General features: G+C 38.6%; 1 protein-coding gene and 2 long non-coding RNA genes across 3 annotated transcripts; 2 read left to right on the forward strand and 1 right to left on the reverse strand.

Moving 5' to 3' along the window:
• Positions 1 to 4,624: 4,624 nt before the first annotated feature.
• LOC145820941 (uncharacterized) lies at positions 4,625 to 35,296 on the reverse strand. Its single transcript, XR_014362985.1, has 3 exons — positions 34,991 to 35,296; positions 32,261 to 32,354; positions 4,625 to 5,128 (listed from the first exon to the last, which is right to left on the reverse strand). It is a non-coding gene; the product is annotated as an uncharacterized LOC145820941 (long non-coding RNA).
• Positions 35,297 to 41,400: 6,104 nt separating this feature from the next.
• On the forward strand, positions 41,401 to 44,460 carry LOC114297063 (uncharacterized). The gene is made up of 6 exons (XR_014362986.1): positions 41,401 to 41,678; positions 41,986 to 42,060; positions 42,154 to 42,228; positions 42,331 to 42,411; positions 43,830 to 43,906; positions 44,028 to 44,460. It is a non-coding gene; the product is annotated as an uncharacterized LOC114297063 (long non-coding RNA).
• Positions 44,461 to 44,462: 2 nt separating this feature from the next.
• Positions 44,463 to 45,854, forward strand: LOC114315257 (F-box/LRR-repeat protein 15). Its single transcript, XM_082917608.1, has 6 exons — positions 44,463 to 44,631; positions 44,717 to 44,815; positions 44,911 to 44,999; positions 45,104 to 45,203; positions 45,310 to 45,480; positions 45,715 to 45,854. The coding sequence occupies exons 1-6, from the start codon at positions 44,524 to 44,526 to the stop codon at positions 45,721 to 45,723; spliced, it is 576 nt and encodes a 191-aa protein (XP_082773734.1). The 5' UTR covers positions 44,463 to 44,523; the 3' UTR covers positions 45,724 to 45,854.
• Positions 45,855 to 72,089: the final 26,235 nt, after the last annotated feature.

A 72,089-nucleotide genomic window follows, 5' to 3' on the forward strand; every position in this document is an offset into this window, starting at 1 on the left:
AGAGATAGGCGAGAGACACAGAGAGAATGAGAGAGAGAAACAGGCAGACATAGAAAGAAGAGTGATAAGTGAAAGAGATAAAGAGAAGAGAGAGAGAGATAGAGACAGAGAGACGGGAAGATGAAAAAATGAATGAAAAGAGAAATGGTATATCAAAAGAGTAAGACGACATTGTTTTTTTTTATTTTTTTTGTGACAGAAAAATACCGTTGAATTTATTCAAACCATTTTGTGACTGTATATATATGAAGCTATCTCAAAACCACAATCACTATGCTAGGTTAGAGTTTTTCAAAAACTCTTTTGAGAAAATTAAACTTTATTGTTTTCCGTGTTATATTGTTTTTACTGAATTTTTTAAATATTTTAAGTATTTTTTAAAATTTTTAGACACACCTAACATAAATACACTTAAAAATTAAAAAAATTGTAAAAAAAATCTTTTAAAAATTCACTAAATACCAAAAATACAATAATTCAATACATTTTTTTGTATTTATTAATTTTTAAAAATATTTTTTCATAATTTTTTTATTTTGTAGATACATCTAAGTAAGGTATATCTAAAAAAAATATTTAAAATTTTAAAAATATTCACTAAAAAAAAACACGAAAGTCACTTTTTGCGACGGCAGAAAATGCCGTCTCAAAAAAGTAGAGTATTTGTGACGGCACCATTTACCGTCTCAAAAAAGCAGAGCATTTGCGACGGCACTATTTGCCGTCTCAAAAAATGAGAGTATTTGCGACGGTATTTAGTGCCGTCGCAAATGCTCTGCTTTTTTGAGACGGCAAATTGTGCCGTCGCAAATACTCTGCTTTTTTGAGACGGCATTTTCTGCCGTCGCAAAAAGTGACTTTTTGAGACGGCAAGTGTGCCGTCGCAAAAAGTTCCGTCTCATATACCTAGTTTTCTTGTAGTGAGAGTTTGGGACATGTAGATAACTAAGGTGCTGTTTGAATTTAATAAAATTGAAACTTAAAAGTTAAGTATAAAAAGTAATGAATTTTTCAAGTTGAATAATTATTTGATAAAAATTAATGTGTTGAACTAGTAAAGAAGTTGATTGATGTAGAATTTTCTTCCAATTTTTATATTGCTAAATTAAAATAAATTGTTTGATATAATATAGTATCAAATTTAAAATTTATTATTTTTTAAATTTATCTTTTAATTTTTATATTATGATGGTGAAGTGGCAGAAGTGGTGGCAACGGCAATGGCAACTACGACAATAGTGGTTATGGTGCCAATAGTGATAATGGCGAAGGTGGAGAGATATTAATTGTTGTGATTGTGGAGGGGGAGGGGTGGTGGTTATGGTGGTTAGTGTGGTGGAGGTAGCAACATATAATGATGATGGTAGTGGAGATAGAGGGTTATCGTCGTAGAGGTAGTTGTGAAAAGAGGTAGTGATTGTAATAGTGATGACCTGTTGGAACAATTCGTCTTGAATTCTTTAGTTGGTGGTCTTTGGGTCTTCAAAACTTGGTAACGATCTTGTTTAACTAGAACATAAATATGGTGCTTCAAGTTGCGTTACTAGCCACTTTCCTAAAGACAATATTTGCACCCACCAAAAGGTGTACAGGGGGTTACAGCAAATTTATTTCCAGGATACAATGAAGCCTGATCTAAAGATCAAGTCTACCGGCATCTGTACTAACGATAATAGATCAGAATACTCTTGATATAATCAAGAAAACCAAGACATTGATAATCAAGTTTGCAGAATATGATTACTAGTAAGAAAAGCAGAAACTTGCTTAAGAAACTCTTGATTGAGAACTCTAAATCAAGAGAGAAAGAGAGAGAGAGAGAGAGAGAGAATTGCAGGAATACTTTCTGAATTTTTGGATGGATTGAAATGACTGATTTTGTAGCCTATTTATAAGCCTTGATGTATCTAATCGAATGGTCATGTCCCTTGATCGCATCCGATCAAATCTGACCGTTGGATCGACAATCTATGGTGCAGATCATTCTCACATCGAATAGATGCCTTGACTCATCATAGTTGATCACGATTGGGTGCCATCTTATTCGTACGATCGCGCACATTTCCAATCAATGGCTATGATCAAACCGCTCCAGATTGGACGCGCAATCGTTCGATAAGTTGGTTGACTCATCACCAACGGACGCCACAACACTGCCACGTGCGACTGATTGTATTCTACGTCACCCATGCCCCGTTGGATCCACGTCATCGCTCCAACCTGTTCGATGCAAAATAGATGCATTAATTAATCATACCTGATCACAAGTGGGTGACATCTCATTCATACGATCGCGCGTATTTCCGATCAACGGTTATGATCAAACCACTGCAAATCAGACACGCAACCGTTCGATCGATGGGTTGACTCATCACCAACGGATGCCACATCACTGCCACGTGGGGGTTAACTGCATTCCATGTCACCTATTAGATCCACGTCATCACTTGCCATCTCATTCGTACGATCGTGCGCATTTCCAATCAACTCCAGATCAGACATGCAATCGTTCGATCGATTGGTTAACTCATCACCAACGGATGCCACATCATTGTCACATGGAGGCTGACTGTATTCCACGTCACCCATGCCACTTAGATCTAAGTCATCGCTCCAACCTGTTTGATGCAAACAGGAAAGCGCCACACAGCCCACTACCTATGCACACGCGCGTGTGCGGATGATGCGAAGCACCATCCTTGCGGTGTGAGTGCATGTACACTAGCATCCATCCCACAATTCCATATTTAAAGGAATATTCCATGTAACACTTTATTAAGTGCTCTATGTTTTGCTCTCTTTCCAATATGGGACAAAGTCCCTAAGATTATTTCAAGCTTTTCAAAGAAAAATAAGGAAGGCTTTGAAAACACCCAAAAACTAAATTATAAATTTTGAAAACCCATTTTGAAAACTCCCCAACATGACCATCATGGTAGTGAGGTGGTAATAATAAAATAATCATATTACTTATGGTGACAATAGTAATGATGGTGGTGGTGGTGGCGGCGATACCAGTAGTGATAGTAGTGCTGGTGGTACCTGTGGGGGACATTGTGGTGATGAAGGCGGCAATGATGAGGTGATAATAGTGCACGTTAATATTTGTATATAAGTAATTATAATTTAACCAGCCTTAAGTAAGATTTTTGCTACTTATATTTAAGAATTAATTAAATTTTTAAGTGATACTAAATTATAGTTTTTAAATAAATTTAATTGATTTTTAATTAATATATTTAATTTTGAGTATTTAATTGGATTATCAAACACTACATGGTAGTGGGTTTCATTTTATTTTATTTCCTCTCTTTTTGTTTTAGGTCATTTCCGTGGTCGTTTAAATTTTTTATTTATTTTTATTTTTATTTTTATTTTTTTGTGGAGGAGGGCAATTTTGGGTCTGCAAATGCAGCTTAGGTGCATACATATTCTAAAAGAAAAATAATAGATAAGCTCATTCTTTAAACTCATTTTTTTTAATTAAATAATGTATAAGTGAAATGATTGGTTGATAATTAAAAAAATATTAAATATTCTAATAGATTGCCATATCATTAAATTTGAAAAATTAATATGACTTTCATTTCAAAATTAGAATTTATAATAATATGCAAAGTTGTCCCCTCTTTTTTATTTTTTTTTATTGGCACTAGGTAGGTAGAATGTTAGCATGTGACGCAATTAAGTCTTGCATATTTCTCCATAAACTAGAATTTTAGAACTCTTTCTAAAATCTTAGAGGTACAATTACAAAATATAAACAGTCTACTTTGGTTAGGTCAAGAAAAATTTAACACCGAATCAAGCTCTTCAATTTTCACTACAAGAATTTTTATTTTTAGCGATTAAATTTTTAGTCGCCAAAAGTCAATTTTTGGTCACCGAAGGACTTTAGCGACTAAATTTTTTGGTCGCAACATTAGTAGCCGAAGAGTAGTCGGGAAAGCTAATTGGCGACTAAAATAATTTTAGTCACCAAATGTATTCATTTGCCGACTAAATATTTAGTCACCAAAAGGTAGGACATTAAATTAAATTAGACCCTTTTTGGCGACCAAACTTTTAGTCCCCTAAAGTCCCACCTTTTTGGTTACTAAAATTTTAGTCGGTAAAGAGTTCTTTTTTAGCTACTAAAAATTTAGTCGCCGAAAGTCTCCATCTTTGGCTACTAAATGTTTAGTCGGCAAAGAGTTCCTCTTTTGACTACTAAATATTTGGTCGTCTAAAGTTCTACATTTGTGGCTACTAAAATTTTAGTCGGCAAAAGTGTGTTTATAATTTAGTTTTTTTGTTTTTAGCTACGAAATATTTTAGTCGCCAATTGTTTGATTTTCTTTTGGCTACTAAAGTTTTAGTCACCAAATGTCTTTTTTTTTTTTTTTGGCTACTAAACTTTTAGTCGCTAAATGTCTTCTTTTTTTTTTTGCTACAAAACTTTTAGTCGCCAAATGTCTTTTTTTTTTGCTACAAAATTTTTGGTTGCCAAATGTCTTTTCTCAATTTTTTTTTAGCTACTAATTGTTTAGTTGCCAAAAACATGATATTATGTTTTATCGCGAAATTATAATTTCTCAACAACCTGTCTATATACAATGCAACCTGTAATACGTATAAAAACAAAATGATACATACTATCAATCATTCCACAATCTGCATCCATATACCAAAAATAAATAACATTAAATATCAAAGTCCATACAAATCAACTATTGTCCAAACTAAAATAATAATTCCATGCAAAATATATCATACAAAAATCAAAGCCCTCCGTATACAAAAAAATACATTTACTACCAAGCGAAATTACCATTTGGCATGGTGCAAATTACCATCGTAATCTGTACCACAACAAAAGGTTATATATGTACCACGACAAAATTTTTATGGACCATGACAAAACGTCCTATATATACGCTGACAAGTGGTATATATGTACCACGAAAGAAGGTGATCTATGTACCACGACAGTCATTATCTATTGATTGCCGAAAGTTTTCTGTATCAGAAATAATGAACTACACAAAAGCTGAGGACGACAAAAGTATTATATTAGTTCTACACAAAAGTGAAAATTCTTCTCCATACACCAATATGGATTATCCACAAGTTCACGCAACAAAGCCATCTACAAAGAAAAACAAAAAACGAAACATTAGAATTGGTTACAAAATATCAATTCAGTCAGCCATATGGAACATGTTCTAACATGCATTTAAGGTAGAACAATCGAGAAATGTCTTCTTGGAAATAAAAGAAAGTATATATATATGTATCATGCAATATTTATTCCAACCAACTGCACAAACAATGTAATATGTAATTTCTTCGTCCTATAAATACATAAAGGTAATTACTAGAATATGCAAATGTTATTTTAATAAATTTGTTACTTTTTTAACTAAGTGTTGCAAGTTTTTTGACTAAGTATAAGGCGTATTCGGGGGGTGTTATGGATTTTTGCCCCCGGAAAACCCTTTTTCGAGTAAGTTTAGGGCAAATTCGGCTCTAACTCCCAACTTACGGGTCCAAATTATGTTCTGTCAGTTCTTACAAGTTCTATTTGTCATGGGGGAACTGTTCGTGTGAGCCACACTGTGGTTCGGGGGTTGTTATGAATTTTCGCCCCCAGAAAGTCCTTTTTCGACTAAGTTTAGGGCGTATTCGGCTCTAATTCCCAACCTACGGGTCCAGATTACGTTCCGTCAGTTGTCACAAGTCCTATTTGTCATGGGGGAACTATTCGTGTGAGCCACACGGTGGTTTGGGGGTTGTTTTGAATTTTCGCTCCTGAAACGCCATTTTTCGACTACGTTTAGGGCGTATTCGGCTCTAACTCCCAACCTACAGGTCCGAATTACGTTCCGTAAGTTCTCACAAGTCCTATTTGTCATGGCAAAGCTATCTGTGTGAGCCACACGGTCGTTCGGGGGCTGTTTTGAATTTTCGCCCCCAAAACGCCCTTTTTCGACTAAGTTTAGAGCGTATTCGGCTCTAACTCCCAACCTACGGGTCCGAATTACGTTCCATCAGTTCCCACAAGTCCTATTTGTCATGGGGGAACTGTCCGTGTGAGCCACACGGTCGTTCAAGGGCTGTTTTGAATTTTCGGCCCTGGAAAGTCCTTTTTCGACTAAGTTTAGGGCGTATTCGGCCCTAACTCCGAACCTACGGGTTTGAATTATGTTCCGTCAGTTCTCACAAGTCCTATTTGTCATGGTGAAGCTATCTGTGCAAGCCGCACGGTCGTTCGGGGGCTGTTTTGAATTTTCGCCCCTGAAACGCCCTTTTTCGACTAAGTTTAGGGCGTATTCGGCTCTAACTCCCAATCTACGGACCCGAATTACGTTCCTTCAGTTCTCACAAGTCCTATTTTTCATGGGGAACTGTCCGTGTGAGCCATACGGTGGTTCGGGGGCTGTTATTAATTTTCACCCCAAGAAAGTCCTTTTTCGACTAAGTTTAGGGCGTATTCGGCTCTAACTACCAACCTACGGGTTTGGATCATGTTCTGTCAATTGTCACAAGTCCTATTTGTCATGGCGAAGCTATCTGTGCGAGCCACACAGTTGTTTGGAGGCTGTTTTGAATTTTTGCCCCCTGAAACGCCCTTTTTCTACTAAGTTTAGGGCATATTCGTCTCTAACTCCCAACCTACGGGTCTGAATTACGTTCTGTCAGTTCTCATAAGTTCTATTTGTCATGGCGAAGTTATCCGTGTGAGCCACACGGTCGTTCGGGAGCGGTTTTGAATTTTTGCCCCTGAAACGCCCTTTTTCGACTAAGTTTAGGGCGTATTCGGCTCTAACTCCCAACCTACGGATCCGAACTATGCTCCGTCAGTTCTCACAAGTCCTATTTATCATGGGGAACTGTCCGTGTGAGCCACACGGTGGTTCAGGGCTTGTTATGAATTTTCGCCCTCGGAAAGTCCTTTTTCGACTAAGTTTAGGGCGTATTCGGCTCTAACTCCCAACTTACGGGTTTGGGTTACGTTTCATCCATTGTCACAAGTCTTATTTATCATGGGGGAACTGTCTGTGTGTGCCACACGATTGTTCGGGGGTTGTTTGAATTTTCACCCCCTGAAACGCCATTTTTCGACTAAGTTTAGGGCGTATTCTGCTCTAACTCCCAACCTACGGGTCCGAATTACGTTCTGTCAGTTCTCACAAGTCCTATTTGTCATGGCGAAGCTATCCGTATGAGCTACACGGTCATTCAAGGGTGTAGACGTCCCCGAACGCCCCAGGAGGGTGAGCTCCCGTTCTGTTCATTTGGGGTCACTACAGCTCAGGACTCTCAAATTGTCACGGTTCTTAATCTGAACCAAAGAGTCCAAATCCGGCAAATTGTTTTGAAAAAAAACATATTTTTGAAAGAAGTGCCAAACATGGACTGCTTTGCCAGATACAGAGTCGCCACCTAAATATTTTATTTTGGGAAATTTAGGAAACCCTGACTCGTTGCCTAAGGCCACGTGTCTGTCATCACCAAAGTTGCCTCGGCTCGGGAACTTGGATACGATTGCGGAAGGTCACTTCGTGAGCACCCCCGCTCGCCCGATCAAAGATCGGCCTCTACTAACCATGATATCTATTTTTGAAAACTTTGTGTGTCCTTATTCCGGTTATTAGCCTAGGTTACTATGTGATGCACACAGCATATAAGTATAGACGGGGTCGCCCGAATTGGAACAAAACATTTCATGTTCGTTTGTTTTGAGAATGGTTTGCTACCCGCAGGTAGGCTTAAAATGCAGATTTTGCCACCTGCAGGTGGGCTTAGAAAAAGATGGTTTTGCTACTATCTAGTGGGCTAAAAACTCACAGTCAATGATTTGTTCCAATTTAAACAACCCAACCTTCACCCACAGGCATTCAGGCAGTTATATCACATAAGCATATAGCCTCATGGTAAGCATGCTATTCATGGCAGTCACTCACACGCATGCAAGGATGCTAAAGTATAAAACTCACCGGGTACTCCAAGCCAAAACAGAAACTCATTAGAAGTCATGCATGAATCCTAAGTATACAGAAATGCCTAATGCAACACATGCAAAAATGCAACTATAGCAGGCTCGGCTATTCTAAACATGGCATATGGAATGCAACAGCTAACACGTATTCAACTTTGAAATTGAAATACAATGCAGTTAGTATGATGCGCCGAGCCCGGTGCATGCAAAACAGATGAATGATGCAAACATGCTGTCATACTGTATGCTAATTGAAATATGCCCTAATCTAACCATCATAAGCAGGTAAATAAAAAGGAAGAAAGACGTGGGGTTGGAAGACATACATCACACTCACGCACACGCATACTTATTACAATTATGCCCTCGCACAGAGGGTCTGAATAAATAATACAGTCCCGAATAAAAGAATATTACAGTCCAAATAATGTAGTCCAAATAATATGCAAATTCCTAATTAATCAATAAATTAACTAAGAAAATAAATAAACTGGCATGCAAGCCAGGGACTGCCTTGACTCCGCTCCGGATGATGAATGATGCGTGCCCGGGTTGCCTTTGTGCGGAAATCCATGACGATGCCCCAATTAGCCTCTGTTTGCACCTATTCTTGAAATGCGCACCAAGCCTCGGAAGACCGTTGATTCTTGATTTGCTGCAACAGAGAGCAGGAAAGGGGCATAACAATGATTTTCACAGATATATGCATGCCTCGATCCTCATGCCACCAATCACGCATATCGATGCATGATGGCCGAGGGGTCGAATTGTGCAATTCAATATAGAATGAATGCGCATATAAACACAACAAGAACCTAACTCCATCATGGATAGTCCGGAGTGTCGGTGACTGGGAATTGAGACACGTTCCGTCACTCGGAGTACGAAACGCACCGCGTTTTCCGTGCCCGGGCTAACTCCTATCCCGGACACGATGCAATATGCATGACATGCATGAAATGCAACTAAGATACAATCCTGACATACACAATGTTATGGAATGGCATACACAATGCAATAAGGTAATACACAACCGAGCACACACAATGCTATGGATGAAATGGCATATGCAATGCAATAAGGTAATACACAACCCAGCATACACAATGCTATGGATGAAATGGCATACGCAATGCAATAATGGGCTTACACCAACATGAGAGAGCCTCAGCCACACTCACATAGGAGGCCATCAGATGAAAATGAGACAACTCGAAGTGCGTGCACGTGTGCACGCAAACCGAGGACCGACCCCTCAGGCACCGAAATGCCACTCTTATGAGACATGGCAAAGACATGGAAAATGATATGCAAACATGCAATTTTCAGTAGCAAAATGAGGGGCAAAACAACCCCGAAACGAGGCGAAATGACACCCGATGCATGGAATTTCTCCCGAAATGCAAAACTAGGTACATGAAATAGCTTACAGCTATACAAAGCATGCATAATTGGTATATGGAATGAAAATACAGAAGCAAGGCAGCCCAAAAATAAGCATTTTTACAGTTTAAAGCATGGCCAAACAGTAAGCACAAGTGGGACTAAATTAGCATACAAAAGTGGCTCCGCAAGGGAGGCAATGAAGCAAGTGGTAGATGCAAAGCCAAAACGGTAAAAGACCCTTCTATAACGCTGAAGAGAGACCAAAAACATGACTACTTACAGTTTATGGCATCCCCATAAACAATATACAAGTAGGGCCTAAAAGAGGTCAAAACACAAAGTATACAAAACATTCATCAAACAGCCGAAGACCCTTAATGAAACATGACAAGGGGGTCTAAATAAGACTGTTTTCAATTCTGTAAAATGACCAAAAATAGAAGCACAATGGGCTAATAAATCATGCAAAAATGGGGACCAAAGAGGGATATAATGACAAGTGTCACATGGAGGTCCCAAACAGTGATGAGCCCTTCTTCAAATGTTGAAGAAGGGCTCAAAATAAGCTTATCTACAGTTTACATCATGCTCCAAAACAGATCACACATAGGCTAAAAATACTATGCAAGATAGCGGTATATAAGGAGGATAATGAAGCAAGTGTAAGATAGGGACCTCAAATGCCAAAATTCCCTTAATGAAACATGAAATAGAGCTCAAATAAAGGGTACTTTCAGTTAGGGCCGGAGCTCAAAACAGCAATCATGCAAGGCTTATGTATTGAACAAAATATGAACCAAAAAGAGGGAAATGGGGCTTACCCTTGAAGACTTGACTTTGGTTGCTTCTTGGCTTGAGAAGTGGTGCCTCTTAGCTGCTGGAAAGCTCCCCAAGCTGTTGGAAATGGAAGTGGTGGAGTGGTGCTATGGTTTGATGAAGAAATGAGGTAGGGTTTTAGGATTTTTGAGCTTGGAGATGGAGATGGAGATGGAGAGGGATGTGCATGCAAGAGCTTAAGGGAAATTTTTTCCAACCCTTCTCTCAATGCTGGAGGACAGTAATATGGACCAAAGAGAGGGAGGGCATGGAGGGAAAGAGTGGGGGAAAAAAGGACCAACCTTCCCCCACAAGCTGTCCCTTGGATACAGATATTTTTGGGGGAAAACAGCTATACAGCTGTAAAGTACTCACCCTAAGGATTATGGCTGGCCAGTTTTTGAAGCTGCAGGTGGCCGGCCGACCAAGGTGAATTAGTGGCCGACCACCACAAATTGCTGTCCTCTCAGGTTCCCTCATCACAACCCTGTGGTTCAAAATTGCAAAATGTAAAACAGGAGAGAGAATAGGCCATTTTTAGGAGGGGTTCAAAAGGGTCAGGTGGAATTACTGGCCGGCCACCAACTTTTAGGGTCCTCCCATGTGTGTACATCACAAATATGTAGTTAAAAGTTCAAGAAAATGGCCTAAGAGTGTTCAACATTGGCTCGGAAGTGAGAAAAACGGGCGTCGGAGGGCGCCGGAGGATATATAACTGGTTTCTGAAATAATTGCTGGCCTTCCACCCTTCTACGGCCTTCCTGGGGATGAAACAGAGGTACCTTCCAAAAATGAACGGAAACCGATGCAAAACGAATGTTCGGGGGCCAGAACACGCAGTTCGGGGCCCCGAAAACTGCCCGTTAAACACCGAAAGTGGTATTCGATCACGAAGTGGGTCTCTCAGACCTCAGTGTCCCTCAAAAGGGAGAAAATAAGATGTATGCCAAAAATCAGAGCAAATGGAGATGGTTAAGCGGTCCCGAACCGAGGCATACGGCCTGACGGCTCCGAAAAACCGGAAATCAGACTCCAAACGGGCAAAATGGCCTACGACCACAAAACGTAGCCCACGGCCACTGAGAGATGGTCTACGGGACCTCTCCCTCCCCTCAGGAAAAGAAACAGAGAAAATCGAGTCTGGTTCGCAAACCGAGGCAAGGCACAGAAGAGGGTTCGGAAATCCGGAGGCAGGGCTCACGGTCGCGACTCTGCAACTTCTGGACGAGCACGATATGCAACATCAACGAGCGCTCAATCTGTGATGTCTGAGTCTTAAGGTCGGTCAAAAATGGGGTGTCTACAGTTGCCCCTCTTTGACAGAACTCGGAAGTCACAAGTGACGGAAGTGAATGTCAAAGCCCAGAGACGACCCATTTTTGACAAGGCCGAAGACTTAGACAAACATACAAAATAGCGAAGAAATGTGCCCGCAGGCAGGGGCAAAATGTAACTGACAATGCAAGAAGCCGAAGGTATCTCATGACCAGGCAAATGCAGCAAGCTGTAATGAAGTAAGTATTTGCAAATAGATGCAACAGTTTTAAGCGGGAAGGCAAATCAAACTACATTTCATGCAGTTATGGTGCAATCTTAGCGAGCATGTGTGATAGATACACAAAAGTGAAGAGAGTATGCTGGATACACTATGTGAATAAAGTGTGATTGATATACTAAGTGAAGCAAAGTACGATGGATATACAAAAAGTGAACGCAAAGTGTGATGGATGCACTAAGTGAACAGAGTGTGATTGATACACTAAATGAAGCAAAGTATGATGGATACAAAAAGTGAACGCAAAGTGTGATGGATGCACTAAGTGAACAGAGTGTGATTGATACACTGAAGGTGAACACAAAGTGTGATAGATGCACTATGTGAACAGAGTGTGATTGATACACTAAAAGCGAACACAAAGTGTGATAGATGCACTTAGTGAATAGAGTATGATAGATATACTGAAAATGAACACAAAGTGTGATAGATGCACAATGTGAGCAGAGTATGATTGATACACTAAATGAAGCAAAGTATGATGGATACAAAAAGTGAACGCAAAGTGTGATGGATGCACTAAGTGAACAGAGTGTGATTGATACACTGAAGGTGAACACAAAGTGTGATAGATGCACTATGTGAACAGAGTGTGATTGATACACTAAAAGCGAACACAAAGTGTGATAGATGCACTATGTGAACAGAGTGTGATTGATACACTGAAGGTGAACACAAAGTGTGATAGATGCACTTAGTGAATAGAGTATGATAGATATACTGAAAATGAACACAAAGTGTGATAGATGCACAATGTGAGCAGAGTATGATTGATACACTGAAGGTGAACACAAAGTGTGATAGATGCACTATGTGAACAGAGTATGATTGATATACTAAATGAATGAAGTGTGATTGATACACTAAATGAGAATGTATGTGATAGATACACAAAAGTGAATGAAGAAAGTGTGATAGATACACAAAACGAGAATGTATGTGATAGATACACAAAATGAAAAAAGTGTGATTGATACACAAAACGAGAATGTATGTGATAGATACACAAAAGTGAATGAAGAAAGTGTGATAGATACACTAAAGAAATGATCTTAAACCGAACTTCTTTGAATGAACCGTACATACAATATCGTGCGTGAATGAGAAAGAAACTTGATAGGTACAATGCAATACAATGCATGATGTTTAATGAACGCAATAAACAAGCGTAGCGGCGCTTTAGAAAGCACCTCATGAGGTGAGTGGCGGTGAACCGCTCTTCTCCGATAGGGATCTCCCCTTGTGCTGTTCAAACACTTACCTTCAACTCACAGTACAAAGGCTCTGAAATACTGACAAGAATTCTTCATGTAGAACACTTTGGACGCTGCCTTTCTTCCTGATCATATTCACAACTTTCCCTATTCTCCAACGGGGTGACAGACTAGGTTGGTTCGGTATCCGGAATTGAGGTGCATACACGCTATCTCAACCTATGGGGCTTCCATACATATTTCAAGCCGAGGACACGCCTCTGGGTATTTAAACCAGACTTTAGTCCTGGAAATCCCGAACCTTTACGTTCTAGGCATCAGCCATTCGAACTCTAGTTTCCACCGTCGCAGTTGGTCTCCTAGGAACTCATTGCAAACACGGCCAAGATGTCCCTGGCATGAAACGGTCCTCAAGGAGAGCACTTCTGATTGCCATCTTGGCTTGAAGCAGACTTGATCTTGAGCTTGAGGTAGAGGCACACTCATACTTCGGAGCATTGGCAAGACTTGAAGGGGTACACATGGAATGTAGTCTTGGAACTTACTGAAGTTGAAACAAGCTCAGATACCCGACATTTTCCTCTTTTGCTTTTGCTTTGCAGTCCGGAACCATATATAGCTTCAGATAGGTCCTAGTTCTACTATTCTCACATGACCTGGGTTGAATCCTGCGATTTTATGAAAGAACAAATTCTATTTTGTACAAATGTGGAGAACGGAACGGCACTCGGAGCACAAAACGATTTTATTTTTGAAATTGAGAGATAAGTTTTTAACCAAGTATTGAGCCTACGACTGAACACAGCAAAATGACTCAACAAGGAAATAAAAGGCACACAACCTAGACACATCGAGTAACACTCGAAACGACTCAAAACAAGAATTGAGATAAAATAAAAAGACACGACACTCAGACGTGCACAGGAAGCCTGTTTCACCGGGTAGTGTTTCCCACCCTTTCTCATTTGTGATTCTCACATCACTCGGTCTTCAAGCTCGGTTTTTCTCACAAAACCCTTTTCTCACTTTTCTCTCATCGTACATCTCTCTATTCTTTATTCTCTCATTTTTATCCCTCCCCAGGGTGGTTGATGGATAAACAAAAAGTTATGGGCTCTTGCCCCTAGCACTCAGCTAGATTCTCTTTCTTCTGCTCACAACAGTGAGTTTCTCCCGCAGAGGGGTTGTGCCACAACTGGGTGTGTAGCAAATCTGCAGCTAACATCTGTCGATGGTGCTCTGCTGGCGAGTTTGGACGTGATCAGATGTGTCCAGACAAGAGAGTGGAATATCTTGATGCATTCCGGTTTGTGCTTCGCACTTGGCTTGATACCTTGTTGCTTGGAGGGTAAGAGAGTTTTCAGCCATTTTGCTGTTAACTTCGGTTGTGCCCTATTCTGGCAAGTAGAGTGCCCTTCTTGGCAAGTAAGTTGACAATGGGAAAGAATGGAAGCCTGACTCAACTGTGCTCCCTAGTTCATCATTTTGACCATTTTTGTTTTAGTTTTCTCCTAAAAAAATTTGACCAAAATGAGAGTTAGATTAACATGCTTGTTCAATTTTCTGATTTAAAATCATGCAAGTCAGGCCATGAGCACTAAAAATTTTCCTTTTTTGGGTCCAAAGAAATGGTCCAGTTTTTGGAAAAGATGGAACAATTTTCCAGAAAATTAGTCAACCTCAGTAAAAATTCTCAAAAACTATTTTTGCAAACGGCCGATGTTCAACAAGGGCGGAACTTACTCTTGAGACGTATAACCTCGGATCTGGATGAAAATTTCCCCCTTGCTCGAAGAGAGCTGCATGGCAACGGAAAGTTGCCCCTTGTCTGAAGGACACTGCATGGCAATGGAAAGTTGTCCCTTTGTTTGAAATGACACTGCGGCGTTTTGAATGGCAACGGAAAGTTGCCCCTTGTTTGGATAGCACCGTAGCGCATTGAATGGCAACGGAAAGTTACCCCTTGTTTGAATGACACCGCGGTGCATTGAATGGCAACGGAAAGCTGCCCCTTGTCTGAATGGCACCGTAGTGTATTGTAGTCAGTCCTCAGAGTGATGATTGCAACCGAACTCTCGAATATAGAGAAGGCAAAGATTATCAGAACCATTACATGGACATGATTGAGTTTGAAGTGTTTTACGGCTGGACTTCAGAATGAAGTTGCCTACGTATCCCAAAGATGGGAATCAAGCCTCAAGTAGTTCGGGGTTAAGGTACACTCGGGTATTAACCTCTCCTTTTTAGGCTCTAACTTTTGCCAAGGCGCCCGTTGCAGGTTTTCGACCTTGCGAGCTTTGTTTTTCTTTTCTTTTTCATTTCTTTTCTTCTCTTTTTTTTTGCTTCTTTTTTTTGCTTTTTGTATATAACTTTTCTTGTTCTAACTTTTGCCTGGGTTGCCCTTTCCGGGTTTTCGGCCCAGCGAGCCTCTCAAAGGGTAAAAGTGTAACGAGTCCATGCCAAATGGTTTTGAGATCCTGAAATTATCTGAATCCAGGAGAATGGCTGTTGTTCTAGCTTCGCAAGCTTCTTTTGATGACATCTGATCTCCTTGATCTGACTTTCTTGCCTCTTGTTCGAGGGCTGCTTTGAATCTGGCCACGCAGGCCTCACATCGTAGTTGATCGTTGAACCTTCTGAATTCAAGTTCAAGGTTTGGAAGCGAAGGGGTTGAGTCTCGAGGCTGAGAGCGATCCTAGGCTGCACAATCTCAGGAGTGATTCCACACAGGTCTTCGCAAGGCCGCGCAAAACATTTTGTTTTTTTGAAAATTTTTTAAGAAAACGACAAATCGCTCGCGCTGAAGGTAGTGTGAAACCAGTCTGGATCAAGCCAGGGTCCTTCTCAGTACTCACGCTAACAAGCATGATTTCATTCATTAAGGGCTTAGCACGCCTCTCTTTCTCTCAATTTGATCAAAGTTTTGCAAATCCCGAGGAATTCATCCCTCTTTGTTTTCACCGCAGTGCTCAAAAAGTTTTGAAAAACTTAGGTCGATACAATAATTTCAAGGCACAGAAAAGACAGAGTTCTTTAGTCAAATACTACCGTCTCATTCAGAACTTCCGGCATAACTGGCACAAGGCAGAAGCAAATGCGAGAGCATGAAGATCACTGCTGTTTTATTCAAATATGTTGGCAAAACGAAAAGACAAACACAAAACAAAATGGTGACGCCCGAGGTAACACCCCCCGGAATCACCCGATTCCTATACAACAGGACTGACTCGATACAACAAGACAAACCCAAAACAAAAAGAGACTGACTCAAAATAAAAGACAGACTCAAAACAAAACAACAAGATTGACCCAATGCCCAAGTCAGAAAATACAAATACTATCATTCACAAATGCTCGAAATAGCGCGTGCCATACGCCATATCAGGAGTAAACTGAGCGCCGTCCGCAGGTGGTTCACCCCTTGATCACATCACATTATCCCCACAAGTTCATTGATCAAGCGCCGATGGACTTTGCAAGACCCGGTGCGACAATGACCCCGTTGTCAAACAGATCTTGTACATCATGGCGCAGACGAAAGCAACTGTCGGTGTCATGACCGGTTTGTTGATGGTAGGTGCAGTATTTAGTCTGATCATGCTTTGCAGGGATAGGATCGGGTAGGGGCCGTTGTTCCAATGGTTTCAGATGTCTTTTCCGGATTAAGACCTCTAGGGCCTTTGACAAAGGCATATGAAGTGGGGTGAAAACCCTCTTGACTCGAGGTGGGTACTTGGTTCCTTGTGGGCTACTTCCGGATGCACCGGTGAATGGGGTAGCTGTTTTTGATACGGTGGTAGTAACCATGCCCACATCAGAAGATCTTGCAGCTGCATCACCACTAGTGGTCACATTCGAACTGCGGGAAAACGCCCTCCTGGGCTGCTCCTTCTCCTGGTCAAAAAGGCCCTGCTTCATAGCGTCCTCGATCTGTACTCCCATCTCATGCAAATCTGAAAAGGTAGGGAAGGGGAGCACGATCATTTTCTGCATTAGCTTGGGCTGGAGATTGCGCACAATCATCCGAATTTGATCTTTGTCAGTGGGCCTAAGGGTCATCATTGAAGCCTTGGCCCTCCAGCGGGCTACGAATTCTGAGAAGCTCTCCTTCGGCTCCTGCTTCATCGTCTCAAGATCACTGGTCGTAATCTCGATTTGGGTATTGTATGAATATTGTGCGACGAAGGCCTCGGCCATCTCCTCCCAGCTTTGTTTCACTGAATCCTCCAATTTGGCATACCAGGTGACCGCAATACCCGACAGGGTCCGGCCAAAAAGGGAGAGCTTCTGTAATCTTGTCAAGCCCATCGGGCGCAAAACATCTGAAAACAAGCTCAGGTGGACCATGGGATCTCCTGACCCATCAAAACGGTCGATGTGAGGCATTTTGAACCTATCCGACAGAGTTACAGCTGCGTCGGTGTACCTGTCCTCAATGCCCGGGATGGACTTTACCCCCTGGGATTTCTTGGACAGCTTTTCAAGCTTGCTCAACTTCAACGCTGTGGGGTAGACCTCGAACTCGAAGGGAGAGTTCGGTAGATTGGTAGGTGTTTTGGATAGTTGAGGTAAAATTGGGGGCGGAGCCGGCCCGCCTGGAATGTTCGTATCATCCTGGACGTTTGGCGTCTCCCCAGGTGTTGGAGCTCCTGCTGGGGAAGGAACTTGTTGTGAAGCGGACGCGCCGCTTTGCTGTTGCAGCTTGATGATGAGCTCGGCCTGCTGAGCCATGATCGCAGCCTGCTGTTTGGCAAATTCCTCCTGACGGGCAGCATCCTGCTGCATGAGTTTCATACTTTCTTGCATTTGGCGCATCATTGCCTCCATCCCTGACGTGTTCTGCTGATCCATCTGACTAATTGGTATCTATCCTTGCAGTAGAAACTGAGACCTCAGCCTGACTGTTCACTGGTGGGGTAGATAAGGGCCACTGACCTGGTAACTGCTGAACCGGTGATTTGTGCCCAACTAGCCCTTTTTACCCTGCCTCTAGCAAAGGAACACTGATTGCCCTTGAACTGAATCTCTGACCTGACAAAGTCTATCAGCACAAGTTCGATGAACCTCAGGGGATATCGGAGCCTTCTGAAGCTATGGTTCCCAGGCTATCCCTAGCAAAAGAGAAAACAGACAGTATCTCAGCCTGATTCGATCTGAACAGATACGAGCATAGTTGAATGAGTGCGCCCTCTACTGAATTCTGCCCCAAAATTTAGCCTCAGAATCTGAGTCTGATACCCACAGGTAACTGATTCTCAAATACTGACCGATGCCCGCAGGCCTGATACCCATAATACTGAACTAACGCCCGCAGGTCTGATGCCCAAACCCTGTAAACTGATACGTGCATTCGTATGGAGACGCACCCCAAAAAGCACATAACAAGTAAGTGAGAGCCAAAACACCCCTATGTTGGGGTAGGGTTTCCCTATACTATTTTGTCAGGAGCTAGGGTTTCACTACGCGCGCAGTGGTTTTCAAACAACCTATAAACGGGTAAGCAACTGTAGACGTCCCCGAACGCCCCGGGAGGAACGAGCTCCCGTTCTGTTCGATATTGGGGTCACTACAGCTCAGGACTCTCAAATTTGTCACGGTTCTAAGTCTGAACCAAAGAGTCCAAATCCGGCAAATCGTTTTGAGAAAAACAGATTTTTGAAAGAAGTGCCAAACATGGACTGCTTTGCCAGATACAGAGTCGCCACCTAAATATTTTTTAATGGGAAATTTAGGAAACCCTGACTCGGTGCCAAAGGCCACGTGTCCGTCATCACCAAAGTTGCCTCGGCTCGGGAACTTGGGTACGATTGGGGAAGGTCACTTCGTGAGCACCCCCGCTCGCCCGATCAAAGATCGGCCTCTACTAACCGTGATATCTATTTTTGAAAACTTTGTGTGTTCTTATTCCGGTTATTAGCCTAGGTTACTATGTGATGCACACAGCATATAAGTATAGACTGGGTCGCCCGAATTGGAACAAAACATTTCATGCTTGTTTATTTGAAAGATGGTTTGCTACTCGCAAGTAGGCTTAAAATGCAGATTTTGCCACCCTCGGGTGGGCTTAGAAAATATGATTTTGCCACTATCTAGTGGGCTTAAAACAAACATTTGATGAATTATTCCAATTCAAATAACCCAACCTTCACCCACAGGCATTCAGACAGTTATATCACATAAGCATATTGCCTCATAGTAAGCATGCTATCATGGCATTCACTCACACGCATGCAAGGATGCTAAAGCATAAAACTTACCAGGTACTCGAAGCCGAAATAGAAACTACATTAGAAATCATGCATGAATCCTAAGTATACAGAGATGCCTAATGCAACACATGCAAGAATGCAAACTATAGCAGGCTCGGCTATTCTAAACATGGCATATGGAATGCTGCAGCTAACATGTATTCAATTTGGAATTGAAAATACAATGCAGTTAGTATGGTGCGCCGAGCCCGGTGCATGCAAAACAGATGAATGAATGCAAACATGCTATCATACTGTATGCTAATTGAAATATGCCCTAATCTAAACACCATAAGCGGATAAATAAAAGGGAGAAAGACGTGGGGTTGGAAGACATACAATACACACACGCACACTTATTACAGTTGTGCCCTCGCGTAGAGGGTCCGAATAAATATACAGTCCCGAATAAAAGAATAGTACAATCCAAATATTACAGTCCGAATAATATACAAATTCCTAATTAATTAACAAATTAACTAAGAAAACTGTAAAAATGGCGTGCAAGCCAGGGACTGCCTTGCTTCTGATGAATGATGCATGTCTGGGCTGCCTTGCGCAGAAATCCACCGGGATGCCCCAATTAGCCTCTGTTTTGTGATTTTTCTTGGGAAGCGTGCCAAACTCCGAAAAGTTACTGATTCTTCATTTTGCTGCAACAGAGAGCAGGAAAGGGGCATAGCAATGTATTTTCACAAATATATGCATGCCTTGATCCTCGTGCCACCAATCACGCATATCGAGGTATGATGGCCGAGGAGTCGAATTGCACAATTTAATATGGGATGAATGCACATGAAAACACAACAAGACCTAACCCCATCATGAATGATCCGGAGTGTCGGTGACTGGGGAATTGAGACACATTCCGTCACTCGGAGTACGAAATGCACCTCGTTTCCCGTGCCCGGGCTAACTCCTATCCCGAACGCGATGCAATATGCATGACATACATGAATGCAACTAAGATACAGCCTAGTATGCACAATGCTATGAAAATGAGATGTCTCGAAATGCGTGCACACGGGCACGCAAACCGAGAAAATGCATAAATGCGATCTAAGATACAACCTAGTATGTACTATGTTGTAAAAATGAGATACCTCAAAATGCGTGCACACGGGCACGCAAACCGAGAAAATGACATACACAATGCAAATGACTAAAATGGCATATAGAATGCAACATGGACTTATACTAACATGAGAGAGCCTCAGCCACACTCACATAAGAGGCTGATGGATGAAAATGAAGCGCCTCGAAATGCGTGCACACGGGCACGCAAACCGAGGCAATGGCATACGCAATGCAATATGGCTAAAATGACATATAGAATGCCACATGGACTTACACTAACATGAGAGAGCCTCAGCCACACTCACATAAGAGGCCGATGGATGAAAATGAAGTGCCTCGAAATGCGTGCACACGGGTACGCAAATCGAGGCAATGGCATACGCAATGCAATATGGCTAAAATGACATATAGAATGCCACATGGACTTACACTAACATGAGAGAGCCTCAGCCACACTCACATAAGAGGCCGATGGATGAAAATGAAGTGCCTCGAAATGCGTGCACACGGGCACGCAAATCGAGACAATGGCATACGCAATGCAATATGGCTAAAATGACATATAGAATGCCACATGGACTTACACTAACATGAGAGAGCCTCAGCCACACTCACATAAGAGGCCGATGGATGAAAATAAAGTGCCTCGAAATGCGTGCACACGGGCACGCAAACCGAGGCAATGACATACGCAATGCAATATGGCTAAAATGACATATAGAATGCCACATGGACTTACACTAACACGAGAGAGCCTCAGCCACACTCGCATAAGAGGCTGATGGATGAAAATGAAGTGCCTCGAAATGCGTGCACACGGGCACGCAAACCGAGACAATGGCATATGCAATGCAATAGCATGGAAATAATATGAAAACATGCTAATGGATTTTCAGCAATGAAATGTGGGGGAAAACAGCCCCGAAATGAGGTGAAAACACACCCGATGCATGGAATCTCTCCCGAAATGCAAATTAGGCGCATAGAATGAACTACAGCTATACAAAGCATGCATAATTGGTACACGAGATGAAAATACAGAAGCAAGGCAGCCTCAAAATAAGCATTTTTACAGTACAAATCATAGTCAAACAGCAAGCAAAGATAGGGCAACAATGGCATGCAAAAATGGCCCTAAACATGAGATTATGAAGCAACTCACAGCTGCTAACTCCAAATAGGTTAGAGCCCTTCAACAACATTGAAGAGGGGCCAAAAATAAGCCACTTTACAGAACTGTAAAAACCCTAAAAATAAACATAGATATGGCTAAGCTCTTATGCAAGAAAAAGGGCCAAAAGGTGGCCAAAGAGGCAAGTGATATATGCAAAGCCCAAACTGAAAAATTCCCTTCTACAACATTGAAGAGGGACCAAAAATATGCATATTTACAGAACTGTAAAAACCCCAAAACAGTATACAAACATGCTAGAAATGCAATGCAAAATGAGGCTCAAAAGTGGCTATAACACAAAGTATACAAAATATTCATCAAAAAGCCAAAGACCCTTAATGAAACATGAATAATGGGCCAAAATAAGACTATTTTTAGTACTATAAAAAGGCCAAAAACCGAAGCATAATAGGCTGCCAAAGCATGCAAGAAAATAGCATTCAAGGAAGATATTGAAGCAAGTGCAAGATGGGGGCTTCAAACAGGGTTGAGCCCTTAAGAAAAAGTGAAAAAGAGCTCAAAAGAAGGCCACTTTCAGTTAGGGCCGGAGCTCAAAGAAAAAATCATGTATGGCTAAGAAGTGTTGCACAATTAAGCTCAAAAGAGGGGAAGTATGACTTACCTTTGAAGACAAGTCTTGGATGCTTCTTGGCTTGAGTTTGCAGCACCCTTAGGCCTTGGAGAACACCTTCAAACTTCTGGAATGGAGGATGGAAGGGTGGGGATTGGTGGTGTAGAAGAAATGGTGGTGTTGGACTTGGAGGTTTTCAAGGAAATGAGAGAGATGGAGGAGGATTTTTGCATGCAAGCTTGAAGATGATTTTTTCTAACCCCCAATACCAATGCTTGCAGCTGGTTATAAGGACCAAAAGGAGGGGGAGCATGGAAGGAAAGGGTGGGGGAAAAAGGACCAAGGCTTTCCCCCACAAAATATCCCCCGGATTGAGATATTTTCTGGGGGAAACAGCTATACAGCTGTAAAGTGCCACTCGCAAGGAACATGGCCGGCCACCTTTTGGACTTGCAGGTGGCCGGCCGGCCGGCCACCTACCCTACCCGGCCGGCTAGGGGTCAAAAAGGTCAACTTGCTTTAGTGGCCGGCCACCACAAAAAGGTGGCCTCCCAGGTCTCCTCTTCACAACCCTGTGGTTCGAATTTGGAAACTCTAAAACAGGAGAGAGAACAAGCCACTTTTAGGAGGGGTTCAAAAGGTTCAATTGGAGTTTCTGGCCGGCCACCAACTTTTAGGGTCCTCCCATGTGTGTACAACACAAATATGTAGTTTGGGGTTGAAGAAAGTGGCCCCAAGGTGTTCAACATTGGCTCGGAAGTGAGAAAACGGGTGTCAGAGGGCGAAAATGGAATATAACTGGTTGCCAAGATAATTGCTGGCCTCCCACCCTCCAGTGACCTTCCTGGTGATGAAACAGAGGCACCTGCCAAAAATGAACGAAAACCAATGCAAAACGAATGCTCGGGGGCCAAAACACGCAGTTCGGGGTCCCGAAAAAGGGCTGCCAAGCACCGAAAGTGGCGTTCGGCCACGAAGTGGGTTTCTCAGACCCCAGTGTCCCTTGAAAGGGAGAAAATAAGATGTATGCCAAAAATCAGAACAAACGGAGATGGTTAGGCGGTCCCGAACCGAGGCACACGACCAACGGTCCCGAAAAACCGGAAACCGGGCTCCGAAATGGGCAAAATGGCCTACGACCACCAAATGTAGCCCACGGCCACTGAGAGACGATCTACAGGACCTCTCCCTCCCCTCAGGAAAAGAAACAGAGAAAACCGAGCCTGGTTCGCAAACCGAGGCAAGGCACAGAAGAGGGTTCGGAAGTCCGGAGGCAGGGCTCACGGCCGCGACTCTGAAACTTCTGAACGAGCACATTATGCAACATCACCAAGCGCTCAATCGGTGACGTCTGAGTCTTAAGGTTGGTCAAAAATGGGGTGTCTACAGTTGCCCCTCTTTGACAAACTCGGAAGTCACAAGTGACGGGAGTGAATGTCAAAGCCCAGAGACGACCCATTTTTGACAAGGCCGAAGACTTAGACAAAGCAGACAAGATAGACAAAGATGTGCCCGCAGGCATGCCCGCAGGCAGGGGCAAAATGCAAATGATATGCAAGAAGATTTTGAAGATTGGACTTATACGCTACGCGAGGCCGGTTTTGAAAGTTGGACTTATACGCTACGCGAAGCCGGTTATCACTCATGATCATGCAAAGAGAGTTGTAATGAAGCAATTATGCGAAATAAATGCAACATTTTAAGCGAATGCTAGGCAAGCAAGTAAACTCGAGCCAAACTACACCTCGTGCAGAAAGGATGTAAGAAAATTATGGAATTCTCACTGCAAATACAGTGTGCATGTGTGATAGATACACAGAGCGAACATGTGATTGATACACAAAAAGGTGAGCACAAAGTGTGATAAATGAACTAAGTGAGCAAAACGAGTGTGTGATAGATACACTATTTGAGCAAAGTGTAATTGATATACAAAGGGTGAAGCGAGCAAGGTGTGATGGATACACTAAAGGTGAACACAAAGTGTGACAGATGCACTTAGTGAACAAAGTATGATTGATATACTAAATGTGAACACGAAGTGTGATAGATGCACTTAGTGAACAAAGTATGATTGATATACTAAAAGGGAACACAAAGTGTGATAGATGCACAATGTGAGCAAAGTATGATTGATATACTAAATGTGAACACGAAGTGTGATAGATGCACTTAGTGAACAGAGTATGATTGATATACTAAATGTGAACACAAACTGTGATAGATGCACTTAGTGAACAGAGTATGATTGATATACTAAATGTGAACACAAAGTGTGATAGATGCACAATGTGAGCAAAGTATGATTGATATACTGAATGTGAACATGAAGTGTGATAGATGCACTTAGTGAACAGAGTATGATTGATATACTAAATGTGAACACAAAGTGTGATAGATGCACAATGTGAGCAAAGTATGATTGATATACTAAATGTGAACACAAAGTGCGATAGATGCACAATGTGAGCAAAGTATGATTGATATACTGAAAGTGAACACAAAGTGTGATAGATGCACAATGTGAGCAAAGTATGATTGATATACTAAAAGGGAACACAAAGTGTGATAGATGCACAATGTGAGCAAAGTATGATTGATATACTAAATGTGAACACAAAGTGTGATAGATGCACAATGTGAGCAAAGTATGATTGATATACTAAATGTGAACACGAAGTGTGATAGATGCACTTAGTGAACAGAGTATGATTGATATACTAAATGTGAACACAAAGTGTGATAGATTCACAATGTGAGCAAAGTATGATTGATATACTAAAAGGGAACACGAAGTGTGATAGATGCACTTAGTGAACATAGTATGATTGATACACTAAATGTGAACACAAAGTGTGATAGATGCACTTAGTGAACAGAGTATGATTGATATACTAAATGTGAACACGAAGTGTGATAGATGCACTTAGTGAACAAAGTATGATTGATATACTAAATATGAACACGAAGTGTGATAGATGCACTTAGTGAACAAAGTATGATTGATATACTAAATGTGAACACGAAGTGTGATAGATGCACTTAGTGAACAGAGTATGATTGATATACTGAAAATTAACACAAAGTGTGATAGATGCACTTGGTGAACAGAGTATGATTGATATACTAAACGAATGAAGTGTGATTGATACACTAAGGGTGAATAAGGTGTGATTGATACACTAAAGAAATGAAGTGAAGTGTGAAGTGTGATTAATACACTAAATGAATGATCTTAAACAGAACTTCTTTGAACGAACCATACATACAATATCATGTATGAATGAGAAAGAAACTTGATAGGTACAATGCAATACAATACATGATGCTTAAGAAAAGCAATAAATAGACAAAACAGCGTTTTAGAAAGCACCTCATGAGGTGAGTGGCGGTGAACCGCTCTGCTCCGATAGGGATCTTCCCCTGTGCTCTTCGAACACTTACCTCAACTTACAGTACAAAGGCTCTGAAATACTGACAAGGGTTCTTCATGTAGAACACTTTGGACGTTGCCTTTCTTTCTGATCATGTTCATAACTTTCCCTATTCTCCAACGGGGTGACAGACTAGGTTGGTTCAGTATCCAGAATTGAGGTGCATACACGCTATCTCAACCTATGGGGCTTCCATACAGATTTCAAGCCGAGGACACGCCTCTGGGTATTTAAACCAGACTTTAGTCCCGGAAATCCCGAACCTTTACGTTCTAGGCATCAGCCATTCGAACTCTAGTTTCCACCGTCGCAGTTGGTCTCCTAGGAACTCATTGCGAACACAGCCAAGATGCCTCTAGCAGGGAATGGTACTCTGGGAAAGCACTTTTGATCGCCATTTTGGCTTGAAGCAGACTTGATCATGAGCTTGAGGTAGAGGCACACTCATACTTCGGAGCTTTGGCAAGACTTGAAGGGGTACACACGGAATGTAGTCTTGGAACTTACTGAAGTTGAAACAAACTCAGATGCTCGACATTTCCTCTTTTGCTTTTGCTTTGTAGTCTGGAACCCATATAGCTTCAAATAGGTCCTAGTTCTACTGTTCTCGCATGACCTGGGTTGAACCCTGCGGTTTTATGAAAGAACGAATCTTGTTTTGCACAGATGTGGAGAACGGCACGGCACTCGGAGCGCAAAACGATTTTATTTTTGAATTGATAAATGAGCTTTTGACCGGGTATCGAGCCTAAATGATTTTATTTAGGAAACCCTGACTCGTTGCCTAAGGCCACGTGTCCGTCATCACCAAAGTTGCCTCGGCTCGGGAACTTGGGTACGATTGGGGAAGGTCACTTCGTGAGCACCCCCGCTCGCCTGATCAAAGATCGGCCTCTACTAACCATGATATCTATTTTTGAAAACTTTGTGTGTCCTTATTCCGGTTATTAGCCTAGGTTACTATGTGATGCACACAGCATATAAGTATAGACTGGGTCGCCCGAATTGGAACAAAACATTTCATGTTCATTTGTTTTGAGAATGGTTTGCTACCCGCAGGTAGGCTTAAAATGCAGATTTTGCCACCTGCAGGTGGGCTTAGAAAAAGATGGTTTTGCCACTATCTAGTGGGCTAAAAACTCACAGTCAATGATTTGTTCCAATTAAACAACCCAACATTCACCCACAGGCATTCAGGCAGTTATATCACATAAGCATATAGCCTCATGGTAAGCATGCTATTCATAGCAGTCACTCACACGCATGCAAGGATGCTAAAACATAAAACTCACCGGGTACTCCAAGCCAAAACAGAAACTCATTAGAAGTCATGCATGAATCCTAAGTATACAGAAATGCCTAATGCAACACATGCAAAAATGCATCTATAGCAGGCTCGGCTATTCTAAACATGGCATATGGAATGCTACAGCTAACACGTATTCAACTTTGAAATTGAAATACAATGCAGTTAGTATGATGCGCCGAGCCCGGTGCATGCAAAACAGATGAATGATGCAAACATGCTGCCATACTGTATGCTAATTGAAATATGCCCTAATCTAACCATCATAAGCAGGTAAATAAAAGGGAAGAAAGACGTGGGGTTGGAAGACATGCATCACACTCACGCACACTTATTACAATTATGCCCTCGCACAGAGGGTCTGAATAAATAATACAGTCCCGAATAAAAGAATATTACAGTCCAAATAATGTAGTCCAAATAATATACAAATTCCGAATTAATTAATAAATTAACTAAGAAAATAAATAAACTGGCATGCAAGCCAGGGACTGCCTTGACTCTGCTCCGGATGATGAATGATGCGTGCCCGGGTTGCCTTTGTGCGGAAATCCATGACGATGCCCCAATTAGCCTCTGTTTGCACCTATTCTTGAAATGCGCACCAAGCCTCAGAAGACCGTTGATTCTTGATTTGCTGCAACAGAGAGCAGGAAAGGGGCATAACAATGTATTTTCACAGATATATGCATGCCTCGATCCTCGTGCCACCAATCACGCGTATCGATGCATGATGGCCGAGGGGTCGAATTGTGCAATTCAATATAGAATGAATGCGCATATAAACACAACAAGAACCTAACTCCATCATGGATAGTCCGGAGTGTCGGTGACTGGGAATTGAGACACGTTCCGTCACTCGGAGTACGAAACGCACCTCGTTTCCCGTGCCCGGGCTAACTCCTATCCCGGACACGATGCAATATGCATGACATGCATGAAATGCAACTAAGATACAATCCTAACATACACAATGTTATGGAATGGCATACACAATGCAATAAGGTAATACACAACCGAGCACACACAATGCTATGGATGAAATGGCATACGCAATGCAATAAGGTAATACACAATCGAGCATACACAATGCTATGGATGAAATGGCATACGCAATGCAATAATGGGCTTACACCAACATGAGAGAGCCTCAGCCACACTCACATAGGAGGCCATCAGATGAAAATGAGACAACTCGAAGTGCGTACACGCGTGCACGCAAACCGAGGACCGACCCTCAGGCACCGAAATGCCACTCTAATGAGACATGGCAAAGACATGGAAAATGATATGCAAACATGCAATTTTTAGTAGCAAAATGAGGGGAAAAATAGCCTCGAAACGAGGCGCAATGACACCCGATGCATGGAATTTCTCCCGAAATGCAAAACTAGGTACATGAAATGGCTTACAGCTATACAAAGCATACATAATTGGTACATGGAATGAAAATACAGAAGCAAGGAAGCCCCAAAATAAGCATTTTTACAGTTTAAAGCATGGCCAAACAGTAAGCACAAGTGGGACTAAATTAGCATACAAAAGTGGCTCCGCAAGGGAGGCAATGAAGCAAGTGGTAGATACAAAGCCCAAACGGAAAAAGAACCTTCTATAAAGCTGAATAGAGACCAAAAATATGACTACTTACAGTTTATGGAAACCCCCAAAACAATATAAAAGTATTCTCAAAATGCTATGCAAGGTAGGGCCCAAAAGAGGTCAAAACACAAAGTATACAAAAAATTCATCAAACAGCCGAAGACCCTTAATGAAACATGACAAGGGGGTCAAAATAAGACTGTTTTCAGTTCTGTAAAATGACCAAAAACAGAAGCACAATGGGCTAATAAATCATGCAAAAATGGGGACCAAAGAGGGATATAATGACAAGTGTCACATGGAGGTCCCAAACATTAATGAGCCCTTCTTCAATGTTGAATAAGGGCTCAAAATAAGCCTATCTACAGTTTACATCATGCTCCAAAACAGATCACACATATGCTAAAAATACTATGCAAGATAACGGTATATAAGGAGGATAATGAAGCAAGTGTAAGATAGGGACCTCAAATGCCAAAATTCCCTTAATGAAACATGAAATAGAGCTCAAATAAATGGTACTTTTAGTTAGGGCCGGAGCTCAAAACAGCAAGCATGCAAGGCTTATGTATTGAACAAAATATGAACCAAAAAGAGGGAAATAGGGCTTACCCTTGAAGACTTGACTTTGGTTGCTTCTTGGCTTGAGAAGTGGTGCCTCTTAGCTGCTGGAAAGCTCCCCAAGCTGTTGGAAATGGAAGTGGTGGAGTGGTGCTATGGTTTGATGAAGAAATGAGGTAGGGTTTTAGAATTTTTGAGCTTGGAGATAGAGATGGAGAGGGATGTGCATGCAAGAGCTTAAGGGAAATTTTTTCCAACCCTTCTCTCAATGCTGGAGGACAGTAATATGGACCAAAGAGAGGGAGGGCATGGAGGGAAAGAGTGGGGGAAAAAAGGACCAACCTTCCCCCACAAGCTGTCCCCCGGATACAGATATTTTTGGAGGAAAACAGCTATACAGCTGTAAAGTACTCACCCTAAGGATTATGGCCGGCCAGTTTTTGAAGCTGCAGGTGGCCGGCCGGCCGGCCAAGGGTCAAAAGGGTCAAGGTGAATTAGTGGCCGGCCACCACAAATTGCTGTCCTCTCAGGTTCCCTCATCACAACCCTGTGGTTCAAAATTACAAAATGTAAAACATGAGAGAGAATAGGCCATTTTTAGGAGGGGTTCAAAAGGGTCAGGTGGAATTACTGGCCGGCCACCAACTTTTAGGGTCCTCCCATGTGTGTACATCACAAATATGTGGTTAAAAGTTCAAGAAAATGGCCCAAGGGTGTTCAACATTGGCTCGGAAGTGAGAAAAACGGGCGTCGAAGGGCGCCGGAGGATATATAACTGGTTGCTGAAATAATTGCTGGCCTCCCACCCTTCTACGGCCTTCCTGGGGATGAAACAGAGGTACCTGCCAAAAATGAACGGAAACCGATGCAAAACGAATGTTCGGGGGCCAGAACACGCAGTTCGGGGCCCCAAAAACTGCCCGTTAAACACCGAAAGTGGTATTCGACCACGAAGTGGGTCTCTCAGACCTCAGTGTCCCTCAAAAGGGAGAAAATAAGATGTATGCCAAAAATCAGAGCAAATGGAGATGGTTAAGCGGTCTCGAACCGAGGCACACGGCCTGACGGCTCCGAAAAATCGAAAACCGGACTCCAAACGGGCAAAATGGCCTACGACCACAAAATGTAGCCCACAGCCACTGAGAGATGGTCTACGGGACCTCTCCCTCCCCTCAGGAAAAGAAACAGAGAAAATCGAGTCTGGTTCGCAAACCGAGGCAAGGCACAGAAGAGGGTTCGAAAATCCGGAGGCAGGGCTCACGGCCGCGACTCTGCAACTTCTGAACGAGCACGATATGCAACGTCACCGAGTGCTCAATCGGTGATGTCTGAGTCTTAAGGTCGGTCAAAAATGGGGTGTTTACAAGGGGCTGTTTTGAATTTTTGCCACCGAAATGCCCTTTTTTGACTAAGTTTAGAGCGTATTCGGCTTTAACTCCCAACCTACGGGTCCAAATTACGTTCTGTCAGTTCTCACAAGTCCTATTTGTCATAAGGGAACTGTCCGTGTGAGCCACATAGTGGTTCGGGGGCTGTTATGAATTTTTGCCCCCGAAAAGTCCTTTTTCGACTAAGTTTAGGGCGTATTAAGCTCTAACTTCCAACCTATGGGTCCGGATTACGTTCCGTCAGTTGTCACAAGTTCTATTTGTCATGGGGGGCACTATTTGTGTAAGCCACACGGTCGTTCGGGGGCTGTTTTGAATTTTCGCCACCCGAAACACCCTTTTTCGACGAAGTTTAGGGCGTATTTAGCTCTAACTCCCAACCTACGGGTCCGATTTACGTTCCGTCAATTCTCACAAGTCCTATTTGTCATGGCGAACCTATCCATGTAAGCCACACGGTCGTTCAGGGACTGTTTTGAATTTTCGCCGCCAAAACGCCCTTTTTCGACTAAGTTTAGGGCGTATTTGTCTTTAACTCCCAACCTACGGATCCGAATTACGTTCCGTTAGTTCTCACAAGTCCTATTTGTCATGGTGAAGCTATCCGTGTGAGCCGCACAGTCGTTCGAGGGCTGTTTTGAATTTTCGCCTATGAAACGCCCTTTTTTGACGAAGTTTAGAGCGTATTCGGCTCTAACTCCCAACCTACGGGTCTGAATTACGTTCCGTCAATTCTCACAAGTCCTATTTGTCATTGGGGAACTGTCCATGTGAGCCACACGGTCGTTCGGCTGTTTTGAATTTTCGCCTCCGAAACGCCATTTTTCAACTAAGTTTAGGGCGTTTTTGGCTCTAACTCCTAACCTACGGTTCTGAATTACGTTCCGTCAGTTCTCACAAGTCCTATTTGTCATGGTGAAGCTATCCATATGAGCCACATGATTGTTCAGGGGCTGTTTTGAATTTTCGTCCCCGAAATGCCCTTTTTCGACTAAGTTTAAAGCGTATTCAACTCTAACTCCCAACCTACGGGTCCAAATTACGTTCCGTCAGTTCTCACAAGTCCTATTTGTGTTGGGGGAACTGTCCGTGTGAGCCACGTGGTCATTCGGGGGCTGTTTTGAATTTTTGCTCTCGAAACACCCTTTTCCGACTTAGTTTAGGGTATTTTCGGCTATAACTCCCAACCTACGGGTCCGAATTATGTTCTGCCAGTTCTCACAAGTCCTATTTGTCATGGCGAAGCTATCCGTGTGAGCCACACGGTAGTTCAGGGGCTGTTTTGAATTTTGGCCCCCGAAAATCCCTTTTTCGACTAAGTTTAGGGCTTATTTGACTCTAACTCCCAACCTACAGGTCCGAATTACATTTCGTCAGTTGTCACAAGTCCTATTTGTCATGGGGAAGCTGTCCATGAGAGCCACACGGTGGATAAGTGATTTTAGTTCAAATAAGAATCTTAAAGGAATTATAAAAATAACCAAAACTGACCCAAAATCGCTAAAGAAAGTTGTCAAAGTAAATAGATAAGTTTGAGTAAAAATTAACACATGCATGAGCGCACAGATTAACTACATGGACCAAATACGTGACAAAGTACATAAACTATCTTAAAAGGCGTCAAAATTGCATATAGTTTATGAAAGATTAATCACAAGAACCAAACATGTGACGAAGTATCACATAAACTAACTAGCCAATAACAACTATCTTCATTTTCATTTCTCTTTCAGAATGTTTAAGATAATGCAGTTGAAACTTACATTAAGTGACCAAAGTATAAGGTTCTTTCTATGCCAGTAATGTTGATTTCCAGTTCCACAACAAAAACTCATCTCTAAACCATAAGGTTGCTCGACCTCCTAATACTTACATTGCTATGATTAATAACAAAAATGATCAAAAAGATGTATAATTATCTGCACAAAAATAAGGAAAAGATTTTCCCACCTTTATATTTGAACAAGGCAACTTTACGACAATTGTTTCCTTTTATCCTTTCCATATATACGCTGAAGTTCACGAGTAGCAGCTAGGAACGATTCTGAAGCAAAGAAAAAAGAATGCATGTGAGCAGGAAGGCATTGTATCAAAACATATTGAACTGTCACTCACTAGTAACTAAACCAAATAACTTGAATTACCTTTCCAAAGACGGAAAGATTTGTGTATGTTGTTTAACAGTGGGCACATTTTCCTCATATCCACTTTGGACTAAAGCTGGATGGCAACCAGTAAGCAAAGTTGGAGCATTCAAATGCAATAGAGGGGACTCAAAAACCTAGTGGGTTCTATTAAAAAAACAATGGTATGTTGCGAATAAAATCAGATTTCTCTATGTATAACACGCATAAATCTTAGATTAATTAAGTCTCCTAATCAACCTTATGTATTCCTCTACTTCACTTGTATTCTGTGAAATGACAAAATGATTGGATCATTTCTTACCAGAGGACTTGTGTATGTTGCTCATTAATTTAGGGCCACATACATTATATATTAAACATTTTCATACACACACACATCATTATATATACACATGGCATTATTATATATATCCACACAACATTATATATACACACACACATTCACCTACATATATTACACATCATGTTTGAAATTTATCATAAATCCTTGAGCTCTTCAACTTTGGGGATTCAGTCAAACCATCCTTAAGTAAAAAAATAAAATCCAAAATGAAACTATAGAAAGTTATAAACAATTAAAATTAGAGAAAAAAAAGACAAGATAATCACCGGAAATTCCACATCATGAATTTATGATGAAATCAAGTTTGAGTTTCTCACTCAAATCACCATCTCTAATACATATAAATATATACCAACCTCAAGAGTTGGCAAAAGGATCATTTCCAATTAGTTAGTTACATGAATTATGTAGAAGATTGTTTTTATCACTACAAAAAAAATCACTTTTGGCGACTAAATTTTTATGAACTTTCTTAATTATCATGGCGAAGCAGTCTGTGAGAGCCACATGGTGGTTCGGGGGCTGTTATGAATTTTCGCCTCCGAAACGCCCTTTTTCAACTAAGTTTAGGTCGTATTCAGCTCTAACTCCCTACCTACCTGTTCGAATTACATTCCCTCAGTTCTCACAAGTCCTATTTGTCATGGAAAAACTGTCTGTGTGACTCACACGGTGGAGAGGGCATTTATGAATTTTTGCCCCCGAAACGCTCTTTTTCGACTAAGTTTAGGGCGTTTTCAGCTCAAACTCCAAGCCTACGGGTCCTAATTACATACCGTCAATTGTTATAGGTCATAATTGTCATGGGGAAGCAGTCTATGAGAGCCAAAAGGTGGTTTGGGGGATGTTATGAATTTTCACCCCCGAAAAGCCCTTTTTCGACTGAGTTTAGGACGTTTTCGGCTCTAACTCCCTACTTATGGATCCAAATTACATTCCGCCAGTTCTCACAAGTCCTATTTGTCATGCGAAAATTGTTTGTGTGACTCAGACAATGGTTCGGGGGCTATTTTGAATTTTCGCCCCCGAAACGCTCTTTTTCGACTAAGTTTAGGGTGTTTTCGGCTCTAACTCCCTACTTACAGGTCTGAATTACATTCCATCAATTCTCACAAGTCCTATTTGTCATGGGAAAACTGTCCGTGTGATTCACATGGTGGTTCGGGATTTTTATGAATTTTTGCCCCCGAAACACTATTTTCTCGACTAAGTTTAGGGCATTTTCGGCTCTAACTCCCTACTTACAGGTCCGAATTACATTCCGTCAGTTCTCACAAGTCCTATTTGTCATGGGGAACCTGTCCATGTGAGTCACACGGTGGCCTGGGACTGTTATAAATTTTCACCCCCGAAACACTCTTTTTCGACTAAGTTTAGGGCGTTTTCGGCTCTAACTCCCTACTTACGGGTCCGAATTACATTTCGTCAGTTTTCACAAGTTCTATTTGTCATGGGGAAATTTTTCGTGTGACTCAAACAGTGGTTCGGGGGATTTTATGAATTTTTGCCCCCGAAACGCTCTTTTTCGACTAAGTTTAGGGCGTTTTCGGCTCTAACTCCCTACTTACGAGTCCGAATTACATTCCGTTAGTTGTCACAAGTCCTATTTGTCATGGGGAAACTGTTTGTGAGAGCCACATGATGGTTCAGGGGCTTTTTTGAATTTTCGCCCCCGAAACGCCTTTTGTCGACTAACTTTAGGGCGTTTGAAATAGGTTTCTCAAATTAAAAGCACGCTTCTACTCCTTGAAGATACTGAGTGCACATATTTTAATTTTTCAATTGTATGATCTTAGCTTGTCCTCATGCTTAACAATAATGAGATAGTATTGTTTAGTGAATATGTAAATCTTGGAAGCATCGCTGCCGCCCTCCTCAAATGTCTCTCTGTTCTTGCTCTTGGTTGGGTTGGGCTTCTCAATTGAGAGAGAAAAGAAACGGGAGGAAAGCAAAAAAAAAAAAGAAAAAAAACCATCGTCGTTTTGGCACCTCATAGGAAGCCCCGACAGAGGATCCAGACTCTTGGAAGTTGTCCAACCAAGCACAATGAACAACTACAGATAAAAGTTACCAAATGAAATTAGTATCCAACTACAAATTAAACAAGTTAAAGCTTGCTCAGAAAATTTATCATGTAGAAATAAAGCAGGAGCAACAGGATGTAGTGTACTATAGAGAGAGAGAGAGAACCTGGGTTATGTTGGGAAGATCAAAGAATTTCTTGTCCTTGTGCAATGCTTGGATCAATTCTTCTCTTTCTTCAAGGTATTTTGTACACATCACTTGCCACTGCCCAGCGCAGCGCAGCCAAATTCACAAAACCAACTTCAGTTAGAACAATATAGGATATTCATTGCTTCCACAAATCCGTTAACTAGTGAAAGTTAGATATCAAGCACAGATATCAAAATATCTAATAAAACTCACTTTGAGATGGACTCCATCTGGAGCTTTATAACACAAACACAAACAAGAATTACACAAACAAAAGGTAAATCTTATAATAGAGTGAGTTAATGAGAAGCAAATAGATAAAAATTGGATAGATACTAATACAGGGGATTCAAATATTATGCAACCATATCTGATTAGACAGAGCACAAAGACCATAAATACACATAGAGACTAGACTAGTACTACCTCAAAAAGCATAAAATTTGGGAAGAAAACAAACAAGCATCATTATGGATAAAGAAGCATCACTCTGATATTATGACCAATATGGATTGTCGGTTCATCTTCATCATCACATATGAAGTCATCATCCATACCAACCTTAGGTTGTACACAGACCATTTGCCAGTGACCATTTGCCAGTGACAATGGTAGTGGTTGAGGTGGTGGTGGTGGTGGTGGTAGTGATAGGATGGCTTTAATTCTATGTGCGTATATAATTGGGTTAGTGCGCAGGTTGGGTTTAACTTTAAATAAATGGGTTGGGATATGACAATTTTTGTAAAATCAGCACACGAACACAACATATGGGGGAAAAAAGTATATTTTTTGTATACTAGTCACAAAATATGCAGGGTCCTAGGAATGCTATGATTGCAACCAAGGCAGACATGTATCTATCATTGTATACATCATCATTAATTAATACAACATGAACAAACATAACAAAACATGAAATTTAGGTCCCAAATAAATGACACGGATTCCTTCTGTTCCAAAACAAAGAAGCACAAACATTGGCACAGGACACAAACACAACTGGGATATGGGGGAAAAAATAAATTTCATAAATTATTAATTATTATAGATATAACTATAATGTTTATTCATTTTCTTATTAAATTCTAAATGCCATTTCAAATTCAAGCATTTATTAATTTTCTCCTTTGTCATGCTCCTTATATGATATAGGAAAATTTTATTTTGTTCAATAAATACTTGATTATAAAATTTATATATAAATAGTACATCAAATGCAAGCATCAAATCTTTTCTAGATGAAAGGACAAAAAACAAAATTGTTGGGATGCCAATCTATTTATTCAAGTCAATGGCGGTGTAATTCTGTTATTACAGCTTATGATAATAATAACTTAACCAAGAAAAAGAGTGTAGAAAGGCCTATCCACTTTTCATTTATTCCTTCACAAAAACTGAAAACACCTCTCTAAAAGGACACTCTTGACTCACAGTCAGTCACTCTCTCTCCCTCTCCACAACTACCGTATTTGCTCTAGGTTCATGCTTGGTCTACCTCTCAACAGATGCATAAGGGAAATTTTTTGTCTTATTCTATTTTGCAGCATCATAGATTTTTGTCTCATTGTGTTCGTGCTTCATATTTCCATATTACCAATCAGTGGATTCTAGCATGAGGTATTAACATTTCTAAATTTGACAGCATTCTTTCTCTTCCTATAATAGACATATCTAAATAAAAATGGCCTAGCCAAAACAAGAAGAGATGAGATCCATATCCTTCACCTTTCTTGTCGAAGTTTTTCTGATGCTGGATCTAGTGGCACTTCCGTTGCTACTTCAACAGTTTTTCCTTTCTTTTCACTAGTTTTTGCACTTGTCTTCTTGACGACCTTTTCTGCAGGAGGTTGAGGTAAAGGTACAGGCGCAGGTGCTTGATCATATCCCATGAAAAATAAGAAATGATGCACCAACAGGAACAAAACAAAACACTGCTCATGTGCACATGAAGCATGCTTCTCAGTTTATATAAACAAGAATATAAAAGTGACTGTGCAACAACGTATAATATTCTTGACCACAATTTGGTCGACGACGACAAATACGCCTAATAAATCATGTTCTCATGCCGCTCAAAGTCTATAATGTAGACAACCTTTTGAGGCATACTTTAGGATCATTCAATGGTGGCAAGAAATTGAATGAAATTCGTTATCAATCACTTGATTGGAGGGCTAAAATCTAGGACATCTTGATATTCACCATTTTGTCGAGTGGAAAAATAAAATAAAATGGTTCATGTAAAGAAAAAGCCTGCTGAATTTTGAGGCATCCACAAGTTTGTTAATCATAAAATCCGTAGAGAAGCTTATAGGGAAAAACATTTAAATAACACGACCACACACACACACACACAGAAAGAGAATGATTAACAGTGAGCATACCAGTAAAGGATAGCAGGAGCAAGCAACAAAATCAATCAGAAAAATGTAAACTAGCTCTCTCAGGTTCTTATCGAATGAACTCCTCAAGTTCTCCACAAACTCTGTTCAAAATCAGGTTCAGCACACTCCACAGTTACACTCTAGTTTTGCTCTTGTCTTTTCTTTTTTCTTTCACAACAAATAGCATAAGCAAGTTTTGAAAGCATATTCCAAATAATGCAATGTAGACAGAACATTATATATAATCAGTTTGGTTGCTGAGAAAATTGAGCAAAAGAAAGGACAAATTCTTCATAATCATTTTGTCTCGCTGGTTCTAGAAAATATAAGGATAAAAAAAAAATTCACCTATATCTGTAGGAAACTACTAGAAAGTAGTATGTAATGTTGGATTTGTTTAGTGTTTTTCTATTTTTTCCCTCAGTTTTCTTGGTAGCCAAAGGAATCTAAAACGAAATTCACCCATATTTGTAGGAAGCAACTAGATAATCGGCATGTAATGTTGGATTTTTAGTTTCTTTCCATATTTTCACTTAATTTTCTTGGTAAATTATAGCCCCAAACACTAAATTTTATCATAAATTACACATCATGTTTGAAATTTATCATAAATGACAGCCCCAAACACTTCATTTTGAATAAACCCTAAAGTAACAATGTGAGAATAGGGAGAAACAGAGCAAGGGTAATAGAGAGAGAGAGAGAGAGAGAGAGAGAGAGAGAGAGAGACGCCTACAATATGTGTACAAATCATTATACACACACACACATATATATTAAACATCATCTTTCAAATTTTTAATAAATTAAAGGCACATACATTCAAATTTGAATAAACCCTAAACCAACAATGTCAGAAGAGGGGGAAGCAGAATACAGAAGAGAGAGAGAGAGAGAGAGAGAGAGAGAGAGAGAGAGAGAGAGAGAGAGACTGTGTGAGAGAGCTCAAGTGACAGAGGGAGAGACGCACGGACAGACCGTAAGCAAGAACGAGAGCGAGAGTGCGAGACACACAGAGAGAGAGAGAGAGAGAGAGAGAGAGAGAGAGAGAGAAAGAGGTACCTGCGATGTGTGGCTATGACGGTGGTGAGTTGTGACGGTGGTGATTTGTGCAGGGGGCGGTGGCCGTCGTAATGTCAACCGTACGGTGGGCTATGATGAGGGGGATGGTTTTTGCGAGGTTTGGTGAAGGACGGTGTGTTACAAAGTGTGATGTTGTATAACAGAGAGATGAGTGCACACGGAAGGGTTGAAAATTGAACATTTAGCGACTAATTTCCATATTAGTCGACAAAGGAATAGATCTGCTGGCTAAATTTTTTTGTAGCCAAAAGATTACAAAACAGTGACGAAAATATTAGTCGCCAAAAGTACTATTTGGCGACTAACTTTAATTTTAGTTGGGAAAAACCAATATTGCAGATTAATTTATTTTTTGGGGCCTAAAATTTGGACTAACAGCGACCAATCAAATTTTTAGTCGCTGAAAGTGAAATTTTTACCAACTAAATTTAAATTTAGTCACCAATAAGTAATATTTACTGACTAAAATATTTTAGTAGCGATATCTTGAACCAACGCCGACAAATTTAAATTTTAGTCGTCAAAAAGTGTACTTTCAGCAACTAAAATTTGTTTAGTCGCCAAAGGTGCGATTTCTTGTAGTGTTTGTTAGTTGAGGAATTGAAATCAAGTACATATTACGGTTTTGGTTTTATCGAATTTTTCTATTTAAAGTAAACGATAGATTTATGGAAGATTTTTAAAATGTTATAAAATCTTTAGAATTTGACGTGAATAAATGAAAAAAGATTAATGAGAATGCTTAAATATCTCTCCTGTTAATTTTTATTTTAGAATAAATTATATTGATATTTTTTGAAATTTGAAGAATGGAACATAGTAGAATGAGGAGAATGGGACTCAAAACGTATTGTATTGAGAAAAAAATTATAAAATAAATGAATTTTTTTTTGTGAAGTGATTGGTTAAAAAAAAAATACTCGAGAAATACTTGGAGAATCTTGTAAGAATTTATACCTTGGTGATCTAAATATAACATGAAGAGTGCCTTTGGTTAAAAGTGGGTTTTGGGTGAAAGGAAGAAAATTAAAAAATAGCATTTATATTAAGAGCCTTAAAAATGGGAACCATGTTGCCCAAAACTTTAAGCTCATAATCCATTGTTTCTCATTGAATATCCTTTGGTGTTATTTCCAACAACAACTCCGATTGGTAGCTCAAAATATCATAGGGTCGAATGGCTCGAAATCTCAAAACGACGTCGTTTTAGGCTTTTTTTTGTATTCTCTTACCGGTAAGAGAATATTTTCGACCCATTCGACCCTTCACTTTCGAGCTACCAGTCATTTTCCTTCCAACAATAGTTAGGCTTGGTTTGACATCTTAAAAAAAATTTTAAAAATTAAAAAATTATTAAAAAAATTAAAAATTTATCACTATTCTCAAATTAAAAATATAAAAAAATTAATTTATATAATATTTTAATACAAATCAACCAATTAACGTGATTGGTACTGAATTGATGGAAGTGTACTTATTGGTCTCTCAAAGGAACAAAAAAGATAATTAGGACATGTGTGTTGGATGTTAGGTGTTTTTCTTTCTTTTTTTTAATAGGCGTATTTGATATTATTTATAAATTAACTTTTTATGATTATAACATTTTAGATTATTAACATAAAAAACTTAAAATAAGTTATAAATTTGTTTGGTGCTGTTCTTAATAATTTGTAAAAAAAAATTGAACATATTTATGCCTCGGTTTGGCATGCAATATTTTTAGCCTAAAAGTCAAAAAATTATTAAAAAAATTAAAAAGCCTATACCCTATACAAAAAAGTTAAAGATTTCATTTTTTTCTCTATTTTTTATACATTTTTTCATAAAAAATCAAAAAGTCATTCCAAACATATTAATTTTTTTATCTTATATTTTAGTCAAAAAATAAAAAAATTACTAAAATAATATATTTCCAAACGAAGCCTTTTTATTTTTATTTTTATTTTGTGCAAATAACCAAAATACTCTCAAAAGTTATTATTACAAACAAACACTACTAGAAAACTGACCTTTTGCTACTATATAATTTGCGACCATCTGATTAGCCGTCGCAAATAATCAATTTACCCCTTTATTTTCTTCTATTTATTTTCCCCTTTTCTTTATACTTGCCCTAGCCCCTCCACAGACACCGATTGTTCTCTTTCTCTCGCTCTCTCTCTCTCTATCGGTCTCACAGTAATACGACTGGTATGAATCTCTCTCTCTCTCTCCCTCTCTGTCTCCCCCTCAATCTCGCTTTCTCTCTTTCTCTCAATCTCGTGCTCTCTCTCCTTTGATCTTCTCAAATTAGCACCTCTACTACACATGTATATGTACCTCTATATATTATGTATGTGTTGTGAATATCAATGTTTGAAATTGAATTTATTCTGTTGAGGTCCGAGCAAGAATCGAAGTAGACGTCCTCAACTTCCTCAAGATCTTGAACTCTTCGACTCCGACAATCTCATATTTCTTTGGTTTGCAATTTTGCTTCAAATCTCTACTCTCGAAATGTGTATATATATATATATATATATATATATATATATGTGCGTGTGTGTTTTTGTGTTAAGCATTGAGTCACTGTTGATTTTAATTTGACAAATTTGGGGATTTTTGAGTGTGTTATAGATCAATAGAAGATGGAATAATAGCTGAGGGTTTGTTGACTGATGTTTCGTGGATTTTTCTTTCTCACTCGTTTTGCACGAGGTCTTTGATGAGAGTTAACTAACACTGCTGAATCTTTCATTAGAGGTAATAATAGGATCATCATCATCTCTTTCTCATTTGCCTTCTTAATCAATCTCTTGAAAAGTACACATTGCCTCAGCATATGTATCCTTCAATTTAGGCTATTAGGTTTTTGGCCATTCCATTGATGTCTCTTTTTTTTACATCTCCCTGCTTAGTTGTTTCAATGTGAAATTTGCATGGTTTGTCTGTTGGTTGTTTACTTCTTTGGATTTCTGGAGTTAAATAAGAATGTACCTTGACTTTGCAGATACGATAAGAAAAAAATGAGTACATTGGACGTAGCTAGAGCAGAGCTTGGCCTTGCGGTTCTGTATTTGAACAAAGCCGAAGCCAGGGACAAGATATGCAGGGCAATACAATATGGTTCAAAATACTTGAGTAACCGGGAGCCTGGCACAGCCCAAAATGTTGACAAATCAACTAGCTTGGCACGGAAAGTGTTCCGTCTTTTCAAGGTCAGGCTTAATTTCATCTTTTGGTAATAAAATTGTCTTTTTCACTCATCTTCTCTGGTCTCGTAGTTAAGTACCTTTAAATTGTGGAGAATTTTTTTTTCTATATTTATTCTTGCTTAATGTCCATTTATTTGGTGTATAATGGTAACTGTTTTGTTATTCATGCTGTGAAATGACAGCTGACCTCAAAAGGTTAGATGAAGAATTTTCTGGGAAAATCAGTAGGGAAAAAAATAATTCTGATTTGAATTCATATCTGTATGGCACTTTTATTCTTGGGCTTATCTTAGGTTTGTTATTTATGCAGTTTGTCAATGATCTGCACGCGCTCATTAGTCCAACTTCTCCTGTAGCACCCCTTCCCCTTGTTTTGCTGGGAAAGGTACAAAATGGTTTGCTGACTGAATGTTTTTCTAATTAATTTACACATGATTTACTCTTTTGTCATTTTCTTACCACTTTGCTTTTTTCTCAGTCCAAAAATGCACTGTTGTCTACTTTCTTGTTTCTGGATCAAATTGTCTAGCTCAGTAGGACAGGCATTTATAAGGTATGGAATGAACTTTCTCCTTATACAGTCTCATTTTCTTCACTGATTTCAAAGAGGAATACTCACAAGATGGAGCTTGGGTACTTTGTTGATTATATTTAGAACAAAGAACGTGCAGAGCTAATTGGCAGGATCTCTCTTTACTGTTGGATGGGTTCCTCAATCTGCACTACCTTGGTTGAGGTTTGCCACTTTCTTGTCAGTGTATTTTGACTAATCTATTTTCACTTTTCCTGTCCTGGAAGTATTGCTGGCTTTGAGTAAAAGCATCTTGTTTTGGGAGATCTCATAATTGATCAGATGCAAATTAATTATAATTTGGTACACTTTTTTACTATTTTTTGCCCTCTTTAGCTTGGCATTATTTGTGGTCAAGTTATATAGGAGGCCTACTGCATCAATGAGATTAGTCTGAGATTTCAGATCCATCATCTATATTTAATCATGAGATTAAATATAGTCGAAGATGTTTTATTAGATCTATATTTAATCATTTCTAATTTTCCTAATGTAGTCGAAGATGTTTTATTATATCAAATATGTTGGGCTCAGTAATGAAACGCCATATGGTGTCATGAAGTTTCTTCACACTGCCAAATGTGGGCCTAGTTTTCCCTAAGATAGTATCTTTACAGGTATTATATGGTCAATTCTAGGTCAGAAATTAGCAACCCATCATTGTTGTGTGTGTGCATGTGCTATCTGCAAATTCAATGTTTCTAGTTGATTTCTATGCTCATACATTGTGAGCAACTTGACTTCACCAGTGATTTTCATCATCTCAAACTTATATTAGTTTTGTGTGTGAAGCATAGCTGGCTTACAGTTTGCTGCAAACCCCAAATTTGATGAGTTAGGGATGCTTGAGTTTATGTTTTATGCCTTTTCTGGACGAGCATTAGTTTATATGTTTTGTATTCAACATACTGTATATCTTTCTATAACCTGCTTATGGCCAAGCCCTTTATATAGAACATGGATAACAAAGTTGGGACGGGTCATGAAATTATAGTGCAACATTTTCATGAAATTAATACATGTGTTTCATTTTATTTTTATAATTTTGTTAGGTCTTTATCTGGATTTGTTTCCCATGCAGTATGCAACATGTGCTGCAAAGCAAACCCAAACTGTTGGCAGTCATCTTTTTTTTTTTTTTGAGCAGCAAAGAAAATCTTTATTGATGACGAAATCTTTTTTTTTTCAAAAATCTTTTTTGTTGCATTTTTTTATCAGGTATATGTTTTTTTTGTTGCATTTTTTTATCTCACCTATATAAATCATTTTAGCTTTGGAACATATTAGAGGCCAGAAAACTTATAATTCATTCATCAATATATCCTTGAGGGCAAAGAGTCATGCTGGAATGTACTTTTTTATTAGATGTAATGTAAGGCATGCTTGCAATATGATAAATTGTAATTGAAATTTTGATTGTTCATAATTACCTATACTTATATTAAAGGGCTTGAGTTGAGTGTTCTGGTGTTCCTTCTAAATGAAGAAAAAAAAAATTAAAATTGTCCCTTTTTATTGTTAGTGTTTTTCCGGATTTATTATTCGACAGCCATGGTTAAGTCAGTTTGAGTTTTCACTTGTAGGAGAAGCACACTCAATGAAAGTAGAGAAGATTTTGTGCAAGGATAAATCAGAGTACCAAGAAATCCTGGTTTTTGAGGTTCAGCATTTTCATCTCCTAGTAGTAGATTGTCTTTGTAGTGATGACTTGCTTTCTGTTTTTCTGCCATTTATTGTCTTATTTATGAATTTCCTGCTGATACTGGTTCTTTTATTTGCAGTCCTCAACATATGGGAAAGTTCTTGTGCTTGATGTCATTGTTCAGTTGACTGAGAAAGATGAATGTGTCTATCAGGAGATGATAACTTATCTTCCCCTTTGTTCAATTCAATCCCCCAAAAACCAAAACTGTCATTTTCATAAATCATGGGCTCCATAGTTCATGATGAGTTTACTGTTTCTATTTTTATTCAAATTTAATTTCAAATGACATATAGCTATACTTAGATTATTGAAATTATAATGCAATTAAGTGTGAGGAACCTTTTGAATCCATAGCAGCTTCTTTTTTTCTTTTCTTTTCTTTTATTCTAGTTGAACTTTAATAGGCATATGTACTTAGAGATACATTTGAAGTTAAATGTCCAACTACACATGATTGTTATGGTGAAAAAAATATACTCTCTTTGATTATCAATCTACCAAGAGGTTTGAAGTTTTCAGATGCTGCAATTGGTTCAGCAGCAACATCATGCCCACTTTTAGAGTCTTTGGATATGTCAAATTGTTCATGTGTGAGTGATGAAACGCTACGTGAAATAGCCCTTACTTGTGGTAATCTCCATGTTCTTAATGCGTCATACTGCCCAAACATCTCTCTTGAGGTCAGTGATCTTACTTTTGACTATTCCTGTGCTGGTTATGTTTGGATATGCCTTAAGTTGACACGATTTGTTGCTTTTGTTGAAGTCTGTGAGACTACCAATGTTGACAGTTCTCAAGCTTCACAGCTGTGAGGGCATAACTTCAGCTTCAATGGCGGCAATATCTCATAGTTACATGTTGGAGGTTTGAAGCCTCTTAATTGTCTCATAAGTTAGCATTGCCCAGGCGTTATTCAATGTGTGAATAGTAAATGAAATCAAAATTTTGTTGCGATGTAGGTCTTGGAGCTTGACAATTGCAGCTTATTGGCAGCAGTGTCGTTGGATCTTCCACGCCTGCAGAATATAAGACTCGTCCATTGTCGCAAGTATATTTTGCTGCTCTAACCTCATATTGTGGCAGGGGAACTGTTGAGTTAAATTTTTGGTACACTGTTGTGGACAGTAACTCATGTTATTATAATGCCTGCAGGTTTGTTGATTTAAATTTACGAAGTATCATGCTGTCATCTATTGCAGTGTCAAATTGCCCTTCTCTCTTGCGAATTAACATCACATCAAATTCACTACAAGTATGTCTTTCATTAAATTGTTTATTATTTTCTTTTTCTCCATATTGTCCTTTGTTTTCAGAGAGGTATGAATCCTGAAGGTATGGTTGGTTTTATGTTTATGCAGAAATTAGTGCTGCAAAAGCAAGAAAGCTTGACAACTTTGGGATTTCAATGCCAATGTTTGCAAGAAGTGGACCTTGCAGATTGTGAATCTCTAACAAATTCTATCTGTGAAGTTTTCAGTGATGGTGGTGGATGCCCTATGCTAAAATCATTAGTTCTTGATAACTGCAAGGTGTGTGTGAACATAGTTCTTTGCATTTTGCTGTTTCTGTAGTTTAGTTGAAGTCACTTGTGCTTTGCATGTTCAATTGAGGACGTAGCTTTATATGATTTGTTGGGTTTTCATATCTTGCTGTGACTGTTTTCTTTCCTTTCATTCTCGTCTTAAGTTTTCATTTCTAATTTATGAAATGTAATTGTTTTTGTTTCTTAATGGAACTTTTTTTTTTGGTAAACAATTAAGCAGCCACTTTGAGGAAATTTTGTTGGAGTTAACGTCTTATGACATGTGTCACATATTCATTTTTTCTGTTTCCAAGAACAGTGAACATTGTGCAAAAAGGTTGTGGATGTAGATGTACTATGTAAGCATATCTGCAAAAAATATTATGTTGCTCTTTTTTTTTTTTTTTTTTGAAGACTTGAATTTTTTAGTACAGTGTATTTAAGGATGGTTAATGGATATTATAAATTTAGTTAATTTGTTAATTTTGTTATTTTCATTTCCAAAAAATTGTTTGGTGGTTGTAATTGATTTTTTTGTTGTAGCAAATCCATATATGATTTTTTTTTAATAAATAATTATTTGCGACAGTGAAACTATGGTCGCTAAAAGTGCTTTTAATTTTTTAAATTTTTTTGTGACGGCAAAATGGCTGTCGCAAAAAGTAGTTTGGGCAGTCGCAAATTATTTGCGACCGTTGTTTTGCCGTCGCAAAAAGTATTTGCCACCCCCACATTTGCGTCCCTCATGTGCGGTCGCATAGACCGTCGCAAAAAGTCTTTTGCGACTGTATTTTTATTATTTGCGACGACATGTGACAGTCGCAAAAAGTGTTTTTTTTAGTAGTGAAAATGGGGCTCTTTGTCCATATGTATTAAAGAGTTTTAAATTTGTAACTTAAAAAAAATCTCATTTTTTTTTAGTTAAATAAATTATAATTCAAAATTGCAAACAAACACCATCAAGTCAACTTTTTAAAGGAAATAAATATATTATTTATAAGTAATACAAAACAGGATCAATGCAAACCATGCAAACTTCATTCGAAACCTACAAAGGCTTGGTTTGGAAAGTGGATTGGCTTTTTGACTTTTTGGTTTTTTGATTTTTTTAACTATTTTAGCCTGGGTTAAAAAGCTTAGTTTGAGATGGACTTTTTGGTTTTTTGACTTTTTTTGTGAGAGAAGAATGTAATGATTATGGATTGGATGTGATATTTTATTTTTTGTGGCTAAAATAACATATTTTATCTTTTGTGACTAAAATAACCAAAAAAACCCCAACCCAACTTGCCAAACAGAGAAAAAGAATTTAAAGTCTACAAATACCTCATATAGAGCACTAAATTTTGAGCAAGTCGAGCAATTTTCATCTGCCTCCGTGAAATTGGAGACACAAATTGAAACAATTGATTTTTACTATTTTAATTGAAATTTTCAATTTTTAATTTTTATCTACACGAAGTTATCTATAGCAAAAAAAAATTATCAGCATAAAATAGATTTTATGGATGAAAATCAAAGTACAAATAAAAATACTATAATAAATAATAATTAAAAAAAGCAAGTGCACAAAATATTATGGCAAAGCTAATCAATTTCAACTAAGTTAGGACTGACAAGTAAACAAAATCTGTTGGAAAATGACTTTTGTATAACCTTATTTTTTGCTAACTTTGAGCATTAATTAAGGTGGGACTCAAAAGTTATTTTTAACGTTTCTAATTGGGTTCATGTTTAATACCGCGTAGTGAATAAATTCGCGTATTTGGTTGCTCAAAACAATTTCCGGATGAATGAGAATTCAATGCGCATTTTCGGATACATGGAACTAGTTTCTTGGTTGGTTTCCTATACATTTGTAAAATGTGCTAGTCCCACATTGGAAGGCTTGAGGTTTTGAATGGGTTTATATACCTTAGCTTGAAATATTTAGGAAGGGCCCCAAAGGGTACCCAAGTTTGTGAAAGGGTGAGGTTATGGTTGAAGTGGGCCAGACCCATTAGACCCAAAATTAAAACCACGCGTGCGCCGACGCCGTCCGGCCGGGCGCGGGTGTGAGGTTGGGCTTAATTTTGGTTTCAAAATTCAAAATAAATTAGTTCAGAATTTTTTCTTCACCCAAACAGGTTCAGAAGGTCCACACCCGAACAGATCTGTTCTTGGTCTGAACAAATTTTTCTATTTGGTACCTACTCAGAAATGCCTCTTAGTTTCCCATAAATCTATTTGGTACCTACTCAGAAATGCCTCTTAGTTTCCCATAAATAGCCTGCTTTCCAGCAAATCTGATCATTGAATTTTTGGAGAGCTTTTCTTGTTCCTTCTTTCTCGTTTCATCCTCCAATCTCTACATCTGTTTTGCATTTTATTTTAGGAAGAAAAAGAGAGAGTAACAATAGAGTTTTGGTTCGTTAGACTTAAATTTGTAATGCCGCAAATTTAAGTGTTAGTCGTTGCATTCTGGGAAGTAGATGTCGGTAAAACTCGAAGCACTACAACGAAGGCTAAATTTACTTTAAGGAGATTATGTCCAACACAAATCTCAACATTATTTTTTATAAGCTTTTAATTCGGAAAATAATTTTGTTAGTATCACACTGAAATGTTGGTGAATGCCGACACACAAAATATATATATATATATATATATATATATGAGTTAGTGAAATATAATATATATATATATATATATGTGTATAAGTTAGTGAAATATATTTTTCACAATTTTTCTCGTGACATTGATGGGCCTGCTCTATCTCATTATCTATAAAAGAGCATCTCCAATGAGCACCCAATAGGTCTATTAGCGTACTAATAGGCCCAATAGCAAACCAACAATTTTATTTTTGCTCTAATGCGCTTAGCTGTAGCTAGTTACGTGCATTATTAGTTAAGTTTTTATTAAAAAAGTCACGTCCTAATTGTTTGTTGGAGAGCAAAATCAGAGGAGAGAGAGAGAGACAGAGGTGATGGCTGGGCGCTAGGCGCTAGGCCCTAGGTCCCCGTACGGGCCTATCTTTTTTTTAAACATTTTAAAGGAGAAATTATTATTCATATTAATTTGTTTTTCAAAGTTATTACACATTAGTGAAAAAAAATTATGTTATTAATTATTAAACATAATGTCCTGGGCATATAGCTTATTATCATAATCAATGTTTTGAAAATCAAATTAGTGAACGAATCGAAAAAGAGAGCGCGTGGATGGGTTACCGGTTCGACCGTCAGGTCAAACCAGTCAAACCGTGATATCATAATTAATATTATATAATTATAAATTATAAAAATATATATATATATATACTCAAATAAAAATAAAAATTGTTACATAGTATTTATTAATAATATTTAATAAAGTCATAATTGATAAGAAAAAGTCACCGTTTTAAAGAAATTAAATTTTTTTAACATTCTCTCTAAACAAATTGATTGAATACTAGATTTAATTTTGGAGAAAAATAAAATTTTTAACTCCCTCCAATTAATATGATTTAAATAATTTGATTGAATCACACATAGAATTTTGTAGGTTCTCTTTGAAAAATCTTTTCCAATAAATACCAATAGATTTTCATAATCTCTCCAAGTTTCCAATGAGACGACTCCTCATGATAAAGAGACTCTAGAAGTAAGAGTTTTTAATTAAAATTTTGAAATATATATAAGAAAGAAGAAAAGAAAAGAAAAAAAAAAGAAAAGAAGAAAAATAAAAATAAAAATAAAAATAAAAGATATTTTCCAATTGTCGGGTCGTTCCAAAACCGGTACCGAGTCACCGATTTTCCTGGTTGAATCGTCAGTTCTTCCGGTTTTGACATTTTATTAAATACTTTATTGGAACTTCCACTTTAATATTTACCATAATTAAACATTTTATTGGAACTTCTACTAATGTTCATTCTCGTATCCATGATCAACTTAGTAATTAACTTGGTCTACATTAAGTGATTTTCGATGGTATAAAGATGTTTTTACTTCTAGAGTCATGCTTCGAGATGATTGTACTAAATCATTTTAGAAAGAAAAATTCATTAATGGTTTACCTAACCTTTTTACCCATAAAATTAAAAATGTTCTTAGTCAACCTACGGCTATCATCGAATATGATAATTTAACCCATGGTGATATAATTAGTACTATTCAAAAAGAATGATTAAAAATATGTATCGATTTAAAACTTAGTCAAAAAGCTGTACGCGATAAACATAAAGTTAAATATGAATTAGGAAACTTCTATGAACAATACAGATTACCTCCTATTGTACCGTCGCGACAAAAACATAATAAAAATAAACCTTCACGCAAATCACATACTAACTATCAAAAGGAATATTCACCTTATAAGTCACCTGATAAGTATTATTGTTACGACCCAAACCTGCCCCTATGGGTTTAGTACCGTAACTAGCCAGTAATCCGTAATTACCGAAGGCCTACTTAACAGTAAAAACAGTAATACAAAGTACAGGGGCTAGCGGAAGCCAAAACAGTAAATGAAAGATGTCCAATGAGCTGTGACAGTCTGTATGCAAAAAGACTTTTCACACATATTCACATTCAGGAACAAAACAGTATATACATACATATACAATCATTCGGGTTAGGGACCAAATCCCTACCATAACAGTACAATACAAGTCTATATAGTCTATACAATACGGAGGCATAAAGGGGGGATCTAAAACTCCTCGAAGCAGCCTTGGCTTGGACACACATGGAACCTCGCAGTGAGGCACGTTGGTTGGCTTGAGAAAAATGGAGTTTAATCCAACGGTCCTAGCTCTGGTCCGGTGCCTGGACACCTACATATATATATAAACAGTAAGCTAAAGCCCAATGAATAACATATGCGTAAAGAGGTTAAGAATGAATGTTCTTTCAATATTGAAAACAGTCATTTATTAGTATATTAGTCATTCAGTTTGTGGCTCATATTTCATGCCATAACAGTCATTCAGAAACTATAATAGTCATATGTGGTACATCCAATAGCAAAACAGTACAGTAGGTCTTAACAGACCGAACAGTCAGTTGATGGCCATCATATCAGTAAACAGTAGTGGTTCCAAACATGGGAACCGACAGAGATCTCTGTGACAGTAACAGTACAGTACAGTAATAGTAAATTGCTATGGATGCCACGAATACAGTTCGCAAATAGGACAAGCATTTATTCAGTAAGAAATATCATTTCAGAAACTAGTACAGTTGATCATTCAGAAAGTATTTATGATTGAATATATCTTTACAACATTGTTACTCATAGAGCATTGGGCTATAAGCAGCTAGAGCGTCCTTGGATGCCAACCCTACACAGTTATAGAACGAACACACACTAAGCTACACAGTTGGGAAATAATAACTTAATCCTTAATTTGTCTCGGTGTGGTTCTACATCAATATCCTCATTAAGATGCCTTAAACTAGGCCTAGGAGTGCCTAGGATGGAATGAGGATGCGAAGATGCACTTTAAAACACTTTCAGAATTTTCAGAAAATAGAAGTCTCGCTCGAGCGTGGGTTTCTCCGCTCGAGTGGATATGCAGACAACAGAGCCCCGCTCGAGCGTGACTTACTCCGCTCGAGCGGACTGCAAAAGTACTAGATGGGTGAAATTCACGCTCGATGGGCGCTCGACCTCCGCTCGAGCGTGAGACACAAGTCCTCGCCCGAGCGTGCATTCCCCCGTTCGAGCGGACTGTAAACACATGCAAAGTACTGGATACACGCATTTCCTGCTCGAGCATCACTTTCCCCGCTTGAGTGGACTGCATGAACTCAGTGTACACTCGAGCGTGGAGTTCCCCGCTCAAGCGTGAGTCTAAAATTTGGAATTTCCTGATTTGAATCTCAAGCTCAAAACTCAACTTTAAAGCATCAAATTCGATCCTTTTGGGCTAATTTTTTGGAAAACACTTGTAAACTCATAATATGACATGTTTCAAAGATCAATTTGAGAAATCAAAACCTAAAGGTAGTTCAATTAAACACAATTTCAAAGAAGTTTTCATGCACATGAAGAACATATGACATGCATGAATTCTAGTGAATCCTAATGCCTCAAAACATTATCCAAAGCAAGATTAAACTCAAAACCATGATGAACTCATGGACTAGAACAAGAATGTAAACTTGCATGCAAGATTTCATGAAAATCAACTTCAAAATGCAAGAATATGTACATGCATGAGCTTAGATGAACTTAAAGCTTCAAACACAAGATCAAATGAGCCAATCCTTCCAAAAACATGGTGAATTCATGGATTATAACAATAATATGGACATGCATGCAATAATTTCCATGAAAACAACTCTAAACTTCAAGATATGCACATGCATGCATGATTCATGCTTCAACTCAACAATTTAAGCCATAACTTGGCTCTAAACTCCAACAATCCTCTAAACCATGCAAGAAGTAACTCAAAATATGAACAAGAAGGTAAATTCTCTACCTTAAGTCTCCAATTTCAAATGTAGAAGCTCAACATGCACGGAATCCTTCAATTTCTCTTAAGTCTCTAAGCAATTTGGTTGAAATCAAGTTTTTTCCTCTCTCTCACTCTCTCTAGTCAGTTAAGCTCAAGAAAATGGCTGAGGAAATGTTGTATCAAAAGTGTATGAAGTGGAGAGGGGTTGGCCTAGATTAATCCACTAGATGGAAAATTTGCAGATACGTCCAACTTATGTACTTTAACATTATCAAATCTAATTTAATCATACCCAATCACATTTCAATTAAATATATCATAAAATCACATAAATTCTAATTAACATGAAACACTAATCAATTTCTAGTTCGGCCGCCGATAAGGCCTTCAATCTGCAATTTAAACATAATACACGAACAAATAATTTAGCAGTCAAATAGATAGACATGCATTTAAACTAATACACTCAATCAATCAATTCAAAATTTCAGTCAATCAGTTAGTTAACATGCTTAATCATAGATTAGCACTAATCAGTGATGAGGGTTGTCACAATTATGCTAAACATAAAAAGGAATATCACAAGAAAACTGAAAAATCCCAATCTACCCAAGATGTTACCTCGTACAATTGTGGTAAAAATGGTCATTATTCTAATAAATGTAAAGTCAAAGCAAAACTAAAGGATAAACTTAATCAATTACAAATTAATGAAGACAACCGACGTCAAATATTTGAAATATTCAAATTAATCAACATCCTAGATCAATCTCCCTCTTCTAGTACTTCATCTAATGAATCTGATAATCCTAACGTTTCTAGTGATACTTCTAATTACTATTCTCCTAATGATAATACTGATAATGATCAGATTGAATTATGATGTAATGATACTTGCTGTAAGCAAGTCAATGTTCTTAGTGAATCACAACAAGGAGAAAATTCATTAATTGAACTATTCATTAAATTATATAATCTTGAATTAAAAAGAAAATATACTAATAAATTAAAATCTTTATTACTTAAAGAAATTTATAAAACTAGTTTTTTAAAGTCATCTTTTAATATTGATCTATATGTCAAAACTGTTCAACAAGTTTATGCTTTAACAAAAATCCAAGAAACATGTCAGTTATTAAGTAAAGAATCAATCAAAAAACACCTATCTACTAGTCATAATTTTATTCACATAGGTTTAATACAAGTAGCAATCAAGCCATTAACTACTCAAGGACATAATTTTTCTGTTTTATTATGTTTAAGAGATGCTTGATTTATTAATTATTATGACAATTTAATGGGAATGAAGGAATCTAGTCTTCATAAAGGATGTCTTCGTGATCCTCACTTATTAAAAGTTTTAACATTAAATATCCAAATTTCTGGTGCATTCACTAAAATTCTTGGTGGTGCTCATTCTATTGTCGTATCTATTATAAATGTATTAAAACTAATCTTAATGTTCATGCCTTAGTCAAAAGCCCGAAAGATAAAACCGTACTCATACAAGGCAGTACTAATGAAACCAATATTGATGTCCCTACCACTATTTGTTAGAACGAAGTCACTCTTCCTAATAATTGGGTTACAGTCAATGAAAATTATTCTCACCTATGCCAATCTGATAGTAATGATATTCAACAAATTCAATAATACGATGATGGTACTATCTATATACGTTTTAATTACCTAACTTGTAGTCAATCCTCTTGACATAGTACCTCCAGTGTCCCTATTGAAGAAGATGAAATTTTTAGCACACCATTCTTTACTTGAAAAGATAGAAAACTTCACATTGGTCAACCTTCACACATTACTAATTGTGGGGATTGATTTTTGACCACACAACCAAACATGAAACTTAGTTGGAGAGCACGCGGAAGAATAGATTAAGCCAATCACTTGCCAACAAGAAGATAAGAATACCGTAGTAGCTCATTCACCCGGGGGCACTCCGACGATCAAGTCAGTCAAACAATCTCTCAAAGATATCACACAAGTACTCAATGCATAGGAAAAGCATCTCAAATAAAAGCATACCTTAGACCCACGGGGTGCCTCACTTTTATAATGGTCAATGTCTAACTTTCCTTAGAAATCTTACTTCATGGGACTTTATCCTTTATAAGGATAACATCTATCACAACTCACACTATTCAGATTAAGATGAAGTTCCTCAAGAGTCCCATCTTTATCCAAATAGGTAGTTTGATGTCATTTAGGGCTCTAGTCCTCTATCCAAATATCTCAGATTTTGGTATTAGTGCACCATATTTTGGTTCGCCCATGTGGCACCTTAGCTAACAACCTTGGCCACGTGGACTACCCAAAAATATGTCCCCACAACTGCCCCTTAAGTTCTATTACCTTGGCAACCTGGGGTGATGGAACCTACATCGTTTCATCTTCTAACATGTCGGCTAAACAACATTCTTGATATACTCTTCCAACCAAAATCATGACTCGCCGGCATAAATAAACAAGGACTCAAATGTCCACTCGTCAAGAACCAAGAACCAAGAACCAAGAACCGTCATGTTCTATCTCATCCATGTCTAACATCTCGATAGAGATCGCATTACTAGCAGAGATCATGACTTGCTAGTTCAAGAACATCAAGATCCTAGTATTAACTCATTAGAAACCAAGAATAAACAAGTTTTGCCCCCATCCAAATTCAACATCTCAACCAAGATCAACATCTCAACTGAAATCATCATGTCAACTGAGATCGTCATCTCAATCGAGATCATCATCTCAACCGAGATCGCATTTCTCAACCAAGATCATCATCTATACCGAGATCAATATCTCAACTGAGATTGCACTTCTCAATCAAGATCATCATCAGATTAGAGCGTACCAATCACATCCCCATCATGCCGCATCAGTTCTGTCCCTCGTCGCTTGACATCAACATGGGAATGTCGGGACTCAAAATCATAACTTTTTGCCATCTTTCTCCAATTCTAGAAAAACCTTTTCACTTTTCTATTTCGTCCCTAGACTCTCTTTCTCTTGGCCTCTACAAACCATCATCGATGTTCTTGATGCATTCATTACTATGAATACTCCATTCGTGCCCAAGGTTCAAACTCTACTAACTAAACTAGACTAGCAACGAAGGAATTCATTAGTTGTTCCATGCATCAACCCACTATTTCAATGACAGTGCAAATGCCGACATAGCGACAATTTTACAGCTAAAATCAGGAACAAGAAACACGAAGGTCCTAAGCTCCCAGCCTTAGACCTTGATAATCCTCCCATTGCCTTATCTACGAGTAACCATCGCCGTAACCAATGACAACATATCTCGCTGAACTCTTGTCGTAGAAGAATTTCTTGCTGACATCCCTGATGTCATAACTGTGCAATCCACTGCATCTCTTTATAGTCAATCTAACATGCTCATGCCTCCAGCAACTCGATATCTCGGAAAAGAAGCACATGAAGCAAGAGGACCAAGTTACTACTAACAAAGTCGAGGTCATTGCTAATGTCGCTAAAAAGAAAGTTGTCAAAGTTGAGAAGAAAATAGCAGAGGCACTAACCAGCAAGGAGCAAACGCCAAGGCCTACTCTGAGAGGCAGGCCAATGTGCGGGATGTGTACAAAAAATAAGTCAACATGGCCTACAACAAAGGCTACTATCTCGGCTGGATGGTAGCCCTCAAAAAGCTGTTTGTTCTCAAGGACTCACCCCTCCGTGACATCGGTCAACTTAATGTCCTTTTCCTTCACTCTCTCAATCAATTTGAGGATGAGGCTGAGGAAGCAGAAGAGGCCGACGATGAGGAGGCCAAAGATGAGAAAGTGGCTAAGGCCAAGGTTACAGAGAAAGAATCTAAAGCTGCTGCTGGGGCCAAGTCCCCTACTCTAAATGATCAAGTCTTGGACTTGACTGATGAGGATGGAGATAAGGTCTACAAGAACACCTCACCAAAGAAGGCCAACACTTCTAAAATTGAGATCACTGCCGCTGCAAAGAGCCTAGACCATACTCTTCTGGAAATCGACGTCGAAATCACAGCCGAGAAGTCTACCCAGTTGTCTATTGAGACTAAAATAATGCCAACAGTTGACGTTGAATAGTCTGAGATCAATGCACAAGATCCTAGTACTTAGGAATTTTTCTTTCCATTGTACCTTTTTTTTGTAGTTATATTTTCTTCTCTGTTTTGAACAGTATCTATTTTTTCAGGCCGATGTGCCTATTTATGTACTTGAACAAGCTGTCTCTTTTCAATGCAAATCTTCTTTTTTCCTCTAAGTGTTGAATATTGCTTTCAGGTATGTTTTCTATATCTTCTCTGTCTTATATGTTTCCATACTTGTATTCTTTGAAATACTTCTAATTACAACTTACTTGAATAATCACCTCGGATTAGCATTCCTCGGATATAAATCATCTCAGATTGACATATCTTGGACAACAACTTGTGTCAATTTATGTCGGCCGAATTAGACTTATAAAAATTGCTCAATAATTTTTTATAAGTGTTGTTTCTTCATTTGTAATTACTGTTTTTTGGCAAGACTTCACTCTTCCAAGTCTAACAACATGGTTGGTTATCTCGGGTAAAAATGCCTATTTCAATTATCTTGGATAACTTCAACCTGCCAAGTTTTTTCCAAATTTTCACAAGTGTTATGCTCATTCCTACTTCCTGCTCGATAATATGAACCTAAGTACCACTTATATTTACATTAAGGATGCATCACCTGGTTATTGCCTAAGTCTTACATAGAGGCTTCTGGTCGAGGTCATTACATTTGGCTTACCCAAACAAAGCACTTAAGGCATAACCTTAGTGCACTGAAGGTACTAATTACCTTAGCTTTTCTTGCAAACTGACCAAGTCATGGCCAGTTTCGTCTTGTTTCATGTCGAAACATCACTGACTTAGTTTAACTCTACAATCATGGCAAGTCTAAGTTAATCCTCATGTTTCATGCTGACATATCGCTGACTTAGTTCAACTCCATTGTCATGGCAAGTCTAAGTTAATCGTCATGGTTCATACTGAAACATCGCAGACTTAGTTTAACGTTGCGGTGATGGAAAATCTAAGTTAATCATCATGTTTCATGCTGAAACATTGCCGACTTAGTTCAACTCTACCGTCATGGCAAGTCTAAGTTAATTGTTATGTTTTATGCTGAAACATCGCAGACTTAGTTCAACTCTGCCGCCACAACAAGTCTAAACTAATCGTCATGTTTCATGTCGAAACATCGTAAACTTAGTTCAACTTTCTCATCGTGGTAAGTTTAAGTTATTCGTCATGTTTCATACCGAAACATCGCAGACTTAGTTCAACTCTACCATCGTGGCAAGCCTAAGTTATTTGTTATGTTTCATGTCAAAACATCGCAAACTTAGTTCAACTTTACCATCGTGGCAAGTATAAGTTATTTGTCATGTTTCATACCGAAACATCGCAAACTTAGTTTAACTCTACTATCGTGGCAAGCCTAAGTTATTCGTCATGTTTCATACCGAAACATTGCAAACTTAGTTCAACTCTACCATCATGGCAAGTCTAAGTTATTCGTCATGTTTCATGCCAAAACATTGCAAACTTAGTTCAACTCTACCATCATGGCAAGTCTAAGTTATTCGTCATGTTTCATGCCAAAATATCGCAAACTTAGTTCAAGTCTTCTATCATGGCAAGTCTAAGTTATTCATCATGTTTCATACCGAAACATCGCAAACTTAGTTTAACTCTAATATCATGGAAAATCTAAGTTATTCGTCATGTTCACCATGGGAACAAAGTCATAAGATTGCTTAGTCCTATCGCTTAAATTTCAACAACATTTTGTAATGAACAAAGTTGATACTAATATTTTTTTCAATACTTTGGCTAAGGTTACTGACACCATTAGAGCCGAGCTCCAAATTTCGTTAAGCCACATTCCACGGCCTCGATAATATCTTACCGTCAAGATCTTCTAATCTCAAATAAGTTTTTTTTTTTTTATCTCAAATCTGTTCACCTTCGGTAAATTCTGATCTTTTCAAAATTATTCACCTAGGTCGAACTCCTGTCTTCTCGGACCTACTCATCTAGGCTGAAATCTTGTCTTCTGGATCTAGAATTGCTCACTTAGGCTAAGCTCTTGGTTCCTCAGGCCTATTCATCTAGGTTGAGATCTTGTCTTCTAGGATCTGGAATTTGGGATCTACTCACTTAAGCTGAGCTCTTGTCTTCTCGGACCTACTCATCTAGGCCGAGATCTTGTCTTCTGGATCTGGAATCTGCTCACTTAGGTTGAGCTCTTGTCTCCTCGGACTTAATCATCTAGGCCGAGATCTTGTCTTCTGGATCTGGGATCTGCTCACTTACGTGGAGCTCTTGTCTTCTCGAACCTAATCATCGAGGTCGAGATCTTGTCTTCTAGATCTGGGATTTGCTCACTTAGGCTGAGCTCTTGTCTTCTCGAACCTAATCATCTAGGCCGAGATCTTGTCTTCTGAAATCTCAGTCAGTTATCAGTTATCAGTTCCGTTTAACAGTAATCGGTGATTATCGGTAATCAATCAGTCATTAATCAGTAAACAGTATGAGGGTTGTTACAGTCTCCCCTCCTTATAAAGAGTTTAGTCCTCTAAACTCGAGTTACCTTCATTCTGGAAGACAAGATCACCGAAATTGAAACTGAATTGAGTGAATACATCTGTTTGAATTGCATTTTATCTGTTGACTGTTTGTTTGATCTGTTCGTGTTTTATGTTTAAACTATTAATTGAAGGCCTTATCGGCGGCCGAACCGGAAATGGGTTAGCGTATTATGATCGTCATATTTAATATGATTTTTTTGGTGTATTTACCTGAAAACTGATTAGGTATGATTAAATTAGATTAAATTAAGCTAATTAAAGAGTTGGACTTAATTACCATTAGACCACTTAGTGGCCACTACTTCACACATGTTGAGCCTTGTATACACTTCAATCAAAACATTGCTTCAGCTCATTTCTTGTGCTTAGCCGACCATAGAGAGAGAGAGACTTGAGGAGTTGAGTTCATCTCAATATTGCTTGGAAATTAAAGAATTGTTGAAGGGTAGATTGCATATTTGAGCTTCCCTATCCTAAATACAAGACTTAAGGTAGCTCCATTGTCTTCTTGTTCATGTTTTAAGTTGATTCTTGCATGGTTCATGTCATATTGATGGAGTGTAGAGCCAAAACATGGTTTAGATGTTGAATTGTGGCTTAATTGTTGCATGCATGTACATATATTGAAGTTTTGAGGTTGTAGTCCATGTTTCCTCACATGCATGTCCATCTTTTGGTCATACTCCATGAGTTCATCTTGTTTTTGAAGGTTTGAGCTCTTTTGAAACAGTATTAGAGCTTTGAAAATGATTTAAGATCATGCATGTTTGCATGTTCTCCATGTTCTTGGAAAATGGTTTGAAATTGGATTTGAATTAAACACCCTTGGGCTTTGATCTCTCAAATTGAGCTTTGAACCATGTTATTCTATGTGTTGATAAATGTTTCCTGGAAATTTAGCCCAAGAGGATCGGTTTTGATGTATTTAAACTTGAGTTTGAGCTTGGAGGTGCAATCTGGGTTTTCCAGATTTCGCACTTCCGCTCGAGCGGGGAAGTTCCGCTCGAACGTGGAATCCGAGCATCCAGCATCTCTCTGCACTGTTTTGCAGTCCGCTCGAGCGGAGGATTGGGCGCTCGAGCGGAGTCATGTCTCACGCTCGAGCGGGCGTCGAGCAGAGATTTCACCCATCCAGTACTTTTACAGTACGCTCGAGCGGGAAAGTTTACGCTCGAGCGTGTACCGTTGTTGCATTACCGCTCGAGCGGGGAAACCTGCGCTCGAGCGGAACTCTGTTTTTCTGAAAATGCTTTTAAATGTGCATCTTTGCATCCTCATCTCATTCTAGGCATTATTAGGCCTAGTTGTAGACATCTTGTTGAGGATATAGATGTAGAACACACCGAGGCATTAGGGGTTAAGTTGTTATATTTCCCAACTGCGTAGCTTAGTGTGTTCAATCTGTTAACTGTGTAGGGTTGGCGACTGGGGAGACACGCTCTAGCTTACTGTAGCCCGAACTCTGTGAGTAACAATTGTGTAAAGATATGTTCAAATGATTATCTTCGGAATACTGAACTGAACTGTTTACTGAACTGCTATTGTTTACTGAATGAATGTATGTCCTATATTCTAAACTGTACTGTGGCATCCTTGGCATCTACTGTTACTGTTACTGTTACTGTTACAGAGATCTCTATCGGTTCCCTCGTGGAACCACTACTGTTTACTGACTGATGGCCATCATTACTGTTCGGTCTTTAAGACCTACTGTTTACTGCTATGCTAATGGATGTACCACATATGATTGAATAACTGTTCTGACTGAAAGACTGAAGTATTGTTTAATGAACTGATTTCATTACTGTAAGGACATTTCATTCATAACCCCTTTACGCATTATGTTATTCACTGGGATTTAGCTCACTGTTTATATATATATGTAGGTGCTCAGCCACCAGACCGGAGCTAGGAGCGTGGGTTAGACTCCAGTTTTGTCAAGCCAGCCTTTGTGCCTCACTGCGAGGTTCCGAACCTAACGTGTTAGGGCTTAGGGGTGTTTTACAATTTCCCATTTTGTACTGTTTCACTGTTCTGTATAGACTGAATGTTTACCGTACTGTTATCTAGGGTTGAGTCCCTAGTCTGAATGATTGTAAATATTGTGCATACCGTTCTGTACTGTTTACGTATAAATGTATGAAAAATCTTTTCATATAGACTGTCGCAGCTCATTGGGCATCGTTTATTTACTGTTTTGGCTTTCGCCAGGCCCTGTACTCTGTTTTACTGTATTACTGTCCTGCAGGCCTTCGGTAATCTCGGATTACTGGCCGGTTACGGTGCTAAACCCATAGGGCCGGGTTTGGGTCGTGACACTTGGCCACGTAGACTATCCAAAAATATGTCCCCACACTAATAGTAAATTATTGGTGTAGACACCCATTTTTGACCGCCTTTAAGACTTGGGCACCTCAAGTTGATCACTAGATATTGAAAGTTATGCTGTACAAACGTTTAATTTCTTTAGCAAGAAAAGCTTCTAAATCTAAACCTTACACCCCATTTTGACCAAAATTGTTTTTGACCAAAACTATTTTAGATCTTAAAATCCTCTCTTTCAAAATATTTTTGAAAATGTTTCTACAATGTTCCGAGGCTTGTATTTCGTTAAATGTTACACTTTTGGGTAAACTGAGCAATGACAAAGTGGAAATAAATGGAAGAGAGGTGAACCCTTTGAAAAATATTTAAAACCTCTTATTTATAGGTTTGGAGTTGAAGAAAATTAGAGGAGAGGGAAGAAAACTAGTTGGGGAAGAAGTTGGGTATAAAACCGTTAAGAGATAACTGAACAGCCTTCACTAAATCTGGCCTATCCATTTGTACACTTAGAGTTTAGTTGTGTGGCCACCACCATTGTAAAGTGGACTTCTAGGGCTTCATTTTAGACCCAAGAATCTCCTAAAGCCGAGTTCGGATGAGGGAGATATGGCTGTTTGAAGTTAGGCATCAATCCGGTTAAGATAGAAATGAGCAACCTTCACTAAAATAGGCATATCTCTTTGCCCACTTAGAACTTATATGTAAGGCTACCACCATTGGAAAGTAGACTTCCGGGTCTTCAATTTAGTCTAAAAAAATGACCTAAAACCGAGTCCGGATGAAGGAGATATGCCTATTTGAAGTTGAGCATGGAAGTAGATTTTCTGTGGCTGGTAGGCCACCATTGGTGGATGGCAATTCACACTTTTGGCCTGCCGGTCACTGGTGGAAAACACATATATTTTTGGCCAGCTGTCTCCCAAAAGCTTCAGCTATTCCAGGTATGATATTTTCGACCTGAGGGGCTGTTTTTCTATATATATCAGGCATTCTTTCATGGTTTAAGGTTGATAAAAAATTCCAAAAGTTCCAAAATTTGAAATTCTGTCTCTATCTCTATCTTGCAACCTATGCACCCTCTCTGTACACTTCCTAAGCCAATATTGGAGCTCTCCTTGTTGAGATTATTGAGTCCAAATTTCAACCCTTGAGAGTGAGAACTTGTTAGTTTGTGAGCAAAAAAGTAACCTTGCTTCAAGAGGTATAATTTTGAGCATCTCTATACTACTTCTCTCCCATCTTTTCTTGTTGTGTTTGAATTATTTTTGGACTGTTTTTATGGACTGAAGCTTGTGGTTTAAGACTATTAAAGGTAGAGGGGTTAATCACCCTTCTTTACACCTTGTCTCCTAAGCCTTTACACTTGTGTTTTCCATCTCTTTGTCCACTTCTTTTGAGCTTTTAAACACTAATTTTCAAAGTTATTTCAGTGGCTAAAAACATGTTTTGAAGTCCAAAATTGGAGGGGGGGTTAGCCTCCCCTCATTGTGTCTTGCTTACTAGTTTAACATGCTCCATGTTTTAGCTTATTGGTCTAGCTTTTGTTAGCTTAATTCCAACATGTTTTAGGACTGTTTTTAGTGGTTCATTGTATTTAAGCCTTGTATTGCATGCTTCTAGTGTAATTGCCCTCATAGGTTTGGTTGTTTAAACCTTAGACACCAACCTATTTGAGTTGATACCATTTGTTTCATGCTTTCCTTGCTTGTGATCACCTTTAATCACCTCTGCAACCTCCCTCCTTTCTTGGCTTTTGCTTTTCTTTGAGAGTTGTTTCAAACCTATTGTTCTTTTAAGCTTGAGATTGAGGTTGTCATGTGTAGCTCGACTTTCTGCACTCCTTTTGGAAGGCGAATAGCCCTACAGTTCGAACTCCACTTGTGGTTCTGAATCTGATTTCACAAGTGTAATGTGAAATAGTGAAAACACAAAAAGAATCCAAATCCGGCAATTCTTTTTGAAAAATCGATGTTTGAATCAAATGCCAAAGATGGACTGTTTTGCTAGATTTCAGAGTTGCCACCTAAATATTTTTGTAAAATTTAGGAAACCCGGGACTCATGCCAAAGGCCATTAGTCCGTCATCACCAAAGTGTCTCAGCTAGGGAACTTAAGTACGAGAGGGAAAGGTCATGAATTGAGCACTCCCCTCGCCCGATCAAAGATCGGCCTCTACTAATCATGATGTGTTTCTTATTTACATTACATGCTCTTGTTCTGATTATTCAACTATATTATTCTGTAACGCACACACAAATATAGACTAATTTGCAAGAATTGGAACATTTGATCTCATGCATGTTTGAAAATTATTTTGTAAATTTGCCACTTAAAAAAGTGAGCTAAAATGAACGTTTAATCAAACCGTCCCAATGCAAGCAATTAGCCTTCATCCACGGGCATTCAAACAGTTATATCAATTAAGCACTTAGCCTCATAGAATTCATACTTTGAACATGGCAGCACAAACACTCAATGCAAGATGCTAAAACAATTTAAAAAAAAAATCACCTAGTACTCTGAGCCAAAACAAAACAAAATAATTAGAAAAGTATGCATGTTCCTAATTTTATGCGATTATGGCTAATGCTACGCATACAATATGCAAGGCTTGGCTGCTAATTTTTGACATGTGAATTAATTTGCTGACTGTCTAAGCACGTATTCAAAGAATTATTTAAATGACAATACAAGTTTGAATGATGAACCGCGCCTCGGTGCATGCAATACAAGTGGATACAAGGCATAAGAATGCTAATGAGACGTGCTCTGTACTAACCATCGTAAGCGAATAAATAAAAGGAAGAAAGACGTGGGGTTGGAAGACATACACATTATTACAACATTTGATCCCTCACGCAGGAGGGTGCGAATCAATGTTCGAAAATCTGAATTAACTAACTATTACAATACTGGGCAAATGAATAATAATTAACTACTTTATTACAACAATTTAACTAGCTATACCAATTGTCAATAATCCATGACTACAACAATGCTAATTACGATAAGATTAATTTACAACTATAATAATTATAACACTAATGGAACAATTAATTGCATTCGACAAAAGTGTAAGTGAAGATGGATGAAAGTTGCATGCACAGCGCCTGAGAGCTACTCTGTCTGTCCAAGCCAACTCTGTTTCACTTTCAGCCACTGTCTCTGTTTTCCTGCAAAACTGCACTGCTGGCCACACATTGAGGGCCGGCCGTGCATCAATGATGGCCGGCCGAGTCTACAGATGGGCGGCTGTGCATCAATTCAGTGCAAAACTCTGAGATAGAGTGTTCTCAAGCTCTGTTTGTCCCATCTTTCTTCTTTATCGTGGGAAAACCTCGAAAGAAGGATGAAGTTGGTTCCAAAGCCATCAATGAGCAAATTGATTGCTTGATGATCTCGGATACAATTTTGGACAAAAATCAATGAAATGCAATGAATAGGACCACCCCCCCTCTTGTTATGGAGTGAACTTAAAGAAGAAGGTTGCAACGCTTCAAGAATCATCAAAGTGCTATGAATTAGCATGTGACAAATCTTGACCCAATAAACTTGGCATAACGTCCGGTTAAGTTCAAGCTATTTTAAGCCATTTTCTTTATATGGGTTGTTTTAAGTTTTAAGCCATAACGTCCTCCTTGCCATTCTTTAGTCCATTTGTCCATGGTGATGTTAAAATCCTCTAAACAAGAAGTAGTGTCAAATAAGAGGTTCTTCTAAAGCATGAGAGAAAGACTATACCATTGGTAATGAATCTTTGAAAAGATTAAGCCATTAAGTAGAAGTCTCTCTTACATGTTTTGTACAACCTCAATCGGTTGAAATCATTCTCAAGAATGAAAGAGATAGATGGTGGATTGATTGCTAAATTTAGACTTTTAGACATGGAAATAAATTGAAGAAAAACTATATAACAACATGCAACAAGTTATGTATGTCAACTTATGAGACAATAATTAAACTAAACAAAGCATGAATCAATTTAAAAGGCTTGGACAGCCCTAAAACAGTCCTTAATACATGAAAATTAGAGGTTAAAAATTAATGAAAAGAGCCAAAAAAGCTAAACAATAACGAGAAGAATCAAGGCTAGCAAGCAAGCACAAGGAGGGGTTACTAGCCCCTCCACTTTTGAAACCTCAAAACATGATTTTTAGCCCTTTTAAAACTCTAAAAATAAGTGTAGGTATCAAAGGAAAAGAGTGGGAAAGTAAGGGGTTTGAGCTATAGGTAAAGGTGTAGTGAGAGCAAACTTTGTCTACCCTTTTGGTAGCTCTTCAAACCCAAACTTAAACACTTCAAATAGGATCAAAACAATACAAAACAATAAAAATTATGTAGGAAATGAAAGATATGAAAGCAAGAAAGAAGATAACAAGCTTATACCTCTCAAGGGGTAAGCTTTTTGTTTGTGATCCAAACTTAGTCTCAACTCACTCTGAAGCTTGAATTATGCTTCTCAAAGATCAACTAAGGCTCTAAGATGGTGAGACAAGGTTGTGTATAGTGTATGGAGATGACACAAGGGAGCTAGGTTAGCTCAAAGGTTGCTTGCTATAGAAGAAGGAGGAAGGAAGAGCTCTTAAGGTGTATATAGGCTTTCTAAATTTTGTTCAACCTTCAAAACAATAACATAGCTTCGTTTTATAGAATTTGAGCTGAAAAGGTGATAAATATCTTCAAAAATGGACAGTTGGCAGCCTCCTCCCAAAACAATGTTTTTTGCCACCACGGGCCGGCCGGTTATCACTGATGCCCGGTCGAGCTATGATGCCCTCCCCTGTTTTTTGGTTTGAACTCAGCTCAAGGTGGTAAAAGGTCCAAAAATGAGACTCAAAGGTTCAAATAAGGTAAGTGTTGAAGATTTGAGGTTATTTTGAGAGTCTGACTAAATCCGAATCGCCGTGAATTCAAAGCACACAATTCAACTTTCATCATCAAATGTATCGAACCAATCGCCTAAGTCTTGCGGGTGGTCAAAAATGGAGTGTCTACATCATGCTTAATGGTTTAATCCCTTTTAGGAGTTTATTTTCAACGACATGACATCTCTGTTATGCCTTAAACCAACTCTTGGTTTGACACTTCTTTCCATTAGAGGATTTAAACTCACTTTTGGACTTAATTGATTAAAGAATTGAAAGGTAACTAAAATGGAGTAATAAAATTGTGAATTAAAAAGAGCACGATAAAAAATTTGGTTTGGGTTCAATCGGACGTTTATTGAATCCTTGAGTCTTGAGTCATTTCATACTCATTAGTGATGAAAACGATTCAAGATTCATTGTCAACTACTCCCCTTAATCATTCATGATAGAAAGGTGGTTTTGAGAGTCATATTTTGTTGTATTCATTGAAATTACACACTTGGTTCATAAGCCATCATGCAATGAAATTGCATCCATTGGTGGTTTGTGAATCAAACTTGTTACTCCTTTGAGCTGTTCAAATGATAAGGAGGGATGAGTTATGCAAACAAACCCTTGAGAATACCCTATCTCTGCTCTGTTTGCTCTCTGTTGTAGCAGGAACGTCCAGTCATTAGTGGCCGGCAGGCCATCATCAATGGACGGCAGGCTATGTGCCAGCCATAAGTGCAAAATCCAGCAGTGTACTTTTAAAGAAGAACAGAATAGGTTTTGAGGTGGAAATCAGTGCAAGTAATCTACTGTGCAATAGAGGCATTTGGCAATAGAAACAATGGCTTTTTCGGGTGGAAAGTTCGTGCATGCATGAGCATTTTTCGTTTCCTGAGGTGGAGTAACTAAAATAACTAGCTTAGTACTCTTTTAATGTTGTATTCATTAAATAGTTCAACTAGTTAGCTAATTTTGTCTTGTAATAATTAGTCAGCTAAAATAGTTAATTATTTTGTTGTTGAAATAATTAGTTAAGTAGTTTAGCTAATTTAATTTGTTTTGTAATAATTAACTTAGGTTTAATCAGTTAGCTACTTAGTTCATTCAGACCCTCCTGTGTGAGGGCGTAATGTTGTAATAATGTGTATATCTTCCAGCCCCACGTCTTTCTCCCTTTTATTTAATTGGTTATGATGGTTAGATTAGAACATCAGGTGTTGATTAGAATTCTTCATGTTTGCATCCACTTGTATTGCATGCACCGAGACTCGGTTCATCATTCTAACTTGCATTGTTAGTTTAAAAGCTTCTTTGAATACGTGCTTAGACCGCATGCTATTTAATTGATTCATATGCTATGCTAGCAGCCGAGCCAATTTTAATTGCATATCGCATAGGTTGCATTAGTCATATTGCATAAGATAGGATCATGCATTATTCTAACTCTATCACTGTTTTTAGCTTAGAGCACTAGGTGAGCCTTTACTCGCTTTAGCATATTGTGTGTGATTATTGTCACGACCCGCTCCTCGTACCCAAGGGTTAAGCATCGTGATAGCTAGTAACTGAAGTTACCTCCGCCCAATTCTTAAACAAATTAATAAACGGGAGCGGAAGTAATATTTAAATGAGGGTACCAAAATAATCATTGGAGCTTCTATTTTTATTACAAAATTTATTGACCAAAAGGCCGATATTTACATATAAAAATATCATAAAAGTGTTATGTGTGTCTATTCCACAACCCGACTTTCCAAAAACTATATCTAAATTGCATAGTTTCCTGAAAATTGGTAAACAGCTATAAGCACATGGCAGAGTGAGAAATATTATACCAAGAGTATAAGGGACACAAAATAACCATGGATAGTTAATTAGGCCAAAACATTTACATAACTCAATTTAGTAAATAAATCATTGGTAAACAAATCATTTAAGTGGCAGAAACTAAAATATAGAAATTATGTAAATAAATAACCATAACCACAGTACTGAACAGAATAGAACAGAAGTTACAAGAGTGACAATCAGAACAGAGGTACGGACTCAAGAGGTGGCTCGTACGGACTATAGAGGTGGCTCCCACAATAGTGTAGCACTTATCTCTACACAGCACTTTGCTCCGTACAAAACAGAGGTCAATGGATCCATGACAAACGGAGGACCACAAAGTGGTCAAACAGAGGCCAATGGTTATTTAAGTCCCCTAAGGCATGGGACTCCCGTGGTGGTACTTACAAAACATAATTGTTTATAAGGTTATAGTCAAATATTCTTTAAAATATAAAACAAACATATCTATGGGTTTCCTTTTAGCAAATAGGGTTCAGAAAATAATCCACGTAACTGAAATAATAATATAGTTTATAATAATTTATAAAACATAACTTGTATAAAATAAATATGGTAAGTCAAAACATACGTAAAATATATTATGGTGCCTCAAGGTATAATATAAGTCACCTTAATTTTAATACCTCGCTCTTTCTTTCCACTATTAAAGACCCTCTCAGCTTCCACTATTTTTTTCCTTCCTTTCCTCTCTTTCTTTCTTTTCTTTCTTTCCTTCTTTTCCTTTTCTTTCTTTCTTTTCTCTTCCACCCAGATCAGCTCCTCCCTATTTGTAGGGAGGGAAGCGCATATGTGGCCCGTGCGAATCTTCCTTAGATTCGATTAATAATTATATAGATTCGTTCTTATCTTTAATAAATATTTAAGATAATTACATTTTGGCACAATTTTTTAATATAATAATTAATTTCTAATTAAATTACACTCTATCATATACCAACAGAAAATTAATTATTTATTTTACTACCACACCCATTATTATTATTATTATTTTGACCCCTAAACCTTTAGTAATTATATTGTTTTACAAAATTACACATAATAATATATAATAAATTATATATTTTCCTAACTGTGATTAAATAGTATAAATTCTACAGAATAATTAAAAATTTGGGTTGTTACAATTATTGTCATGTCTAGCATGCTTGCCATGAAGCTAAATGCTTAAGTGATAAATTTCTTGAATGCCTGTGAATGGAGGCTAGTTGCTTGAATTAGAATAATTTGAGTAATGTTTTATATGCAATCACTTTTTTAAATGGTACATATTCGAAACAATTTTGCAAACAAACATGAGTCAAATATTCCAATTCTTGCAATTTAGTCTATACGTGTGTGTGTGCACATCACATAGTAATGCTAGCCTAATAATCGGAACAAGAGCATATAATGTACATAAGATTCATATCATGATTAGTAGAGGCCGATCTTTGATCGGGCGAGCGGAAGTGCTCAATTCATGTCCTTCCCCTCTCATACCTAAGTTCCCGAGTCGAGACAATCTTGGTGATGACGGACACGTGGCCTTTAGCATGAGTCATGGGTTTCCTAAATTTTTCAAAAATATTTAGATGGCGACTCTATATCTGGCAAAGCAGTCCATTTTTAGCATTTTTTATTCAAAATTGATTTTTCAAAAGATTTGTCGGATTGGGACTCTTTGGTGTTTATCTATTTCACATTGCACTTGTGAGATTAGATTCCGAACCGCATGAGTCCGAAACTGTAGGGCTTATTTGTCTTCCAAAAAAGGGGCACAAAAAGTCGAGCTACAGTTTCTAACGACTCTGCTGGGGAACTTAGAGAACTTGACTCGAACTTCATGATGTGAAATTTTATCTACACTTATATGTTCTTTGCATTTGCATTTGCATTGGTGCGCTTAAGTCACTGTGTTTTCAATCTGCTATTTCTGGACAGTTTGTTGGAGGCTTGCCCAAAAGCTTGCCAAAAAGCTAATTGGCCGTGAGCTCTGCCATGTTGGAAATATAACCTTTGGATCTGGATTACCGTTGTACCTCTTGATCCTCCTTTCACTTCTCAGTGTTAGGTTGTAGACACCCCATTTTTGATCGCCCTTAAGACTTGGGCGCTACTGATTGTTTACTTGGTGATGAAAGGTGTGCAGTGCAAATGTTCGATTTCTTCAGCAAAGAGAAAGTCAAATCCAAACCTTACACCCCTTTTTGGACTAAAATGATTTTGAACAAAAAGATTTTAGACCTTAAAACCCTCTATTTCAAAACATTTTTGAAAAAATGATTCTATGATGTTCCGACGATCGCATTTTGTTAAATGTCGCGTTTTTCGGTAAACTGAGCAAGGACAAAGTGGAAATGAATGAAAGAGAGGTGAAATTTTTGAAAAATATTTCAAAACACCTTATTTAGGGGTTTGGAGTTGAAGAAAATGGGAGAGGAGAGAAGAAAACTAGCTGAGGAGCAGTTCGACATAAATCCGAGTAGGATCGAAACTGAGCAGTCTTCACACAAAGAGGCATAACTTGTTTCACAGTTGTAATTTTGATGTGAGGCTACCACCATTGGAAATAAGACTTCCAGGGCTTCAATTTAGGCTCAAGAATGACTTGCAAAGGAGTCCAGATGAAGGAGTTATGTCCGGTTGAGGTCAGGCCCAAAAAGCAGATTTTTCTGGCCAACCAGAGGTGGAGAATGATGGCCATAAATTGGATTTTTTTGGCCATGTGCCGGCCATGAATGGCCTATGCCGGCCCCCTACCATCCAAGAGTGTCCCATGCTGGCCAACGATGATGTAGTGCCGGCCATCAGTGATCCAGTGCCGGCCATTGATGCAGAAAAGCAGATTTTTGTAGATATTTGTTCTCTAGCTATTACAGTTGTCCCTTTTGGAGATATTTCGACCAAAGCTTGCCTTTTTCTATATATAGAGAGGCTTCTTGATGGTTCAAGAGGTTAGAACAATTTAGCAAAGGTTTGGAAGCCTCTCTCTCTAAATCCTCTCACTCTAGATTTCTCTCTCTCTCTTGAGCATTTGTGCTTAGAAGCTTGCATACATCCATCTTCAACCTATCAACCCTTAACAAGAGTGGTTCATCTTTGGCCTGAGATTGCTTGAAGCTCTCTTGAAGCCTCCTTGGAGCTCCTTAAGGTGGTTTTGCTTGGTTTTGTTGTTTAAGTGTTGTCTTCCCTTCAAGAGGTATAAGACTCACCCTTTAAGCTTGCTTTCATACTTGTTTTTGTTGTCTTTTTGTGTTGTTTTTGAGTTGGCTTTCAACTGCAAAAAACTCTGTTTTTCAATCCTAAAAATGGTAGTTTGAGCCTATTTTGTCTTAGGGGGTTGTCTCTCCTTTTTGCTCCTTAGCTTGTGTAGCTTTTTGTGCCATCTTTCATCACCTTTCAAACTAACCTTTTTGGCCTTTTAACCGTTGGTGAAGACCATGTTTTGAGGTCCAAAATAGGAGGGCGTGGCCTCCCCTCCTTGTTCTTTGTTTGCATGTGTTAACCTTTCATTCTAGCCTTTTGTAGCTTTATTCAAGCATGTTTTAGGATCTAATTTAACATGCTTTAACTATGTTTTTGGTTGGTTTGGCCATTTGTTGCTTGATTCTTGCACTTGTAGTGTAATCTTGCTTACTAGCCTAGCATGCCTAATGAGTTAACCCATTATTCTAGCATGTGTTAGCTTGACTCCAGCATGTTTTTACTACTGATTTAGCATGTTTTAGCTTTGTTTTGGATGATCTTAATCATATGTGCTTTGCTTTGTATAGCTATAGTGTAAATAGCCTTTACTAGCTTTGTGATTTAAGGCCCCTAGCATGCTTTGCTTGAGGTATTTGCATGCCATAGCATCATTTTACATGTGATTTTAGAGCTTATATCATTGTCACACTCTCACATATTCCACTCTTTCATTGCTTTTGAGATGTATGCTTTGTGCTTTGTTTGTGAGCCAACATGTGTGCATGTTTTTCTTGCCATCTATGCTTCCATTTCAACATGTTTGAGCCACTGATTTGGCATGGTTAAGCTCTGTTTTGAGTTGGTTTGATCACATGAGCTTTGCTTTGTATGCTTGTAGTGCAATTGTGCTAAATTGCCTAGCATGTGTTATTGTTTTGGCCTCTTAATATAGCTATTCTTAGCTTATTTCAAGCATGTTTTAGAACTCCATTTAGGATGTTTTAGGACTATTTTGGACTGTTTGTCCCTTTTGAGCATTGTGTTGCATGCCTCTAGTGTTGTGTCCTTCACTAGCCTTAATGTTTTTGGCTCTTAACATGTTGTACATGAGTTGTTTGCATGTTATAGTCTTATTTCTCATGCCATATCAGCAATGAATTTCTGCAATCTTCCTCCACGCTTCACTCTTTCATTTGCTTTGAAAGCAGTTTTAAGCCCCTTGTTAGCTTGAGCATTGAATTGAGGCTCTCATGCTTAATGGTTTTAGCCTTCTCTTGAGGGTTTCTACTAACCAAAAGCATGAGGCTTCTTTCATGCTCAAGGTGCTTGTGGCTGAGGCCATCTTTCCCATTA

Source organism: Camellia sinensis, chromosome 3 (assembly GCF_055761805.1).
Source record: "Camellia sinensis isolate YWXY chromosome 3, ASM5576180v1, whole genome shotgun sequence".
NCBI lineage: Eukaryota > Viridiplantae > Streptophyta > Magnoliopsida > Ericales > Theaceae > Camellia > Camellia sinensis.

Coding starts and splice junctions, on each gene's coding strand:
- LOC114315257 (XM_082917608.1), top strand. CDS start 44,524: ATGTCAAATTGTTCATGTGTGAGTGATGAAACGCTACGTGAAATAGCC. Junction 44,632..44,716: donor GCCCAAACATCTCTCTTGAG/GTCAGTGATCTT, acceptor CTTTTGTTGAAG/TCTGTGAGACTACCAATGTT. Junction 44,816..44,910: donor CTCATAGTTACATGTTGGAG/GTTTGAAGCCTC, acceptor GTTGCGATGTAG/GTCTTGGAGCTTGACAATTG.